At 37.8% G+C, this 72,089-nt stretch overlaps 2 protein-coding genes across 6 annotated transcripts; both read left to right on the top strand.

Annotated features, from left to right (window-relative positions):
* The first annotated feature begins 15,922 nt into the window (after nt 1-15,922).
* On the top strand, nt 15,923-27,595 carry LOC110895621 (RNA-binding KH domain-containing protein RCF3). Of its 5 annotated transcripts, none has more exons than XM_022142939.2 (6): nt 15,923-16,061; nt 23,746-24,330; nt 24,788-25,159; nt 25,742-26,002; nt 26,670-26,823; nt 27,364-27,595. In XM_022142939.2, exons 2-5 carry the CDS (start codon nt 23,785-23,787, stop codon nt 26,820-26,822), a joined length of 1,332 nt encoding a protein of 443 aa, XP_021998631.1. In that variant the 5' UTR covers nt 15,923-16,061; nt 23,746-23,784; the 3' UTR covers nt 26,823; nt 27,364-27,595. The 5 variants fall into 5 exon arrangements, with proteins under 5 accessions (XP_021998631.1, XP_021998632.1, XP_021998630.1 ...); XM_022142940.2 differs by having other exon boundaries at nt 27,394-27,578; XM_022142938.2 differs by lacking the exon at nt 27,364-27,595 and having other exon boundaries at nt 26,670-26,955.
* Nucleotides 27,596-65,639: 38,044 nt separating this feature from the next.
* LOC110895622 (2-hydroxy-palmitic acid dioxygenase mpo1) lies at nt 65,640-68,087 on the top strand. The gene is made up of 4 exons (XM_022142944.2): nt 65,640-66,088; nt 67,169-67,231; nt 67,540-67,611; nt 67,685-68,087. The coding sequence occupies exons 1-4, from the start codon at nt 65,741-65,743 to the stop codon at nt 67,799-67,801; spliced, it is 600 nt and encodes a 199-aa protein (XP_021998636.1). The 5' UTR covers nt 65,640-65,740; the 3' UTR covers nt 67,802-68,087.
* Nucleotides 68,088-72,089: the final 4,002 nt, after the last annotated feature.

Here is a 72,089-nt window from a genome sequence, read left to right as displayed (position 1 = left end):
TCTTAGCTGGTCAGATCTTCTCCATCGACCTTATTCCTATAGTTCTGGGTAGTTTCGACATCGTCATCGGCATGGATTGGTTATCTAAGCAGCAGGCGGAGATTCTATGTAAGGAGAAGATCATTCGTATTCCTCGTTCGGGAAAGGAACCTCTCGAAGTTCAAGGCGACAAGAGTGGTGCTGTGGTTGGCATCATCTCTTTCCTGAAGGCTCAGAAATGTTTGCAAAAGGGTCATACTGCTATCTTGGCACTGGTTACTGATGCAGCTTCGAAAGAGAAAAGAATAGAGGATATTCCAGTTGTACGAGAATTTCCTCAAGTGTTTCCAGATGATTTACCTGGCCTACCGCCTCATCGTCAGGTCGAATTTCAAGCCGAGCTAGCTCCAGGAGCAGCACCTATAGCTCGCGCACCGTATCGTTTAGCTCCAACCGAACTGGAAGAACTGTCAAAGCAACTACAAGAGCTCTTGGATAAAGGCTTCATTCGTCCAAGCTCTTCGCCTTGGGGAGCTCCAGTACTATTCGTGAAAAAGAAGGATGGCACTTTCAGAATGTGCATTGATTATCGCGAACTGAACAAGGTCACGGTGAAGAACCGCTATCCTTTTCCTCGCATTGACGACTTATTCGACCAGTTGCAAGGGTCGAGTTACTACTCCAAGATTGATCTAAGGTCAGGTTACCATCAGCTGAGAGTCCGGGATGAGGACGTCTCCAAGACAGCATTCAGAACTCGCTACGGCCATTACGAGTTCCTGGTTATGCCATTCGGGCTTACGAACGCGCCTGCAGTCTTCATGGATCTTATGAACAGGGTGTGCAAACCTTATCTTGACAAGTTCGTCATTGTCTTCATCGACGACATTCTGATCTACTCCAAGAGTCAGGAGGAACACGAGCAGCACTTACGTCTTATCTTGGAACTTCTTCGAAAGGAGCAACTGTACGCAAAGTTTTCAAAATGCGACTTCTGGCTTCGTGAAGTCCACTTCTTAGGCCATGTGGTGAACAGGGATGGAATTCATGTCGATCCATCCAATGTAGATTCGATCAGGAATTGGCCAGCACCGCGTACACCAACAGAAATACGCCAATTCTTGGGTTTGGCGGGATACTACAGGCGGTTTATCAAAGACTTCTCCAAGATCGCGCAGCCGCTTACTATGCTGACACAGAAAGGTGTCGTTTACAGATGGGGTAATACGCAGGAAACTGCTTTTCAGTACCTGAAGGATAGACTATGCAGCGCACCTATCCTCTCACTGCCCGAGGGCACGGATGACTTCGTGGTTTATTGTGACGCATCGATACAGGGGCTTGGTTTTGTATTGATGCAGCGGGATAAAGTTATTGCCTACGCCTCTCGTCAACTCAAGGTTCATGAACGGAACTACACGACGCACGATTTAGAGCTGGGAGCTGTTGTTTTTGCGCTTAAGATATGGCGACACTACCTGTACGGTACCAAGTGCACAATTTACACCGATCACAGGAGTCTCGAGCATATTTTCAAGCAGAAAGAATTGAATATGCGTCAACGACGATGGGTCGAACTGCTTAATGATTACGAATGCGCTATCAAGTATCATCCAGGCAAGGCCAACGTTGTGGCCGACGCCCTTAGTCAGAAAGACACCTTACCTAAGCGCGTGCGAGCGCTACAGCTTACTATTCAGTCCAGTCTTCCTGCACAGATACGAGCTGCTCAGATAGAAGCTTTAAAACCCGAGAATGTCATGGCTGAAGCCTTACGCGGCTCAAGGCAACGCATGGAACAAAAGGAAGACGGCGCCTACTATGTAACGGGGCGTATTTGGGTCCCACTTTATGGCGATCTACGAGAGCTTGTGATGGACGAAGCGCACAAGTCTCGCTACTCGGTACACCCAGGGTCGGATAAGATGTACCACGATATCAAAACAACATACTGGTGGCCAAGTATGAAAGCCCACATCGCCACCTATGTTGGCAAGTGCTTGACCTGTGCGAGAGTCAAGGTTGAATATCAGAAACCCGCAGGTCTACTGCAACAACCCAGGATACCACAGTGGAAATGGGAAGAAATTTCCATGGATTTTGTTACTGGTCTACCTAGATCCCAGCGTGGGAATGATACCATATGGGTGATCGTGGATCGACTCACCAAATCTGCACACTTCCTGGCAATAAAGGAAACGGATAAGTTCTCCACTCTCGCAGACATATACCTTAAAGAAGTTGTTTCGAGGCACGGGGTGCCCACCTCCATCATTTCGGATCGGGATGCACGATTCACTTCAGAGCTATGGCAAGCGATGCACAAAGCGTTTGGCTCTCGTTTAGACATGAGCACAGCATATCACCCTCAGACGGATGGGCAGTCTGAGCGCACGATTCAAACTCTAGAAGACATGCTTCGAGCGTGTGTTATCGATTTCGGCAACGGCTGGGAAAAGCATCTCCCTTTGGTGGAGTTCTCATACAATAACAGTTATCACACCAGCATTCAAGCCGCTCCATTTGAGGCATTGTACGGACGTAAATGCCGGTCACCTCTCTGTTGGGCAGAGGTGGGGGATAGTCAAATCACGGGTCCAGAGATTGTAGTGGACGCCACAGAAAAGATTGCACAAATACGACAACGCATGGCGGCAGCGCGCGACCGTCAGAAAGCCTACGCGGATAAGCGTAAGAGGCCATTGGAATTTCAGGTCGGGGACCGGGTGTTACTTAAAGTCTCACCCTGGAAGGGTGTGGTTCGATTTGGTAAACGAGGCAAACTCAATCCACGGTATGTTGGACCGTTCGAAATCACTGAAAGAATAGGCCCAGTAGCCTACAGACTGAACCTACCAGCTGAACTCGGTGCAGTTCACAATGTATTTCACGTGTCGAATCTGAAGAAATGTCTATCAGATGAGACCCTCATAGTTCCTTTTAAGGAACTCACTATCGACGAGCGGTTGCAGTTCGTCGAGGAGCCAGTTGAAATCACGGACCGGGATGTTAAGGTCCTCAAACACAAGAGAATCCCTCTTGTTCGAGTTCGTTGGAACTCCCGACGTGGCCCAGAGTACACCTGGGAACGCGAAGACCAAATGAAAGAAAAGTACCCCCAGTTATTCGAAACCAATGCAACCACTACTGAGGCTGAAGCTACTACTACTGAATTTCGGGACGAAATTCCAAATCAACGGGGGGATGATGTGACACCCCAGGAAAACCGGTAAACGCTACAACTTACCAAGCTTCCTCAGTGAGTGCGTACCAAATTTCGGGACGAAATTTTTTTAAGTTGGGGATAATGTGACAACTCGAATTTCCAAGACTTCTATTTCGCATTTATTGCACGTTCATGTATTGTTTAGCTGTTTAGTTGCACAATTGATTGCTATAGAATTGCATACGTTTTGATACAATGAAGTGTATTGTGTGATTGTGCATGACTATGTGTTAATTGTGATAAACTTGTCAAATGTATAAACTTGGTGGTGAAACTGTGAAATTAATTGAGATAGTGCACTCTTGTAAAATAGAATAATGGAGGGTGTAAAGAGTTATTAGTGAAACCTAAATCATACTTAACCCTAATCCCATTTCACTAATCACTTTCACAAAAACCAAAGCACGTACATTCACTTTCTCTAGCAATCATCATCACCAAATCATTGGCAAGACATCACAAGTTTGATTCCTCTCTTTCTTTAGGATCAACACAAGGTAAATGATTATTGTCTATTGATTTCTTGATTGTTATCAATTCTTGATTCCTGATTATTGATTATGTGTTCATAGAAACCCTAGTTCCTCATATAATGATCTGTGATTTTGATTCAATCCTGGATAATTGTGATGATGATGATGATTAGTTGTATACTTGGTTGATTATGCTTGTAATGATTGTTGTTTTTAAGAAATGGTGGAATTGTTAAGAGTCTGTTATCGATATGAAAGAAACTAGGGTTGCTTGAACAATAGAAAACGTAACTGATGTGATGCAAAGATCGAACGATTGAATTGTTTCTCTGAGTTATGTGAAGCCATGTAATTGTCTGAGTTTCATATAAATTATAGTCCGAGGTTTTGGAAGTTGTAGTGGTCCGAGTTTATAAATACAAGGGTCCGAGTTTGTGTAACAAGCATGATGTCCGAGTTTCTTAAATGAAAACATGTCCGAGTTTCTTAAATGGAAATCATGTCCGAGTTTATTAAATGAAAACATGGTCCGAGTTATGTATAAGCTTTATGGTCCGAGGTTGTAACTCATGATTGATGGTCCGACTTTAATTAAGCAAAGGGGGTCCGACCTATGCTTGTTTATGTTGTCCGAGCTCCTTGAAGTGTTATGTCCGAGTTTGTTAAGAAGAATCAGGTCCGACCTTTATAGACAGAGATGTCCGACCTTTTATCATGCTCATCATGTCCGAGCTTTAGAAGGGCAGCCCCTTCTCTCTTTTGTCCGACCCTTCCAGGTCCGAGTTTCATAAGGAAACCCCCCCCCCATGTCCGACTTTTATATATAGGTAGCATGCCAACTTTCTTTTGTAACAAGACTTCTGGTCCGACTTCTTTTTATAGCTTAAGAGTTAGTCCGACTTTTTATTAGAAGGAAGGAGTTCTGACTTTTGATATTAAATGGCGGCCATGTGATTTATTGTTGTTGCTGATGACACAACTTCTTGTAATATGTAAATTGAGGTAATATGGGTGGAGTTTAGGATATTTATGCTAGTAGTAATAAATCGGTCCAATGAAAAGGGTATGTGGTGGTTTGATTAAGTCAAAAGGGGATAACATGTAAATGGTCGGCCACTTATTACACACCTACTTTGTTTATAATTGATTTACTAATATGTGATAATTAAAAATGGGGATTAGGAGGTTGATGTAAAAGAATGTTAACTAGGTTAGTTATATGTGGTTAAATGTAACCCATGTGAATATGCGATTAACTGTTTAAATGCTGTGAGTCGTTTGTACTTAATCGATACTGTATAATCATGAATGATACGTGAACTATGTGAATATAAACTAATTGTGAATACGTGCATAACAATAGGACTTGACTGATTACTTGTGAGTGCGTAACCTAGCATACCGAGCAAACCAAGGTGAGTTCACACCCTTACTAAGGCATGGGATTCCCAGGGCACGGGAATTGGGATTGAAGGATTGAGATTGAATAGAACTGTACTTACACCATTACTAGACTACCATACCATCGTCCTCGGTTGTGTAGGACACATACGTGCAATCTACGTACACATATACTTACTACTATCCTCGGTTGTGAAGGATACCTATACATATTACTATCCTCGGTTGTGAAGGATACTTATACTTAATTACTATCCTCGGATGTGAAGGATACTCACGTAAGACCTACGTGAACTTATACTTACTACTGTTCTCGGATTGTGAAGAACACATATGGTTACGAATAGTCTAGTGGTTATACAACATGGGAAGCCCCCACCAATAGAACGTACTAACGGCCCAGTAGAGCCACCTGTTACAAACGAACTTACTATTACGCATTTACTTTCTGTGAACTCGCTCAACTAGTTGTTGATCCTCTGTTACATGCCTTGCAGGTCGTTAGGTATATGGAGCTTGCACATGGGGGAGCGGGTCGTTGTGGGCTTGGATCGTGATTAGCTTATTAAACACTTATGACCTTTCGTACTTAATTATGTTGGGTTTTGATTATACGCTTCCGCTAAACAATGATATCTTACTTATGTTTTGGAAACACCTTTCATATGGATTTGGGTTGGTTTATATTGCAATTACTTTTACTTTATACAATGTTCTATATGATTGGTGGCTTGATCCTGGTCAGTCACGCTCCCAAGCGGTGATACTCCGCAGGTGGATTTTGGGGGTGTGACAATCTTGAGCTCAAAGTACTCATTTTCGAGCTTGTGGATGTCATCCCTGTGACAATACTCTTCCTTGATCATATCCTTGAAATCTTCCCACGCAGTAGCATTAGCAGTTTCCAAACCAAGCATTTGAATCTGTGCTTTCCACCATGAAAGCGCGCTTCCTTCAAGCGTACCAGTAGCAAACTTCACCCAATTAGCAGGAGGACACTCGCAGACAGCAAAGACAGCTTCGGCCTTCTCAATCCAGTGTAGAAGACCTATGGCATCCTCAGTGCCATTGAAAGGGAGAGGCTTGCAATCCATGAAGGTTTTGAAAGTACAAACACGTGGTTGCGCAGGCGCATGCTGACCTGTTGTGAGAAGCGAAACGAATAGGTTTAGGGGTAGAAAGACGATGCGTCGGTAGGATCTAAGCATCCTAAAATAACGAGTTTACCTCCAGGGTGAGCTGCGAAAGTTGCAGCCACCGTGTTGACCAGGTTAGTGAATTGAGCCTAAGTCATGTTAACGTTTCCTCTTCCGCGTCCACTCATTGTCTTCATAACCAGAAAACATAGTATGAGTGTGATGTCGTAATGTAGCGAGAATGAGATAGAAGAGGGAGGTGTATCTATCTAACTAGGCACACTAGTATGTATAGCAGAACCAAAAGCATAAAGTAAGCAAGCAAGTAGACACTAGTCCGAGTTACGAGCTCTAATGTGTTGAGTCTTGCACTTGGAGTGTAGTGTTGTCACGGGTTATAGTCTGGTTTTTCTCAAAAAGGTTCCCTTTTTAAAACCAAGTTCACTATAACCAATGGCTCTGATACCAATCTGTCACACCCCCAAAATCCACGAGCGGAATACCACCGCTTGGGGGCGTGACTGACCAGGATCCAGCCACCAATTATACTGAGCAATTTAATTAATAACATAAGTAATATTCACCAACCACAGGGTTAGCAAATATCATAATCAAGTTCAAAAGTTTTAAGTTCAAATAGTAACGTAAGTAGCGGAAGCGTAGACAAAACAGTTTAAAACAAAGTTCATGGTTCAAGTTTTATTTAGAACCCAACACATGGGTTAGACGACCATTACACATCCCCAAGTAGCAAGCTCCTGAGTCACTGGGTACCTGCAAAGCATGTAGTACGGTATCAACAAAAATGTTGGCGAGTTCACGAGTTGTCCAGTTTTTAGTTACCAAAAACTTGTTTCACCAGTTAATTTATCCGTTTATACATGCCATGCGGAGCTACCCCATAAGTAAGCGACTAAACTGTTATTCCAATACCGAATACTAGGTAACCGTACGTTTCCGCAGTGCCCCGTTGTCATTGTTCTATCATCATTAACGGTTTGCCAGAGTACATTAGTTCACGACCGATCCTCTACAGGCACGGTGTGGGCTGGTAAGACCTACATAGCGCTATCAACTAATAACCCGTTCGCCTGGGCTCGTGTAACACCTCGTAAAATCACGTCCAATGATGTATTGACACGTGTAATAAACGCTAATAAAGTCAAACCTTGGGATTTAGGGACTAATTTTTCGAAAAATCAAAAAAACTTTGATTATGAAAGGACTGGAAGTGTTAGCATACCTAAAATAAGTTTTTAAATAACCTTTTAGGGTTTTATATTCACAAATAAGCCACTTGTTGATCAAGTGTAGCCGTTTGTATATTTAATTGAAAGTTTGCGCAATAAAGGGTTAAAAGCGTCAACATGTTAATTCTTACCTCTGAGTGACCTTTTAACAAACCGAGAGCTTCATGATATTTGATTATGCTCTCGAAAATGCCAATCGTTGGCCGTCCAAGGCTTTTGTGCCTTTAAGTGACGTTACGCGCAACTTTGTAAGTATAAGGGACTAAAAGTGTCAATATGTTTAATTATACCTCTGAATGACCTTTTAGAGAACCCGAAGCATCGTAATGTTTAATAATACTTTCAAGGATGCCTAATATGGATTAGATGAGGCTTCAATGCTAATAAGTGATGAAATACGCAAGTTTGCGCAATAGAGGGGCCTAAAGCGTCAACTTTTGAATCTACGCCATTCGGTGACCATTTAAGCAAACGGGAGCGTAGTAATATTTAAATATATGCTTGGGAATGATTATTATGGGCCATGGAAGGCTTAGATATCATTAAACGGCATTTCGCACTACTTTGCGCAATTAAGGGACTAATTGCATCAAACTGCAAAAGGAGGTCGAATCGTATGGTAACGGACCTTCCGGAATATGTCCATAAGTTAAACATACCCTATTTATCCTTTGTATATCTTAGATATAGGTTTAGAGGTGTTTGGTACGCAAAAATAAACTTTTATGTCATGCAGGGACTAAAAGTGTCAAAAAGTGCACAAGTTTGCACTTTTGCGCATATCTCGCATTCTGAATATCCCCGGACACCCAAAAATTTATGTAAGCACTAAAATATTTTATTTTAGTGTGTGGCATGATAAAATTCCACTCGTCGCGTAATTTGGACCGTTTTTAGCGTTCGTCCGTGTTTCGTCGTAATTCGACGCACTACGTGACCGTACGGCCAAAGGAACCGACATCCGACATGTTTTTGAACATGTTTCATGTTCCCTATGTTTAAACATCATAGTGGGACCTTAAAATGAGGTTAACGGGCCTTGAATGTGCCTAAAGTGACCATAAAAGCTCACAGGGGCCATTCCTGCCATATATGAAAGTGTTGTTTACTGCTAAACAGCTGTAAACAGCCTGTTCCAGCAGTTTCTATCAATTGTAAATGGTTTTTTTTGGAAACTAGGGGCTGCCCATTGTTTATAAAACCATGCGTAATATGTTATATGTGTAGGGTTCAGATTCAATCACGGTTTACGAGGAACGATCCTAACGGTCCTCAAAAACCTATAAATACCCATTCCCCACTTCACTTCTTTTGCACCTTTCCTTCTAATCTGCTTATTCTCTGAATTGGAGAGGATCTTGAACCTTTTTGAGAACCCCCCTCAGTCCTTTGGACTCTTGTAAGTAATCCCTTCATGCTTAGTTTAATTTTTAGCGTTTTAACCGAAAGTCAAGCGTTTTCGATAAACGCTTTGACTTTTAAACGGTTAAGCCATTGTTCGCAACGAACATGGCTACGTGACCGTAATTAGGTAGGTGTTTAACCCTCAAAAGGGCACCTCCTAATTACCACATTTACTTAGTTAAATTGTCGGGTCAAATGAAAGTCAAACGAGTTAGTTTTAAATAAATTCATAACTATTAATATAAAAACCATAAAATCAGTTTTCTCACTTTAATAACTTAGTAAATATTAGTTGATCATGTCTAAGCATGTTCAACCCGACAATTCTAAGTATAGGCTCGGTTCGGAACCGAAAGTCGCAAAAGTTGACTTTTGCTTTGACTTTCAGTTCTGACCCGATTTAGATTAATTTAGATATGCCTTAGGATTCCATTAGGACCATATTATAAGTTAGTATAACCCTCCAAGGTTATACAACTTGGTTCCATAGAAATCCTAGTTCATGCATGTTTCCGTAAAATGCTTAAAAGTTGACCATTATGCCCAAATGCCCTTAAAATGTGATTTTTGGAAATGTAAAAGAGTAGAAACCTTAGTTACTGATTTATAAACTTGTACCCAAAATTTGATATCAGTTTGAGGTCTAAAATAGGAGTTATGCTCATTAGCGTAATTAGAAAGTTTTTATGAATTAATCGGCGTAATTAGCATATAGCCTATCTAAACCCGATTTTCGATACCAAACTTTATACCTACTGATGTAATATAATATTTTGGGATTTTTGGAGATTTTTATTTATTTTTAGGCTGAGCATAACTTAGTGTTCTAAGCTTAATTCGGCTAATGCCGGTTTTGCCCTTTTGGGCTATAAAATGAGTTTTATAAATCCGATTGACCCCAAACCTTTTTCTACTGATCTAATATGTTAACCAAATTATTTTGAGCCTGCTGGAATTTTAAAAATATCAGCTTTCTATATAAAACCCGGAAATGGCTCCAAATCGCCCTTTTAAGCGTTTTTAACGCATAAGTATGTGCTAGAACCTATCTAAGCATATGAGGTTGAAACCTACTGATGTATTCAGTAAAATTTTATATTTTAAACAGTAGGAGAATATCTTAAGATCAGAATTCCAGTTTTGACCTTTTAAGCATATGTGAAATTACCAAAACGCCCCTGCGGTGTCTAGAATGATTAAGATCGATAAATTTCACATAGGATTAATACCCTACTGTTATAACTTAGTAAATTAAGTATATTTACTGATTTAATCAGACCTGTAACTCGGGTTATTATTTAAACCCTTTTTCACCCTTTAAAATGACCAAAATGCCCTTATGAGGCATAAATTGGGTCTAAAACCATTTGGGGCATAATGGAAGGTATCATTCTGATATCACAACATGTTTAAGGCATATTAACTTAGGAAACTTGTTCATGACTCTTATGGTTTCTCGTTACGCATGTTTCGCGTTCGGATCGGTTTATGTAACTAGTTTGCATAAAATAACCGAAACGGGTCAAACCTTATCATTTTCACTTCAAAATCCAGAATGTGTTTAGTTTACCCATATTATACAAGTCTCCAAACTTGTCGGGTCTAAATCACATTCTAATCCGGTCTGCGCTTAATCATGCGCTTTGAACCGTATCCTCCTTTAAAACTAACCGGTCTAAGCATAGGCTTAAATAAGACCCGTTAGGAATCTAATAGGTTATTAAAACCTTCGTTCCAGATTAAGAGCCCCAGTAGAAGTACTTGTGCTTGCTGATTTGATATACGGCTGGGATTGAATTTATATTTAGCTCAGGTAAATACTTTTAACTTATTTTCCCTTATACGGGCTTGGGATACGGTATATAAAATACCGCTTGGTCGGGTGTAGAAACCTTTTAATCGGAAATGATTAAATTGCATAATCCCGTTTTAATCTGTATTGCTTGATAACAAATAACATTGGGGGTTAATGACCATGTCCTGGATATCCTTGGCTCATTTAAAAAGTGAATGGCCACAACGTAAGCACAAGGTGTAGGCAATAACACCTCCTGTTGCTTATGTAAAGCATATACTCACTCGTAAGGGTGTCTTCTTGTGAGATTATATTTGTGGTGTGTCTATTAATTTTGACCGGCTTGTATTATCACCGGCCCTATATGTTGGACAAACATGTAAATCGGATACAAGATTTTTATTAATAAAATTATCCCAAGTTATAAAAATATTTTGTGCCTTGTGCATTCAAATCAATTTTCTAAACGTTTTCAAAATGAGTCAGTGAAATTGTATTTACTAGTGAAAACTGACGTATTTTCCAAAAAGGTTAAGTGACAGGTACTGTACGTAATTGGCGGGGAGCTCAGGGCGTCAATAGGGAATCTTGCAAGTTTTAGATGCCTAAAGTCTGTTGAACAGTTTTCTTTTATTTTGATCCGCCTGTGGATCCCTTTGCATACCGTTTGTAATACTTTGATATTCTCATTCGGTTGTAATAAAATTATCTTTTGCTTCCGCTGTGCATTTAAATTGTGTTGTTTGACTATGATGATATCAATTACGTCACGATACTCCCCACCGGGCCCACCGGTAATATATGGAAATTTCGGGGTGTGACAGCCCGGCGACTAATCGGTATTAAGTAGTAGGGACTTGAGTGATAGAGTTTCATTTAGGGTTTGTTTGGTATGGGGTAATGGAATAGACAAAGGAATGGAATAGATGAGGTAATGGAATGGACGAGGGAATGCAATGAATCATTACCATTCCATGTCTTGTTTGGTTACCATGTGTGAATGGAATGAATTATTATTGTGTAGTGTTCGGTAGGCAAGAAAAACGGAGTAATAAAATTAGCGGTGAGTGGTGGTGGTGGTGATTGTTGGTGGTTATAGGTGGCGGTAGTGGGTGTCGACGGCGGCGATGGGTGGTGGTGGTGGCAGCGAGTGGCGGTGCGGCGGTGACGACGAGTGGTGGTGGCGGCAAGGTGGCCGTTGGTGGTGGGTGGCAGCAGAGGTGGCGATGGGTGGCGGCGGCTGGTGGTGGCGGTGGCGGTGGTGGTGCCGTCGACGACGGTGGTGGACGGCGGCAGCGAGTGGCGTTGGCGGTTGGTCGCGACTGTGGGTGATAACGGTGGCGAGTGGGTGGCGACGGCAACGGTGGCTGTCGGGGTGAGGTGGTGGCGGGTGGTGGCGATGGCGTCGGTGGTGGGTGATGGTGGGTTGTGGCGAAGGTGGTGGATTATGGTGTTGATGAATGGTGCAAGAGGGGATGGAATGGAAAAAAAACATGGGGGTGAAAGGAATGATTTTGAGGGAATGGAATGTATTTTGGAATGAGTGATTCTATTCCATTGACCAACCAAACACCCTTTTCTTCATTCCCCGTAATCATCAATTCCATTTCACCTCTCATTCCTGCATACCAAACATTACCTTTGTGTTGCTCGTTGCATTCCATATAAACAGTAATTAACTAAGAGTCCCGCACAAGGGGAGAAAAATAAGTTTGTATCCCTTATAAGGGATAGCGTTGTTTTAAGTTCCGTTTTCCCAAACCACCGGGAACGCATGCTTTAAAAGTTGTGAACTCACCTTGGGTTGCTCGGCAGATTAGTTTACTTGGTCAAGCACGCTGGTCACCACGTCCTAACATGGTTACCAGTTTGGGTCAAGCTCGGATACAAACAAGTCACGTATATCTTACACGTATCTAACACATAGGATGCATACAGTTATCTGCTGAGCTATTGGGCCTGCTCTACTAATTGCACACTTAAACAGTAGCAGTTAACACATAGTCCAGTCAACAGGCAGCCCAAACCAAAAAACATTGTGGCCCAATAACTAAGGTAAGCAGCCCAGTCGAGACAAGGTGGTCTCGACTCGAGATCATGCGGTCTTCGATTCGCAACCAGGAGATCTCGAGTCATGGACTTCTGGTCTCGAGTAGTGCAGGCATGAGTCGCAACCTCTGAGGTCTCGAGTTCAGTCTCGAGTCGATATTATGAGATCTCGAGTCGAGACCTTGCTGATGTCGAGTCCCGGAAGTTTGTCTCGAGTTGTCACTAGATGGTCTCGAGTCGCAATCACTGCGATCTCGAGTTGTAGCTTGAAGGTCTCGAGTCGAAACCGGAGGTCTCGACTCACATCCCTGCTGATTCTAGAACATCTGCCAGCATTGTACTATCCAATCTAATTTCATTTTCATGATTTGGTGTACTATCCAATTAGATCGCACAAACATGTTTTGTTGTCTAATTCTCAAACAAAACGGATCAAACAAGCATTTTTCAAATATTCATATCATGTTCATATCATATTCATATTGTTCAAAATTTAGGGTTTTCATTCAACTAGGACGCATATCATACAATTTTTGTGTACCAATAATCATGTATGCATTCATTCTAAATCCGAAAACAATCTTTGTAAACCATCATAACACACATGTTCCATAATATCTAGCATGAATCGGATGCTCATAAACAATCCCAACTATCATTCTTTTACCATTAAACACATCTTACCATCATATTATCCTACAAAGATTCACATTCTTGCAAAAGGAATTCATGTTCATCTTACATTCATCACACTTAAAAGTCACAATGCATATTATCACTTAATCAACATTACTTAAAAGCATTTTCATTACAAACAACTAAGAGAAAATACTAACCGAAACCAATTGTGTGTAAGTGTGTGTCCGAGATGGAATCATCGTCTAGCTACACGTCTTCTCCTTCCCAAATCGGCTCCAAGAATGCAAGATGTGGTGATGTCTTAGGGTTTTAGTGAGGGAGAGAGAGAGAGAGAGAGTGTGAGAGTGAGTGTGAGGGTGAGGGAGTGTTTGGGGGGTTTGAGTGTCCAAAATAGGAAGGTGTTGGTTTATGTGGGGGTTTTATAACCTATTCAAGGGCCATGCACCCTAATGGGTTTCCGAGTGGGCTCAAGGAGGTGCGGCCCAAACGACCCAACCGGTTTGGTTTACTCGAGGCCGGGTGGTCTCGAGTCGGGTCCATTATGGTCTTGGTTCACTATCATACATATATATATATATATATATATATAGGGTAGGGTTCAAGAGTGAACCATATTGTTTTTGTGAACAAAATGAACAAATCTTGTCCATTGATTTAGGAGATCTTGAGATTAATAATAATGACAATTTTCTAATTATTTATGTGTAGAAAATAAATGAAAAGGGTATAAGGGTAAATTGTTAATTAATTCTATTTCCAAATTAAATATTTAAGTGCATTCTCTCTCTTCATTTCTCTCACCAATTAACTAATTTATTAATTTAAAAATATACACAGTTACTATTCAACCAAACTATTTTATACACATACATATATTCGTTTTATGCACATGTGTACAAATGAAATTTGAACAAATAAATATGTGTAGTTTGAGTATTCAACACAAGTACATATGTGTATAAACCATTTATTAGTTCTGTTTGTGTATATTTTATACACAATTTCTATTCAGCCAAACTATTTTATACATATATGTATATCCTTTTTATACACATACGTACAAAGTTTCTACGTCTTCATATGTAATCTTCTCTCTCATTTGTTTTTTTATTGATTCTTTGGTTGTCCTCTTGGCTTTCATCAGACACCGTATATTAAAACTGTCGTTATACACATGTGTATCATTTAATTAGGCACTTGTGTATTACTAAAAAATCATTGTTTGGACGAGGTGTAAAAATTACACATGTGTATAAGTAACTTTTGGTCAATTTTTTTGTATGTATAATAAGCATTTGCTGGAACATGACACATGTAAAGTATGTATACACATATATATTCGAACCCCTAAAATTATACATCAGTGTATTAACCATATAATAATGAGTTATAATCATATTGTTTCTATTAAATGTAGAATTTAATAACTGGATATATGGTATAAAAGTGGTTAAGCAAATTATAAAATGACTAGATGTGTAAAAATTTTGTAAAAGAAAAATATGATGCTTGTCCAATCGATTGAAAGAAAAAGAAATTGTGAACTACATTTTTGTTTGAATAATGGATTTGAATTATTAATTATTGGATCAATAAATTGATTCACAAAAAATAGGGATCAGTTACCATTTTGGTTAATTAATATTAATAACTGCCATTTAAGTTTATATGTATAGTTACAATCCTACCCTTTTCATCTAAAAAGTAAATCAATGGCTATGATTAGTTCACTAGGTTCACAAACTAGGATGGTGTTCACTCTTGATCCTAACCCTATATATATATGTATATGTATGTATATATATATATATAATACACATACTTAATACAAAGATCACATAACTCGTTAAGATAAATTCACGAACTTTCATTTAGTTAATACATATACACACAATGCTAAACAAGGTGGTTGCTCGGGAAAACCTAGAGTGTCACAACATCTCTATCCTTAACATTAGTTCTATATTGAATGCACTATGTGACGTGTTAACAACCATTTTGAATTTCATTCTACCGTAGGTAGGTCTGTAACAAACCGAACGTTCAGCAAACCGTTTGGCGGGAAGTTCGTTCGTTTAATAAATAATTGAATATGAACCCGGAATTTTGTTCGATTAATTAAATAAACAAACATGAACACAAATCACGTTCGGTAATATGTTCGTTCACATCCATTCATGATCCTTTGTTTTGTTAAGTTTATATCCAATCAATAGAAACTTAATTATTTGAAACGGTATTTTGTAATAGTTATGTTTATGCTTGTTTCGGGATGATTATGTTTACGATAATTACATAAAGCACTTAACAAGATCATTCTGTCTAATGTTTAGGATTAAGAATGCTGATTTTTTTTAAATACGGTATATGTTCACGGACCGTTCAATCGTTTATAAACAACTTAAATTCCTTATTGAATAAACACAAACAAATAAACAAGGTTCCGTTCGGTTCGTAGGACCTTCACGCAAAACTTAAAAAAAAAAAAAAAAAAAAAAAAAAAAAAAAAAAAAAAACCTGGTCTATCGCTATATTTGAAGGGTACACAATGTAAAATAAGTAACGGCGCCCCTCTTTTGGTTCTCAAACCCTAAATACAAAAAAAAAAAAAAAAATCAAAATAGCAGAAACTGAAAACGACTGCTGCTACAGTAGCTCACACATATGGTGTGTGTGTTCATCTTCTTCATCCACTCACCTACACACACAGTAAGCATGTTCAACTCAATTTCACTTCAATTAAATTACTTCTATATTTCTATTCTACTTTTGTATTCAATTTCGTGCATTTAATCGATATATATGCTTGCAATTAGCTGTATCGAGAGTTGAGACGAATCGACGATTATGTAGCGAGTTTTGTTTGTGTAATCACGCACAGAAGAGCTTATCTGCTAGCGAATTTTAGAAGTTTTTCACTTTTATTTCTGAATTTGAACTGTCACTTTGTTAGGTAATAGAGAAATTGAGGTTATAACTTATATATGCTGTTCTTCTGTGAATGATGTGCATTTTGAACATTGAGATTTAAGTTAGTGATTGGAGTCTTCACTGATGAAGATTTTGTTGTTTGAGGCCTGTATTTTCAACATGTAGTGATTTGTGTTAGGATTCGTGTTGGTTTGGGGATTTTTCATAGGGATGTAAACGAATCGAACGTTCAGCGAACGGTTCGTGAACCGTTCGGCGGGAAGTTCGTTTATGTTTGTTCGTTTAATAAATGAACGAACATGAACAAGAAATTTCGTTTGATAAGTTAAATAAATGAACGTGAATAGAGGCTGCGTTTGTTCGTTTATGTTTGGTAATGTGTTCATTTATGTTCGTTCATTCAAAGGTGTTTTTATGTTATATTTTTATTTATGTTCCCTTGTGTTCGTTCATTGAAAGGTGTTTTTAAAATTTGAAACCATTGTTATACTATACGCCTCTGCTAACATCTCTCATTTGATCATTTCAATTCCAGTTTGTGTTAAAGCTTGACAAATTTCTTAGTTTTTGTGTTAACTGTGTTAAGTATTTTTTTTGGGTGTATTCTTCGTAATCTTTTCTTTCTGATGAAAATGCAGATTGTATTTTTAAATCAATATATAACCTTCGTTTGTGTTCATTTATGTTTGATTGCGTTCGTCTTTGTTCGGTAAGTGTTCATGAACATGAACATGTTCATTTCCTTACTGAACGAACACGAACAAGAAATCTTGTTCGGTAAGCGTTCGTGAACTGTTCATGAACATGTTCATTCCTTAATGAACAAACACCTTGTTCGTGTTCGTTTACAACTTTAATTTTTCATGAAGCATAAGGTTAACTATAGGCTTGTAAATGAACCAAACGTTCAGTGAATCATTTGTGAACAGTTTGACGGCAAGTTCGTTAATGTTCGTTAATACAATAAACGAACGAACATGAACAAACTTTTATTTTTCATTTAGTTGAAACCATGAACATAAACACATGTCTAAATTTGTTTATGTTCGTTCATTTGCTTTCATTTATTTGTTTGTTCAAGTTTGTTTGTTTACGTTCGTTATAAGATTCATATAAATTTGTTCGACCCATTACAAGTTAGTGTAGTTTTATGAAATCAAAATATCACTCATTACAATTTGGTCTAGTTATATTAATTTGTTAGGCTCAACACATTGTTATTCATAATTCATATATACTTTTAATTAGTGTTAGCTTAACGTTCATTTATCTATGTATAATATTGTGTGTTCGTTTACGTTCATAAACTATTCATTTATACTATTAACGAACAAACATAAATGGACACACCTTCATTTTCTTAACGAACGAACACAGATAAGAAAACTTGTTCATTTAATTGTTCGTGTTCAATTGTTTGTTCAATTAAAGTTAAACAAACAAACACAAACATGTTCCATCTGTGTTCATTCGGTTCGTTTACAAATTACAATCCTAGTTAACGATTTGTGAGATGTAAAGTACACCGAATCAATGCTTGAATTTGATGATTTTGAGTGAATAATTTTCTTCAGCATTCACTGTTGACATTTAAGTATTATGGTCAAATAAACCATTTACATTATCTGATTGTTATTTTAGACTTATGTATTTAGTCAAAAATAGGCCTGTAAACGAACCGAACGAACATGAACAGAGGCATGTTCGTGTTTGTTTATTTAACTGTAACCAAACATGAAGATATAATTGAACAAATTTTTTTGTTCATGTTCGTTCATTAAGAAAATGGGCATGTTCGTCTTCGTTTATGGCCGTTTAAAACATAAACAAATAGTTCACGAACGTAAACGAACACAAACAAACTTAAACGGACATAACTGAATAAACATAAACAAACACAAATGAACATAATTAATAAAAAACAATCAAACACATACCAGCATAAATTAACATCTATGAACACAAACAAACATGTCTTATACATCACAATTCATAAAAAAAACACATCTAAATTAGTAGTTTAAATGTACATGATTTAATGACATCGTTTTTTATATAAATTGGTGATCAATTACGATAAGTTCCATTGGAAACCCCATTTTTTATTATTAGAAGCTCAATTACTAATTGATTATATTTATATAAGTAGTTAGAAAGCTCCTTTTATGTTTATATTTATATAAATATTAAAAGTGCAGAAACTTTATTAATCTGAATGAATGATCATACATAGGAGAGGATCGTATATAAAGGATCCAAAGAATAAACAAACCCTAGCACTAAATAAGGAAAGAGATAAATCTGGAACAAATACAATATCTATCTCTAAATATATACATAACAATTATAAACTATATCCGTTAATAGCCCCCCGCAGTTTGATCGGTCATCGGACAAACGGTCAAACTGGACCTGAAAGAGTGAAAAAGCTGCCTCGAAAGGCCTTTAGTGAAGATATCAGCGTATTGGTAAGATGAGGGAACGTGCAGAACGCGAATATGACCAATGCGCACCTTTTCCCGAACAAAATGGATATCAATCTCAATATGCTTCGTTCTTTGATGCTGGACCGGGTTATCTGACATATAAATAGCGGACACGTTGTCACAATAAATAACCGAGGCCTGTTTCAATGGAACATGTAACTCAAGTAACAAGTTTCGAATCCATGTGGCTTCTGCGACAGCATTAGCAACCCCCTTATATTCAGCTTCTGCACTGGATCGTGAAACAGTGGGCTGTCGCTTAGAAGACCATGAAATAAGGTTATCTCCCAAGAAAACACAATAGCCACTTGTTGACCGCCTGGAGTCAGGACAACCACCCCAATCAGCATCAGAATACGCAGTTATTGAGTGCGTACCAGAGCGAACCATCCGAATCCCATAATCCAAGGTGCCTTGTAAGTAGCGCAAAATCCATTTCATGAAAGCATAATGGGAGTCGTGAGGTTCGTGCATAAATAAACAAACCTGTTGCACTGCGTAGGAGATATCTGGCCTGGTAAAAGTTAAGTACTGAAGCGCCCCTGCCAGACTTCGATAAAGAGTCGGGTCATGAAAGAGAGGCCCGTCAGTCGCACTTAATTTAGAAGAAAGATCAACAGGAGTTGCACAAGGCTTGCAGTCTGTCATTGAGGCACGTGCAATAATCTCTTTGGCGTATTGAGATTGATCCAAAAATAGACCCGTCGGTCGACGCGTAACCTTAATTCCCAAAAAATGGTGTAATTGACCCAAATCTGTCATAGCAAACTCACGTGAGAGTTTTTGAATGATATCATGGAGGAATGCATCTGAAGAGGCAGTCAGGACAATATCATCAACATATAAAAGGAGATATGCAACATTATGACCTTGGGTATAAACGAACAACGAGTTGTCGCATACACTGCTGCGAAAACCCTGTGAGAGAATATATGTAGCAAACCGGGTATACCAAGCCCGTGGTGCCTGTTTGAGGCCATAGAGAGACTTCTTCAACCTGCATACAAAACCTGGATAACGCTTGTCAATAAAACCCGAAGGTTGATGCATATATACAGTCTCATTTAAATGGCCATGTAAAAACGCATTCTTCACATCTAACTGATGAATCGGCCAAGATCTTGAGACTGCCAATGATAAAACAGTCCGGATAGTAGCCGGTTTAACAACCGGACTAAAAGTCTCCTCACAGTCAATACCCACAGTCTGTGATTTCCCATTAACGACCAACCGGGCTTTATATCTCTCTAAAGTTCCATCAGACTTAAATTTATGTCGAAACAGCCACATGCATCTAATAACCGGCTGATTCGTAGGCCGTGGAACTAATTCCCATGTCCCATTTTCTTGTAAGGCAGTAAACTCAGCTTGCATGGCACGCGACCAATTCGGGTCGGTTAGGGCCTGTGTATAAGAGGTGGGAATGGGTGAGATGGAAGGGGTGGGGGTGGAGTGGTGAATAGTTTTAAGGGTACCAGATTTGGAACGAGTGGTCATAGGGTGAGTCGATGGTGGTCGGGAAGACGGGGCAGACGGCTGAGCTGGAGCAGGTTGTGGTGATGTCGGCTGCTGTGGTGGGGGATGGGAAGGTGGTTTAGGCCGGCGGGAATAAGTAAACTGGTATGGGGTGGTTGTGGATGGTGGACGTGGCAAGGGTGGAGATGGTGGTGGAGGGGCCGTGGTGGGAGGATGGTGGATAAGGGTGGAGCGGTTGAAAGAAAAGCCAGGTGGCGGGTTTTCATCAAGGAAGTTATACGAGGGGATAGGTGTTGGTAATGAGAAGGGAAAAGTGTCCTCATCGAAGGTGACGTGGCGAGAGATGGTGACTTTGCCCGTGGTGGGGTCGAAGCAACGGTACCCGCGGAAATCCGGCGGATAGCCAAGAAAAATACACCGGATAGAGCGAGGGTGTAGTTTATGTGGTTGGGTAGCCGAAGTATTTGGATAGCAGGCGCACCCAAATACTCGTAGATGGTTATAGGTAGGATGTCGGAGGTAAAGAGCAAAGGTAGGTGTATAGAAGTTAAGGCGTGTGGTTGGAAGGATGTTGTGTAAATAGGCAGCCGTGTGCAGTGCTTCGACCCAAAAGGACGGTGGTAGGTGTGCATGGATTAAGAGAGAACGAATGATGTCATTAAGTCGACGTATCATTCGTTCCGCACGGCCATTCTGTGATGAAGTTTGTGGGCAGGAAAATCGAAATAGAAGGCCGTGTTGGGTAGCAAAGGTTTTGAAGGCGTTATTGTCAAACTCACCGCCTAAGTCACATTGAAAAGTTTTAATGTTTCTGTTAAACTGTGTGGCAATTAGTCGGTGAAACTTGACAAAGGTAGGAAAGGTTTCGGACTTGTATTTTAGAGGGTAAACCCAAATAAAATGCGAGTAATTATCGATTAAAACCATGTAATATTTATACCCAGATTTGCCGAGTACAGGTGATGTCCACAAATCACAATGAATAATGTCAAATGGGGCAAACGTAAAAGAAGAAGATGCATAAAATGGTAGACGTTTACTGTTTGATAATTGACACGAATGACAAAAAGTAGACTTTTTGGTCTTATTACATGGAAAATTGAAAGTACGAAAAAGAACATCTAAAACTTGAGCGCCGGGGTGACCAAGACGATCGTGCCATGGCCGAGATGTGGTAGTGAGAAAGCTTGCTTGGGCAGGTAGCTTGGGTTTTGTGATTGGATAGAGGTCCCCGGTGCTATTGTGGCGGGAAAGGAGGCGCCCAGTTCGAAGGTCCTTCAAAGAGAAACCAAAAGGGTCAAATTCAATCGAAACATGGTTATCACGAGTAAAACGACGCACAGAAATTAACTTTTTGATAATTTGTGGACAATGTAAAATGTTAGGTAGGACATAGGTGCGGTTGGGAAGGTACAGATAACCTGTTCCAGACCCTTGAATTGGTAAAGACGCGCCATTGCCAACTAAAAGTTTACTACAAACAGGAAAAGAGTCAGGGTGTTCAATCATGGGTGTTCAATCATACCTTGCTCATCTGTCGCATGACCGCCAGCTCCAGAATCCATGATAGTGTTAGGGTCATAGGTGAGATTCATTGAGGCCATAGCAGCTCCAATGTCAGATGGGCAAAGTGCATTGTACGCCGGCTGTTGCGGTGACCCGGAACCAGGTGGACCTTGCTGGTGCTGTCCGTAAGTATTTGGGCCTGCATGGGGCTGGTAATAAACAGTCTGAGGTGGACCAGGATGCTGAGGAGGTGTGGATGGGTATGCAGAATTTGGGGCTGCTGTGTAATGGGCTGTTGGTGGGCCAGAGGGCTGCTGATAAGGTGTAGCGGGCTGATATGAAGGTTGGGTTGGGTAGGGGCATGGTGGTGTGGACCACCAGGCCCATTGGGGATAAGAGGACTGTTGAGGGGCCCATGGTTGCTGATATTGCTGCTGTCCCTGTGAGCGGCCATAACCACGACCCCGACCGCCCCTATAGGAGCGGCCACGACCGCGGCCTCGACCGCCACGAGAGTACCCTGTGTGGTTAGGAGGTTGTTGGTTGGGTGTAGGGGAGTATGAGGGGTAAGGGTTCGTTGAATGTTGGTTATTGGGTGTTTGGTTTTGGGCCATTAAAACGGAGTTTGTAGATTTTTGGCGAGCCTCAAGACGTATTACCTCATCATTCAGCATATTCCTGGCTAAGTCCCATCCTGCATTATTAGCATTGATTAGAGACGCGGTCGTATCAAACTCGGCGGGAAGACCGCGTACAAGTTGGAGGACAAGCCGATCCTCAGTGATTGGGTGGTCCACATCTGCAAGTTGGTTAGCAAGGTCCTTCAACTGTTGACAATAATCATCCAGGGATTTGCAGGCAGAAAGTGTCAGGTTGCAAAATTTTGTTTCTAAGGCACCAGCACGAGCCTTCTTATTGCTCAAAAATTTCGTTTCTAATTTGACCCATGCAGTACGTGCAGTGGACTCGTTCTCCAGGACCGAAAGAAGGAGGTCATCAGATAGAGTGGCATAAATCCACTGAAGAACAAGGGCATCGAGTTCTTTCCAAGATGGATATTCCGGAGACTTGGGTTCGGGTGGGGGTGTCTCATCGATGTGATTGAGAACTTGATATGCCGTAGCATGTAACCGAAAAAGTTTTATCCAGGCACTGTATGTAACTTTCTTGCCATCCAAGGTTCGGATTTTGCTTTGTATATTGGTAACCGAGTAGGCGGGGTGTAGGTTGGATTTGATGGCAGATTGGGAGGAGTCTGGTTGAGCAGTTTTGCCATCGCCGTCCATGGTAGTGTTCGAGAACAGGGGATTGCGACGGCAGGGATTGAAAGAGATGTTGCAGGGTTATCAGCCGAAGCTGGGTAGGGAACCGAAAAAAAAGAAGCAACAGCGATTTGGTAGAGAGCCGAGGCTCTGATACCATAAAAGTGCAGAAACTTTATTAATCTGAATGAATGATCATACATAGGAGAGGATCGTATATAAAGGATCCAAAGAATAAACAAACCCTAGCACTAAATAAGGAAAGAGATAAATCTGGAACAAATACAATATCTATCTCTAAATATATACATAACAATTATAAACTATATCCGTTAATAAATATAACTACTTATGTATTTAATTAAAATTCAAACGAACAAACATAAACGAACGAAGGAACATAAATAAACGAACATAAACAGACGTTCATGAACATAAATGAACGAACAAAACGTGTGTTCATGTTTGTTCATTTATTTAATTGAACAAAAAAATTTGTTCATGTTCGTTCATTTATTTATATAAACAAACATAAACGAACTTCCCGCGGAACAGTTCCCGAATGTTCGGTTCATTTACCGGCCTAGTCAAAAAGCAAACTGAGATTGGTTGCAGCTAATAGTTTTCGTGAATCTAAATGTGCAATTATCAAACTTGAAGAATGTATATTGGTGGATGAATTTGTATTTAACTTTCTAATTCTCTTTATTTGGCTATTTGTTTTCTTTTAAGATTTACAACCAGAGTGACTCGCCATAGTATTTTCCGCTAATGGCTGACCAGAATATCGACTACGGAAAAAGATATAGCCATCAGCCTGATTACCCCGCTGAAGCAAAGGAATCACACGGTATCGGACCACAAGATACGGTGTATAGATACTTGTGCCCTAGTAGAAAAATCGGAAGTATAATCGGTAGGGGCGGTGAAATCGTGAAGCAACTGCGGTCAGAAACTAACGCAAAAATCAGAATTAGTGAAAACGTGCCCGGTTGTGAGGAACGAGTTGTCATTATCTATAGTTCAAGCGAACAAACTAACAGTTGTGGAGATACCGATGACCTTGTCTCACCCGCACAAGATGCTTTATTCAAGGTACACGATAGGGTTATAGCTGAAGAAGCGCCTGGTGATGAGTTTGATGACGTTCAACAAGTTGTTGTGCGGATGCTTGTGCCTTCCGATCAAATCGGATGTGTGATCGGCAAAGGTGGACAAGTTGTTCAAACTATACGTAATGAAACACACGCTCAAATACGTATTTTGAGTAGTGATTATCTGCCAAACTGTGCGTTGAGTTCTGATGAGCTTCTCCAGGTAATAAAATTTGGAAATGCCATTTCGTCCCTGAGGTTTGGTCAGTTTTGCGACTTTCATCCAAAGGTTTGTTTTTCCGCATCTGGAACCAAAAGGTTTGAAATCTTGCCATTTCCATCCGTCTCGTTAACTCCATCCATTTTTCTTTGTTAAGTCAGCGGAATTTCCGTCTTTTTTGCTAACTTAAAGGGCGACTTAGTCTTTTTCACTTTATGTAAATAGATCGAATACCCCTGACTTAACGGAGAAAAATGGATGGAGTTAACGAGCCGGATGAAAATGGCAAGATTTCAAACCCTTTGGATCTAGATGCGGAAAAACAACCCTTTGGTCGGAAGTCGCAAAACTAGCCAAACCTAAGGGACGAAAATGGCATTTTACTCTAAAATTTGGTTTGCAATACGTGTTGAAATTGATCTAATTGTGCTAAAAGCTTGAAACCTTTATTGTTTTTTAGATAAGCGGAGACCCTACAGTTGTTAGAAACGCTCTTTACCAACTGGCATCTCGCCTTCATGATAATCCGTCACGGTCCCAACATCTACTTTTGTCTTCTTCTAGTCTCCATAGAGCCAGTGGTGGCTACATGGGCCCGAACCCAGGCCCATTTTCTTTAATGGGCCCATACGCGGGTTACCGAAATGATTCAGGTGATGGGGTCAGGGAATTCTCGCTTCGTTTCGTTTGTCCTGCTGAAAATATCGGGGCGGTGATTGGGAAAGGTGGTGCGATTATCAAACAAATTAGACAAGAGTCGGGTGCGTTTGTTACGGTTCATAGCTCTGCGGCTGAAGGAGATGATTGTTTAATAACTGTATCTGCAAAAGAGGTATATAGTGCGATCCCGATTAGGGCTGCAAACGAACCGAACGAACATGAACAAGACCTTGTTCGTGTTCGTTTGTTAAGGAAATATATATGTTCACGAACTGTTCATGAACACTTACCGAACGAGATTTTGTGTTCGTGTTCGTTCGTTAAGGAAATGAGTGTGTTCGTGTTTGTTTGTGTTCGGTTTGTAACAAACACAAATGAAAACAAACGTACACAAATAAGCGATCATGAATAAAACATATAATACACTGATGCTTATTAGATATTTTATTCGTCGGACTTTTGAAGTATATAAATAAAATATAAAAAGTAAAAAACACTAATGAACTATTGAACACCTATGAACATGTTACCGAATGTTCACGAACATAAATGAACGAACGCGGCTTCTGTTCATGTTCAAACATTAACGAATTTTTTTTGTTCGTGTTTGTTCATTTATTAAAAGAACAAACACAAACAAACTTGTCGCCAAACGGTTTCGCTGAACGTTCAATTCATTTGCAGCCCTAATCCCGATTAACAATTTAGACATTTTTTTAATCAAATTAATATCATTGTGTTTATCTTTCTACAGTTGTTTGAAGATGCATCACCAACAATTGACGCAGCAATGCGTTTGCAACCTCGTTGCAGTGAGAAATTTGAAAAAGATTCCGGGGTTTTAATACTCACTACTCGTTTTTTGGTTCCAAGCTCGCGAATCGGATGTTTAATCGGTAAAGGTGGCTCGATTATTTCGGAAATGAGAAATTTAACAAGAGCAAATATCCGTATTTTAAATATTGAAAATGAAAATCTCCCCAAAGTTGCATCTGAAGATGAACAAATGGTTCAGGTACTTTAATTCCCTGTGGAAAACATTATATTTATTCTTTTCTATTACTAATATTATTATTATTTTGTATAATAATTTTACTTTTTATGGTAAAGGATCAAATAAAAATAAAATTAACGTACGAAACGTACGAATTGAAAGAAAAGTCAAAAAGTGGCGGTGGCAATCTGGTAATTATCAACAACTTCAAAATTACTCTATTAGAGTAATTTTGAGCATCTGTAGAGTAATTTTGAGAAATGTAAGGTAATTATCAAATTACTCTAGTAGAGTAATTTTGACTTCTGTAGAGTAATTTTGGAAAATGTCTTGTAGAGTAATTTTGTTAGCATTTAGTTATGGGGTTTAGCTTTATGGTTTAGTTTTTAGCTTTTAGTGGGGGTGGGGGGGTGGTTTAGGTTTTTTTAGGATTTTGGGGGGTGGGGGGGAGGGGGGTTAGTGTAATTTTGATAATTATCCTACAATTTTGATAATTACCCTACACGACCAAAATTACTCTACATGAACATTTACAAAATTACTCTACAGAAGCTCAAAATTACTCTACTAGAGTAATTTCGAAGTTGCTGACAATTACCAAAATGCCACCGCCACTTTTTTGACTTTTCTTTCAATTCGTACGTTTATTTTATTTTTACAGGAACTTAACTCTACTTTTTACTGCTAGATTACTGGAGAAATTAATGTTGCTAGTAATGCTCTTTTACAAGTAACGACACGCTTAAGAGCGAATGTGTTTGAGATGGACATGCCGGATATGTCGAGGCATGACAACCGCGATGGTAATTTCCGAGGAAGCGGGTCCCATGTAGTGAGTTAAGGTAATTTTAAGTTAGTAGGGGCGTGTTTGGCTTTGTGTTTCGAAAGTGATTATGTGAATTAAATAATTCACTAAACAATATCAACTATGATTAAGACATCTGTTCGAAAATATTAGTGTTTGGATTTGTTTATTGTGTTTGAAATTAGGTTAGTCAGAATGTCCGTATATTTTTTTTTTCATAAAATTTAAAATTAGTGTTTTCAGAAACTAAAGCGACTATTTTACCAAAAAAGAATTGACATTTGTTCTCATAGTTTCATGCTCAAACTTGTAAAATACTTGACGTGACCAATAACTTTACTGGCTTATTAGGCTGCACGGGGCGCCCCGTAAAATGCCTTTTAACGGTCGTGATGTGTTTACTGGCTTATTAGGCTGCACGGGGCGCCCCGTACGGTCGTGTTGTGTTTACTGGCTTATTAGGCTGCACGGGGCGCCCCCGTAAAATGCCTTTTAACGGTCGTGATGTGGTGAATATCGTGGTCGTGAGAAGGCTTGGGGTGTGGATTTGACTTTGATCTTTTATTTCATAAAATAGAAAATCATGCTGTGTGAATTGGATTGAAAGGTTTGCTTGAAGAAGGTTGAAAGGTTTACTTGAAGAAGGTTGGGCTATGTAGATTTGCAGGTTTGAAGAAGATAACTTGTATTTAAGTTATAGAATTTTTAGTCCTTTAAATTTCAATAACTAATGCCTTCTACTTTTAAAAGTAACATAACTAGTCCATCTTTATTTGTTTTACCTTTTTAATATTTTTTGTTTTCATTTTTTTTACCTTTTTCACATTTTGTTCAAAAAGTTTATAATTTGTTAAATTTTCTATGTTTATAACATTTAGTCTTTGATTTTTACATTTTACTCTCTAAAAGAATTATAACATTTCTATGTTGATAACATTTTTTTAATTTAGTTCTTTTGTACTTTTTTTTTATTTAGTTAGATTTTATGTAAAAAAAATGTTTTTAATTTAGTTTATATTTTATTTATAAAAAAGGTTTTAATGGTGTGATGTGTGTTGCAAAGTGAAACTATGATGGAATGTGATAAAATGAGGTATCAAGATTATGTGAGTGAGTGATGAATCTAATAAGGTGAAAGGTGCCACAATCAACCCTTAGAGTATTCAGATTCCTTCCACCATTTTTTACCCTATAAAAAAAGTAATTCGCTAAAGTAAGTTAGAAACCCATGTAATACAGGTGTAAATACTAGTTGAATAAATTATATATCAAATAGTTTTAAGAAAGAAGATGACTGAAATCTTTTCAAAAATTTTAAAATAAAAAATAGAATACGAAAGACTGAAATAAAAGAAACATGAAAAAATATTGAGCTTACAAAATCGTAACACATGACACAACCACAGTTATTTGTTTTGTATATAGCCTAGTGGCATCATGAGGGTGCGATAAAACTTAGGGACCATTAGGTCCTGGGTTGGATTTCTACAAAGGGGGTTTTTCCTAGATTTAATGAGTTTCTTTTTGAATTGTTGTGTATGCATTATTGCCTAATAGGGATGAATATACTCCAGTAATCCAAATTTGTTAGGTGTTTCCGTTGATGGCATTATAATACCCCAGTAATCCAAATTTGTCACTAAAAAATTAAATTCGACATTTGTATTTTGGAAAAGAGCCACGTACAAACGCAGGATGCCACCGTACATTCAGACAGGGCCCACTGAAGATACTCAGATATCATCATCGATCCGTAAAATCAAGTGGCAGTTTTGGCCCATTTTAAAACAGTTTTACGGGCCCACCTTTCAGATTTTCTTTTTTCCCTGGTCGGCTAAAACATTTAATTATTATAAAAATAAAAAAACTTGCTGACCGTCGATAAAGCTGCCCTATGCGTTTTTAGTGTGCGCCGGAAATTTGGACTAATTTGTTTACAATTAGTCCGACAATATACAAAAAAAAAAAAAAAAACATGGTAACATGTTTTCTAAAAAAAGTATTTGAGGTAATCAACTTTTATCCTTTAATTAAGTTGTTATTCATGTTTTGGGGTGACATGTAAATTTTATACAGCCAACTAGCATATATTTAGAAATGACCATTGTCACACCTATCCACCAGGACCACCACCAATGTCGTGTTATGGATTTTGTGACACATGGATTTATATAAAATAAAATGTATCAAACTAATTAAAACGATGCGTACCTTGCTTGGTTTTATTAGTTAATTAATGCATATAAACTATCGTACTAAGTTTGACGTACAAATATATAATGGTGTATCTAACATATTACAATGGGTGTATTTGTAATTTGCTTATGTTGGTCTCACTAACGTAGTTTGTTTTGCTAAATATTTATATAACACATTCAACTTATCAGGTTTTTCCATTGGTGTAATGAGTTTTGATTTACATGCGTATAACGGTTCGTTTAATTCATTGGAATGATTCGTCCAAGTATGCATGTTTGAGACACATTCAAAGTTATTTAAGTACATATCATATGTGTTTTAGGTTTAGCACTCGAAAAACGAATGAGCCACTGAGCGTTGCAAACTAAAATACAATAAAACAAGCATCGAATACTACATGATGGCCGTTGACAAGTCATTAAAAATATGAGATACTTGGATAACCAGGGTAAGTAGGGTGAACCTAGATAGCTAGGGTAAGTAGTCTGATGTATCTACCCAAATGTTTGATTGATGTTGAAATAAACTAACATTAAACTAATTTGCAATTAAATTGAGAAACATGTAAGACGCGACACACGAAAACACAACAAAAAAGAGCGATCATAATCATTTTCAAGTTTGACACATGTAACTTGCAATGAAACGTACTAGACTAATCCACCACATAGACATAACTGCTTTTAATAATTGCATTGGCTCTTTTTGGCACAACCAACATAGGGTACTCTAGCAATTGAGTTATCTAAGGTTGGAATTTCATTGAGCAATTGCAACAATGCAAGAACTAAATACATACATATCCATAATATCTTCAGGGAAAACAGTACAAATGAGTTTAGTATAGCGAGCGATCATAAGTTCGACTTAACAAAATAAACACAAGAGTAAACTGTCAAAATGGTCCCTGAAGTTTGATCACTTTAGCCACTTTAGTCCAAAATCAAACCTTTTGAATATGGATTCATGTGGTTTCAATTTTGTTGTCATTTTCATCCAAAAATCAAAATCTGGTTAGATTTTTTAGCTAACATCCAGTTTTTCTGTCTTTTTCCTCCCTTTTAATGAAGGGAAAAATTAGAAACAAAAGTGTAATTTATTAAAGGGTAAAAATATTAATTAAAAAAATAAGTTGTTTTGTTAATAGACAACTCTTTTCGATATGTTCATTTTCAGTGTATTGTTTTTGTGTATCATAAATTTGCTTGTATTGTTTTTGTGTATCATGAATTTGCTTGTATATGAATATGCATTTATAAGAAAACAAAGATAACATGTTATTCCTACAATTGTCATCGTACTTGTTTGTTTTAAAATTAAGTTTATAAGCATTCGAACACTTCCAATTATATACAATCATGTTCCATTTAAAATGTTTGAACTGTTGGATCAGTACAGGCCAGCAGAGAATCCAGATGGAGATGCAGCAACAGTGTTTGACATAGTTGTCAGTTTGGTCTGGTTCCTCCTTAGGGTGCAATCTAATGATGGTGATGATAAGAAACCGATAAAGGGTAATCGGCTATGGAGAGGAGGTCGAATTGATGTTATGAGTAATTAGGTTATGTGTCTAACCCTAGAACCTCTACATAAGTCTCCTTATATATGCACCCATGAGGAAACCCTAATTAGTTAATAAGGGTAATTAGGCCCATCAACAATTACCAACTAATTATTTAATAGGATTGTTATATATTTTGATCCATATAATGTAAATGATTATAATGGCTACTAGATTAAATATAAAATAAATATATTTAATCTTACATTCTCCCACTTAGCCGAGTAATCATTTACTATGAGTGTTAGATAAGCCTGATCAGGAGTTAACACTCATTTTAGCCTTAAACAAGTACTATAGCAGAGAAATACAACCGTTGAATCATTATGCGACTCAGGACCCCCTTTAATCATACTATAGCCTTAATTTAAAACCTAATCGTCATGATCAAAATACGCGTAAGCCCTTTGTTTGACTTGTAACTTTATTTGTCTATATGCCATTATACCGGTTGAACATATTCTAACAGACATACAAAATCAAACTGGTGAGGAAAATTAACTAATACTTAGTCATTCATAGTGCGATATGCAGTTGCGCATGGCCATTAATTAATACCCGTCTATGAGCTCTCTTAATAAGACTTATGGGTAATAGCTCTTCAGTTATAGGATCCTTAAGCATATCATGAATGTATTCGATACAAAACTTAGTTTCCTCAATTCGTTCATAAACGAATAATTAATTGCGTATCGAAATTTAATGCAGCACCTCTTGAACTGTTACTGTTCAGGGAGTCATGATAGCTGACTTTATCACACTAATTCTTCAAAACATTAATTATATGGAGTTAATAAACTTATGAGTCCACTGATAAATTTCCAACAACATTTAGTGATTATATTATGTCGTTATAACTTAGGTTGTTGATATCAGTGCATTATGACTCCTCCATGAGATGGGTTTTGTCTGCTGACATAAAGATATACCCGAAATTACATTTTATCATCTTTGAATATTTCAAAGCTAAAGTAATAAACCGGTTTGAGTTCTCACTTCTTCTTCAAATTATAGCCTCTCGTTTATTTAAAGATATTGTAATACTCCATTAGATGCTTCACGTTAATCTAGACGTATCTAGTGTGTTGCAATGTGAGTAATATCTAAACGAGTATAGAGTTAAACTTACATAAGGCTTCTAATTAATGAAGCATAAATAAATAATCTCATTTACCATATTATCCTCTGAAAGAGAGCAATATTGTTTGTTACATATGTAAGGACCCATTTAAGGTTAAACTGCTGGAACGAAACTAATGTCCCATTGGGTCTATCTCGGTACGTTATGATATCTATTACATAAGAGACATCTCTGAGATCTATTATATCAAAGTTTGTGTTAACAATGCTTTGACTTAGTAACATATACTTGTCAAAAGAATATCATCTATATAGACAAGTTTATCTTAGTTGCTCCCACTCATTTTGAGGTAGGTACATTAATCCACTTGGTTGTTGATGAAAATAATTACGTTAAGATTTCATCACATTATGATGTTTGCATTAACCCATACATGGATTTTATTAGCTTACAAATAAAGTGTTCTTTAACCTTCAGTTTAGAACTTTCAGGTTGTTTTATGAACATGTAAATGTGTCAGCCATTTGTTAAGGAAAATTGTTTTAATGTTCATCTAATGTAGCTTTATAAGCTACTAGAACAGTGATGATCCTCAAAGAAATCTTTGATAATTTATTTCTTCCTAAGTATAACCTTTGACAATCAATCATGCTTCTTAGTTTCTTAACGCTTATATCAGGATTTGGTTTAGTTATGAACACTCTTAGGTAATTTAATCAAATGCCAAACGTTACACGAACACATAAAATCAGTTTTACTAGAAAACTGTTTTATTCCATTCAGATGATTGATTTACGCTAATGGCTTGATTTTAAGAGATAGGATCATTAAACATTTCCAAAAATCCATTTCAACTTCATTAGGGAGGTTATGTAATCATCAAAGTTAGTAGGCTTTTAAACCTAGATGACCTCCTGAGTTGATAATTGGGTTCATTAGAAGTTTCAGTTTTATGGATTAGCTCTTGGTTAGGTTGCTATCATTTTCATTCTAAGTTTATAAGAGTTGGTGCAGTATGATGTACAAGAGGTGTAATTGGAGTTAAATTCGAAGTGAAATTTAATGACACTCTTCCCCCCGCCTCTTGTATTCCTTGCAAGTCATGATAAGGACTTTGACTGCTCCCACTGACCTTAGAAAACTTTAGGAACTCAGCATGCTTAGGGTCAATATGTAACGACCAACAAATTCTAATAGAGAAACACAAATTAATGACGCTAGTCGTTATAGTTTCTCTTTTTGAGGATTATGTTAGTTTAGGTAAGAAATCTAAGTGTGCCCACAATTAAGCAACAATGAAACTTTTGTAATAGTAACATTAAATTTTAAGGAGATAAGTTATGATAGAACAGTGTCATGATGGAGCGGTGTCTTGTACAAGAGGTGCAAATTTAGGTAATGTAAAATTTTCACTCCCCACTTCTTGCAACTATTGCTAGTTATTATTAAGACACTTAATGCTCCCACTGATCTTTAATATCTCTAGAATGCTACAAGAGAAGTTTCAATGAGCTACGTGACGTGGTAACCTATCACATATACGTTAGACTTTATTTGATTTCTTTAATGTCCAGATATCATAAGAAACTTTAGGGACATATTTAATAGAAATCTTATTAAGTACATATATGAATAGAGTTCTTCTAAGACAGTGGGCCATATGTGACAAAATTTAGATACAAGTTGATAGTCTGTTAAATGATAAATGAATTATGTCTGAATATTCCATTTGGAATAAGTTCCACGAATGTCAATGAATGACTTATGATGGACCCATGCTTATTCCTTAAGCCAAGTCATATTTTAGGGCTTTAACGTCATGATTTAAAATCACTTAAAATGAGATTAGATGAAAAAATCATCCTCATTAACCATGTTATGATTTCTCATGAATTTTGGTTCTAATGGATGAAATTTATAAGTCTCATTTTCCTTTTGTCAAATTCTCATTTGCATAATGACAAAAGTTGTGAAAAGGTAAGGTATCATCTAGTTTCATCATAGTAATGTTTCTATCCAGATATTTAGAACAAATAAGATGAGAGTTTAAGATAAGTGTGACTTTATGTTGACTATGCAAACCTCACAACCTTCATAACATTGCTTAATTATGATACTATATTCTGATTAATATTCAGAATCTGTAAGGTATCGAATAGCTTTGTTAGAAGACTGCTTATTATGGTTCTTATAGCCTTAACAATTAATTTTGTCACTAATTCTCATGTTAGTTATTTGTCGAATTCTGGTAAAGAAACGTATGGAACTAGAGTCAACTAATCATGTGTTAATTGGAATATTAAAATTACCAGACTTAAATATCATTAGGAAATGACTACCTAATTAACTTATCCAACCGTTCCTCTAAATAATGGATAGTCTCGTTGCTTATGCCTAGTCTAATGGCATAATTATGCAGTGAGATTTTCCCTTGAAGAACCTTAACGTTGGGATTAGCACTTGTAATTTGTCTATGGACCTTAGAACAATCCTCTCTTAAGGTTTTAGTGGTTGTAAGGTGAATAACATCTTATTTTCCAGTTTCAAACATTTATTTCTATGTACATATGTTGCTTATCAACACACTCGTTATACTTTGGTATTTTGAGTGTTATAGTTGATTTACAAGGCATCAAATTGTACAATTGAAAATCTTAGTGTGTAATGTACTAGAAAAATATACTTATTTCCATGTGTAAGCCCTTAACTTTATGGGTCATGGTATTGTACATTGTTATGTATTCACATATACCACTTAGCTTTATAATATATAATTTTAAATGAAGGCATGCATCTTAGGAGTTCTAGTGATTATTCCACAATTATAGATTAGTCTTAGGAAAGACCTAATCTGGAATAACCTTTTAGTGACAGCACTTATGTTACAGAGTTCTTGATTATCATAAGAGACATCATGTTTGATTTGTCCTATTCATCATGCTCTACTTTTCTTCTGTAGTGCTTTATCAAAAGAGAGCAATAGGATCATCGTGTCTTAAGAGATAATCAAGGATTTAATTTAAGAGCTAATTCTTATAGAAACTTTAAGCAAAACATATTAGATTTAAGAATTAGAGTGGATGAGATATAGATTTATAGAAGAAAATTATAGTGAGTAAAATTATGGGTACTAAGAATAAGGCAGACGAAATGATCATAAAAATTAATTGAGGATCATTAATATAAGGATCATTGTATGAAGAGGTTGTGATATGTCTATTACTAACATCAAAATAATAGACTACTTAAAGTTCTACTTAAACGAAGACAAAACAGCTTTGGCCAGAAGTGTAATCATTTAAGCATGTGTGCAAAGTGGTTGTAACAAATCAGCTTTGGCCAGAAATTGAGACAATCAATTTAGTTATGCACTTGTTAAGTATGCCATCTATGAAGGAATTAAATCAGCTTTGGCCAGATATTAAGACATTCATGTTTATGATGCACACTTAACATAGCTTTCGTAATACTTGAATGATAAGTAGATGCATCAAATCAGCTTTGGCCAGAAGTGATACATCAGAAGCTCATTCAAGTTAAGCCATTTTGGTTTTGTAAAACATTATTTGATCCTCATTAATTAATAAGTAATTACCAAAACCAATCATTTAATAGCAAACCACCTGTTAGCGCGGATCGAACTCCGCGGTGAGTTCGCTGGGGGTGCAGGGGGACAGCGTGCCCCCGTACGGGGTTTGGGGCAGAGCCCCGAGCTAAATCTTAGTTCACATTAAACAGCCTAAAATAATGAGGTTTCGAGTCAGGTCTCGACTGAGTTATGAGATCTCGAGTCAGTTATGAGGTCTCGAGTCGCAACCTTGTTGTCACGAGTCGGAACCATGGTCTCGACTACTATATCTTATGAGATCTCGAGTCATGATGAGGTCTTGAGTCGCAACCATGGTCTCGAGTCGCAATCCTTATGGTCTCGAGTTATGACGTTATGGTCTCGAGTCGAGACCTTATGTCTCGAGTCGAGACCTTTGTCTCGAGTTGTAGACTTTTGAGCCCTTATGATTTCGAGTCGAGACCTTATGGTCTCGAGTCGAGATCTGTTGGTCTCGAGTTGTGAAGGTTTAAAGACCTGATGATTTCGAGTCGAGACCTTATGGTCTCGAGTCGAGACTGATGGTCTCGAGTCGTAATCTAATGATCTTGAAGCTTCCTGTTAACAGCTGTGAATGTGAAAGCATAACTGAAAATTCGAATTATAAGGGATTATGAGATATTATTTCCTGTTTTAAGATGATCTAATTTTATCAACATATTTTTGAAAATTATAACTGTTTATCTAATAACAGTTTTCGAATAAACTTAAAAGATAAAACTGGATCAAACATGGAAAAAAACACTCATTAATCCTAAAACATTCCAAAACATAATAGAATTTTCGAATTTTCCTAAGAACATGATGAACCCTAAAAAATAAAACATAAATTCTGGAACCCGAAACCTGAATTTTTAAGGCTTTCTAAAACAGATTTCGGACATAATTTTAACTGTTTAGATTTCGAGATATTTAAAATAGTTCTTTTCCTCGAAACAGAGATTTCGAGTGGTTTTATATGACTCGAAAACGGCTGTGATGTTCATAAGATTTTCAAAATTTCTGTTTTCATGATTTCAATCCCAGAATTATGGATATGAAAACAGAACTGACTAATCAACATATGCTCTGATACCACATGTTGGATCAGTTCTGTTTAATCATAATGGAAAACATGAAAACATACCTTTGATTGCATCAGTACAGGCCAGCAGAGAATCCAGATGGAGATGCAGCAACAGTGTTTGACATAGTTGTCAGTTTGGTCTGGTTTCTCCTTAGGGTGCAATCTAATGATGGTGATGATAAGAAACCGATAAAGGGTAATCGGCTATGGAGAGGAGGTCGAATTGATGTTATGAGTAATTAGGTTATGTGTCTAACCCTAGAACCTCTACATAAGTCTCCTTATATATGCACCCAGGAGGAAACCCTAATTAGTTAATAAGGGTAATTAGGCCCATTAACAATTACCAACTAATTATTTAATAGGATTGTTATATATTTTGATCCATATAATGTAAATGATTATAATGACTACTAGATTAAATATAAAATAAATATATTTAATCTTACATCAACATGAATATTGGCCATTCTATAAATTATTTGAGCAATGTCACTTTAATTTTAAAACAATTGACAATTAATTTTGATAATTATTTATCTATACTTTCTACTGTTGCCTTTTGTTACTAGGAATTTGGTTGTTAACACAAACACTACTTCAGGCTGATCGTTCGGTTTTTGCTGATTTGTTGCTAATCTGTGAGTTACTACTTATTGCTATGTCCCCTTCACCCGATTGTTCGCCAAAGTTGGAGATTATATTATTCGATTTCGCTTTATGAAATCTTTATGTCTTAAGTAAATCCCATAAATCGATGATATTAGATCATTAAAAATTTATTCTCTTGTAGATTGTTTATCCCTTTTAGGTTAGATTTGGTTGAGATAGAATTATAGGTATGAGTTTGAGAGCACCGTGAAATAATATTTTAGTGAAGGGGATGCGGTTCGATTATTTTATGACTTTAATTAAAGTTTTAGTTTCTACTTTCTTAATTTATTATATTTTAACAACCTATCTTTAAATAAAATTTGTTAATGTTAATAAAAAAATGTAGAATGGAATTAAACAACTTTTATATACATGTCGATGAAAGTTATTCTTATAGCTTCATATGATACAATTTGTTTAATAGTTTTTTTTAATAATTACTCTCGTCTAATAAATGTTTATATTGTCATCACACATTGGTTGATAAGAAATGAAATGCTAACTTTTAAGGAATGCAAAACTATGAACTCATCCTACATTCATTCTTCTAAGTTGCTAAAAAAGAAGAATTCCCGACAATCCTTTTTTTTTTCTTTTCTTAACGAAGCTTCCTAATCCAAATAAAACATAATAACAAAAAACATGTTAATATTTACACACTCATCCCGTTTATCTCTCATCATATATATATATATATATATATATATAGTGAAAATGGTGTGGAAATAAGATTTTAAGATGTGAAAATTGAATGACCCTAAAAAATATAGTTTATAGCTTATAGAGTTACACAAACTATATATCAATTTATATGCATATAGATGAAAGTTATTCTTGTAGGTATATATGATACAAAAATATTTTTTATAATTTATCTCATCTAATAAAGTTTTTATATTATCATCGGACATTATATAAGGCTATGGAGTGTGGTTGCTTGTCCATTACTCACCCCCATCCTTTACCTCACACCACCTTCCTCTCCATCCAATCTTCAACGAACCCAACCTGCATAAGAGAGAGAGAGAGAGAGAATACAGACGGCGAGATTGGGGAAAACTTACCGATGGCACCGAATAATGGGATGGGGGTGTTTGGATCGGTGCCGACCAACCACCTCATCCTCCCCTTCCTCTCCCAATTCATACCGTAAAGTCTAAGAAATAAAATGTTAACTATAAGAAATTAAGTCGTAAAAAATTATCTATAAACAAATGCAATACTCCACGGTCTTAAAAAAGGTTTTGAAAAAGAAATATCTATAGAGAAATGCAATATTCTACAATGCTAAAAAAGAATTTCTGACATTTTTTTGTTAGATGAAGCTTTAGAATCCACAGGGAATCCACAGGAATTATTTTATCACTTTCCTGCGTAGTTTGAAAACCAAAACCTAAAAACAAGAACCCACTATGATTCATATTTTAATTCTCTTATTTTAAAAAACCTACAGTTAAATAGTGTTTGATTTGAAGAAATAGAAGGTGAAATAAAGTGGTTCATTCTGATGGAATGAAAATAAATATGTTAAGTTATCATGTGTTAATTGAATGGAATATTACAAAAAAATGTAACTTCTTTCAAATATAAGAATTTCCATTCCTTGGTAAGGGAGTGTTTTTTTTTCATTTCTTCAAGGAATGGAAAAAAATATATTATTATTATATTTATATTTATACTAATATTAATATTAATATATAGAGAAGGGCCAATGAGCTAGTGGTGGAGTGGTAAGGGAGAGACCTTGTGTTCCAAGTGACTCAAGTTCAATTCCTGCCCCTAGCATTTAGTTTCTGCGGCACCTGGTGATGATGGGAGACTAGGCGAGTAGGCGGCGATCGCTAGTTCGATCCTTGAACTGAGCGGGTTTTACCTCACCGCACGGTCGTGCCTTCGGGCGAGTGTTCATGGGCTTCGGCCCTAGGTGGGGGTTTTCCCCGGTTCGGAAGGCGAGTGTATCCCGATGTGGTGAATTTCGCCAGTAGCCCATTTGGAGGATTCGTTGGCCGTTCAAAAAAAAAATATATATAGAGAAGGTATAATGTACAAAAAGGCTTATCCTACATTAACGTACGCGACAACAAATATAACTTGCGTGATTTTTTTTTTTTTTTGATCAACTATAACATGCGTGATTTGTATCCATGCATGATTATAAGCCTCCCATGCGTGATTTTGTACCTCCATGCGTGATTATCACAAAAACTAGGGTTCCATGCGTTATTTTTCCCTGATCTGATGGTTGACGCTGTCGCGTACGTGAAGTACGATAAGGCGTCTTGTATGTTAACCGCACTCTTAATATATATATCAAATTTATTGTTTATTTTTTACCATTAATATATTATTTTTATTATTGAGGCAATTATATTTTTGTCGTTTTTAATACAATTGTGTTTCGTTACTTCGCCTTTTTTTGTTTATCAAATTGTACAAAGCAACGATTCATTCTATTCACATATGAATAACCAAACGTTACAATGGAATGTAATGATTCATTTCATTTCATTCCATTGTCCATTCCATTATCCCGTCTATTTCATTATCTCATCAATCTCATTACCCCATACCAAACAGACCCTTAGTTTAATATTTCTTTGTCTGAAGAGCCATTCTACTTCAAAAGCAACATATAATTCATTAATTTTACGTGTCGAAAAAAAAAAAAAAAACACATTACAAAAGCAACATCCACAATTTATGTAATCCAGATAAATATTTTGAAATGACAAAAAGGTGATAAGATCTTGATAAAAGATTGAAACAATCCCATAAGGTGGATGAGGAAGGGACCTCTTTCAACTTGCAAGATACCATGGGACCCTTCACATGTCATGTTCCTCATTCATATACATTACATACCACCACCACCACCATTATCATCTTTTCTATATGCAACACCACTTCTCTTAAGGGTCACATTTCTTTCTTATCCCAACAAAATGTCCTAAGAAAAAGATCATTTCCACATTGGGAAATCAAGTCCCACATTTTGACTCTTCTTTCCATAACTAGAAAGAATTCTCATGTTGATATGAGTCTTTTGTGCTAGCATTCATGCAAATGATATATTCATCCAAGTTCTTGCATGTGAAGACAAGGTATGTGTAGTGCAGCCAAGAATGACTTGCCGGTAATGTTCTTAGTTCTTTGGCCCTAGAAAGTTGATAGATTCGGTTGCTTAAAGATTTCACATATCATGGACGGTCTCAACTTCCATCATCCGAAAAAATTACGCGCTTTAGCGCTTTTTTTAATTTAATCATAATACTCGTGTTTTATAATGTGCATTTACCGGCAAGTTGTCCTTGGCTACATATCTACCCGGTACTCACATGCTAGAACTACGATGAGAAGTTATCAAAGTTTGATGCATAAAGTTTGAGGATGCCACTTTTGAAGTACTTATTATGGTAAGTCATTTTGGTATTACTTTTTAGGATTTATTTTAATTTATATTTTTAGATTTAGTCAGTATAAAATTGGTAGAATTTTCTCTATTAATATGATCAATATCCCCTCTCACACTATTTGTGTATTCAAATACATACTTTCAATACTTGTTGCATAGGTTTAATGTGACTTACCATATGTTCCTTTAATAATATATCAACTCGAACTTTGTACAACAGTAAATTACAATCAATAATTCTTGACTAATAGGAAATACACATATCCACCCGATACTCACATGCAACAACCACGGTGAGAAGTTATCGAAGTTTGATGCATAAAGTTTGAGGATGACACATATGAAGTACTTTTTATGTTAAGTCATTTTTTTCCTTTTTACGATTTTCTTTATTTTCCATTTTTAGATTTTAAATTTAGTTCCATCTAAGAGCATTTACGTTGCGAGCCGGGGGTCTCACTGAAAGCAGCCTCTATTGTGAGATTAAATATATAAATGTAATATTTAATCTTGTAGCCTATATAATCATTTATATTATATTAGATCAAAATATATTTAATAACCTATTAATAATTAGTTGGTAATTGTTGATGGACCATATTACCCTTATTAACTAATTGGGTTCCCTCTTGGGTGTATAAATAAGGGGCTTATTAGAGAGTTAAAGGGTTACACACATTACACAATCAAAAACCCTCATAACATCAAAAATCGTCTCTCTCCCTAAACCGATTCTCTCCCTAGTTTCGGTTCATCACCATCATTAACTTACACCCTAAGGAGCAACCAGATCATCCTGACAATCATGTCGAACTCAATGGCTGCATCTCTGACTGGATTCTCTGCTGGCCTGTCTGCTGTAACAGGTATTATTCATGTTTTCCATTACCTTTAAACAGAACTGATCCAACATGTGGTATCAGAGCATATGTTGATAAATCAGTTCTGTTTTCGTATCCATCATTCTGGGATCAAAATCTGGAAAACGGAATTTTGAAAGTTTATGAAAATCACGGCTGATTTCGAGTTCTTATGAGTCGAAATCAGTATTTTAAGAAAAAAAAGGTGGTTAAATCATGTCACCCGAAACCATAAATGGGATGATAATATCATATTAACTGAAATCTTAAAATCTAGATTTCGGAACCCAGAATTATGTTTATATTTTTAGGGTTCATCATAATGTTCTAAGAAAACTCGAAAAATTCATTAAGTTTTGGAATATAATCCGGATTAGTGGGTGTTTTACTGTTCTTTGATCTGAATTTTATCTACTAAAAATTTCGGAAACTGTTAAAAGATAATCAGTTATTATTTTCGAAATCTTTTGATAAGTTTAGATCAGCATTAAAACAGGAAACATTATCCCACAATCCCTAAAATTTCGAGTTTTCAGTTATCATCACAAAACACCTGTTAACAAGGTTGCTACTCGAGACCATAAGGTTGCTACTCGAGACCATAAGGTCATAACTCGAGACCACAAGGTTGCTACTCGAGACCATAAGGTCATAACTCGAGACCATAAGGTTGCTACTCGAGACCAAGGTTGCTACTCGAGACCAAGGTTGCTACTCGAGACCAAGGTTGCTACTCGAGATAATAAGGCTACAACTCGAGACTAAGGTTGCGACTGGAGACCTCATACCTCACTCGAGATCTCAAAACTCAGTCGAAACCATGACTCGAGACCATGACTCGAGACCTCACTCGAGATCTCAAAACTTAGGCTGTTTAAATGTGAACTAAAAATTTTTTCGGGTGGTTTGCTATTAAATACTTGGTTTTGTTAACACTTAATTAATTTATCAGAATCAGATAATTTTTGCAAAACCAAAATGGTTTTACTTGAATAAGCTTCTGATGTATTAATTCTGGCCAAAGCTGATTTAATACATCTATTTATTGTTCAAGTGTTATGAAAGTTATGTTGAGTATGCATTACAAACCTGAAATGTCTTAATTCTGGCCAAAGCTGATTTAATTCATTTATGTTTAGCATGCTTGACAAGTGCATAACTAAAGTGATTGTCTCATTTCTGGCCAAAGTTGATTTGTCACGATTACTTTGCACACATACTTAAATGATTACACTTCTGGCCAAAGCTGATTTGTCTTCGTTTAAGTAGAATTTTAACTAAGTCTATTATTTTGATGTTAGTAATAGACATTATCACAGCTTCATAATTAAAATGGTCATTATTTATGCCTGCCTTAGTATAACAAGCCCATTAGATCACATTAGGACTTCTTCTTTTTGTATCATAATTTGCTCATCTTATTTCCACTATCAGCACCCAATTGCGAGATTCCACCTTTGACTGGTGATAACTTTGCTGAATGGAAGGATGCCCTCATGCTTACTCTAGGATTGCTAGACTTTGATTATGCTTTAAGAGAGAATAAGCCAGCGGACCTTACCGCTACAAGTACTGCTGCTGAGCAGATAGTTCATGATAAATGGACTAGGTGTAATCGCATGTCTCTCATGTTCATGGAGCAGTCTATTCATAACTCAATCAGAGGGGCCATTCCTGATTCTGAAGATGCTAAAACCTATTTGGCTTCTGTGGAGGATCAATTCAAGGGAACATCAAAAGCACACGCCAGTACTCTTATCCTCAAGCTGGTGACAACTAAATATGATGGGAGGAGCGGCATTCGCGAACACATCATGATGATGCATGACATGGCCAATAAGCTGAAGGGCCTTGAGATGGAAAGCAGTGATGGTTTTCTTGTTCACTTCATCATCACTTCGCTTCCTTCGTCTTATGAAGCATTCAAGATCAATTACAACACTCAGAAGGACAAATGGACGATGAGTGAGCTGATCGCTATGTACGTGCAGGAGGAAGAGCGTATGAAGATGGATCGCACTACTGATGTTGCTAACTTCACCACCTCCAGCTCAAAGAAGAGGAAGAACTCTTATCAAAGAAAGGATGCTTCTAAGGTTCAAAAGCCAAATCCAAATCCTAATACAAGTGCACCTTCCAGCTCTAAGAACTCCTTAGGCAAACCCTATTGCAAGTTCTGTAAGAAAACAGGACATAAGCAAAAGGAATGCCCTGACTTCAAGGAGTGGCTGGCTAAGAAAGGTAACGATTTTTTCATGATACTTGAGTCCTTTAATTTAAATGTTCCTGCTAATTCTTGGTGGTTTGATTCTGGTTCTATGGTTCATGTTACCAATTCACTTCAGGGATTCCTTACAATCCGGAAGCTGGGAAGAAACCAAAGAACACTTAAAGTTGGGGATGATCGGGAATTAGAAGTGAAGGCCATAGGAACATTACAATTATTTTTGAAAACTGGTTTATGTATTAAACTTTATGATACCTTATATGTTCCTGAGGTAACTCGGAACCTTGTATCAGGACCAAAGTTAGACATGGACAGTTTTGTCGTTTCTCATGGTCATCGCAAACTCTCTATTCTCTATGATTCCGTTGTTTATGGTACTGGCATTCTGGATGGTGGTCTCTATAGATTAGAACTAGATGATAATTTTTCCAAATCTTTGTTGTCATATAATATAAATGAATCACTCACAAAGATGGAAAAGAAACAGATTCGAGACTTAGAGACTTCATCTATGTTGTGGCATCAACGTTTAGGCCACATCTCAAGAGAACGATTAAATCGTCTCGTAAAGGATGAAGTCTTACCTCCTCTCGATTTCACTGATTTTGGAACATGTGTCAAATGTCTTAAAGGCAAAATGACATCAGTGAATAAGAAAGGTGCCACTAGGAGCTCTAAATTATTAGAACTCATTCACACTGACATTAGTGGTCCCTATCAAATCGCTGGCATCACAGGACATACTTCATTTATCACTTTCATTGATAATTATTCTCGTTACATGTACTTGTATCTTATTAAGGAAAAGTCTGAATCTCTAACAACTTTTAAAGATTATAAAGCTGAAGTTGAAAAGCAATTAGATCGTCAGATTAAAGTTGTGAGATCAGACAGAGGCGCTGAATATTATGGAAGACATACTGATGTGGGTCAAGCTCCTGGTCCATTTTATGAGTTTTGTAAGGGCCAGGGGATTGTGAACCAATACACCATGCCTGGTACACCTCAGCAGAATGGTGTCGCTGAACGAAGAAATCATACCCTTATGAACATGGTGCGCAGTATGTTAGCCAACACTAATTTACCATTATTCCTCTGGACTGAAGCGTTAAAAGCAGCTGTTCATATACTCAATAGAGTTCCTTCTAAGTCTGTCCCTAAAACTCCTTATGAACTTTGGACAGGAAGGAAACCGAGTCTTAAATATATGAAAGTATGGGGCTGCATTGCTGAAGCAAAATTATATAATCCTTTCCTAAGGAAATTTGACCCTAAAACAGTTACCTGCTTCTTTATCGGGTATCCTGATCATTCAAAGGGTTATCGTTTCTATTGTCCTTCCCATGTCACCCGTATTGTTGAAACCAAGCGTGCTGCGTTCCTGGAGGATTTCAAGGTCAGTGGGAGCAGTACTAACCCTTACGAAGAATTGCAAGAAGTACAAGACGCTGGGGGGAGAGACTCGTCACTTACCATTACTCCGTTTACTCCTCTTGTACCCCATGCAACTGCACCTGAAGCCACTGCACAAACTCCATCTCCACAACCAGAACCCATCATACCTCATAACGAAGGCACATCAAACGCTCAAAACCAAGACAACGCTGAACCCGCAAATCAGCTCAGGAGGTCATCTAGGCAGAAACGGCCTACTAATTGGGATGATTATATTACCTACCTGACTGAAATGGATGCTGGAAAGCTCAATGATCCTATCTCTTATAATGAAGCCATTAGCAGTGACCAGTCTTCTGAATGGAACAAAGCAATGATTGATGAGCTTGAATCCATGAAGAAAAATGACGTTTGGGATTTGGTAGAATTACCCAACGGTGTCAAACCTGTAGGTTGTAAATGGGTGTTCAAAACAAAACTAGATCCGAATGGGAACGTTGAACGCTACAAAGCGAGATTGGTTGCAAAGGGCTACACTCAGAAAGAGGGAATTGATTATCAAGACACGTTTTCACCTGTCTCTCGTAAAGATTCATTAAGGATCGTTATGGCCCTAGTAGCTCATTTTGATTTAGAGCTACATCAGATGGACGTCAAAACTGCTTTCCTTAATGGAGACTTAGACGAATATGTTTACATGAAACAACCTGAAGGCTTTAAACCTGAAGGTCAGGAGCATCTAGTCTGTAAGTTGAAGAAATCCATTTATGGGTTAAAACAAGCATCACGTCAATGGTACCTCAAGTTTGATGAAGTCATGAAGAAGCAAGGTTTTATAAAGAATCAAGTGGATCAATGCACCTACCTCAAGATGAGTGGGAGTAACTTTACTATACTTGTCCTTTACGTAGATGATATTCTATTGGCAAGTAATAGTTTAGACATGTTGCATGAGTCGAAGCGATTACTCTCGCATAACTTCGACATGAAGGATCTCGGAGATGCTTCTTACGTCATTGGCATCGAAATTCACCGAGATAGACACAAAGGAATCTTAGGATTGTCTCAAAAGACTTACATAGATCGTGTCCTTACACGTTACAACATGCAACAGTGCAAACCCTCCGTCGCTCCAGTAGTTAAGGGAGATGTTTTCGGTTCATTCTAGTGTCCGACAACAGAGGTTGAAAAGGAGCAAATGAGCCAGATACCTTACGCGTCAGTAGTCGGGAGCCTGATGTATGCTCAATTCTGTACTCGCCCAGATATCGCTTATATTGCTGGAATGCTAGGCCGTTATCAGACTAATCCTGGCCTAGATCACTGGAAAGCAGCTAAGAAGGTCCTTAGATATCTGCAAGGGACGAAAGACTATAAACTGACTTATAGAAGAAGTGATCACTTAGAAGTGGTAGGTTGTTCTGATTCTGACTTTGCCAAGTGCAAAGATGACAAGAAATCCACTTCGGGCTACATCTTTATGTTAGCAGGCGGACCTATCTCATGGAAGAGTCATAAACAACAGTTAACTACAACTTCCACGATGATGGCAGAATACATTGCTGTTTACAACGCAACCTGTCATGGAATGTTGCTTAGAAATCTGATCACTGGACTCAAAATCGTTAATTCCATTTCTAGAACATTGAAGCTTTACTGTGATAACTCAGCTGCCGTTAGTTTCTCGAACAGTAACAGTTCGACTGGAGCTGGTTTATATCTCCATACAAAATATTTGTTCGTACGTGAACGGGTTGAGGAAAATAATCTTTGTATTGAGTATATTAGTACTAAAGATATGCTAGTGGATCCGATGACTAAAGGTCTCCCACCTAAAGTTTTCGAGGAACATGTATCGAATATGGGACTTACTAAAGACCTTATTTAATGGCATATTGTACTAGCTTATGTTTTAATTAATAAAATTTCCTCAGTTTGATTTTGTATGTCTCTAACATATGTTCTGCCGGTGTAATGACATATAGACAAATATAAATACAAATCAGACGCTAAAGGGCTTATACATATTTTGATCGTAACTATTAGGTTTTAAATTGAGGCTATAGTATGATTAATGGGGGTCCTGAGTCGAATAATGATTCAACGGCTGTATTTCTCTACTATAGTTCTTGGTTTAAAGCTAAAATGAGTGTTAACTCCTGGCCAGGCTTACCTAATACTCATGATAAATGATTACTTGGCTAAGTGGGAGAATGTGAGATTAAATATATAGATGTAATATTTAATCTTGTAGCCTATATAATCATTTATATTATATTAGATCAAAATATATTTAATAACCTATTAATAATTAGTTGGTAATTGTTGATGGACCATATTACCCTTATTAACTAATTGGGTTTCCTCTTGGGTGTATAAATAAGGGGCTTATTAAAGAGTTAAAGGGTTACACACATTACACAATCAAAAACCCTCATAACATCAAAAATCGTCTCTCTCCCTAAACCGATTCTCTCCCTAGTTTCGGTTCATCACCATCATTAACTTACACCCTAAGGAGGAACCAGATCATCCTGACAATCATGTCGAACTCAATGGCTGCATCTCTGACTGGATTCTCTGCTGGCCTGTCTGCTGTAACAGGTATTATTCATGTTTTCCATTACCTTTAAACAGAACTGATCCAACATCTATTGGGTAGAGGTAAGGTTGTTTACATCTTACTCTTCTCACACCCTACCTTAGCTTTGCTATTGGTAGGATTTACCGAGTATGATGATGATGATGATGATAATAAGAGTATTCACATTGGAGCCTCTATTCTATGTAATATAGAGAAAAGAATAGAAAAAACAACAAAAACACCACCACAGTGGAATCTCTATAATAAAGAAATATATTTAGAAAGTAAAGTACCACTCTATATTTATATATTTAGAGGTTCATATTCAATCTAGATTACTATTGTGAGTGTGTAGAGAAAGAGAAAAAAAATAATAAAATAAGTATTTATGAGTAAGAAATGGATAAAGATAGTCTGATGTGAAATACTTTTGAAAAGTTAACAAAATTTAGAGAAAAATGTGTTTTTATATTAATGGAGATGGATGCTTGAATGTAAATGCTCTAAAATGGGTGGTAACATATTCTCATATTAATATGATCAATTTCCCTTCACATTATTTGTGTATTCAAATACCTACCATTCAAGAATGGGTGATGGACCATTAGTAAAGGCAAAACCTTTAAACAACTAAGTTTGAAATAAGAGGTCTTGGGTTCAAATCTTATAAACAACAGGACTAAAAGAAATTTATCATTCAAAAAAAAAAAATTACCTATCGTACTTGTTGCATAGGTTTAAACTTTTAATTGACTATTTAGTATCAATAAATCATTAAACTGTTTACACCATCTTCCCTGCCAACCTCTCCACCACCACATCCCTGCCACCACTGCTACCACCTCCACCATCACATCCCTGCCACCACCGCCACCACCACATCCCTGCCACAACCACCGTCACCAACACCCACCTGCCATCACACCCCACCCGCAACCACCTCCACCTCCGCCACCATCTCCACCTCCAACCTCCTCTGCCACCACCATCTCCACTCTGACACCATCTCCACCTCCGACACCATCTGCTCCACCTCCACTCCGCCACCACCTCTGCTGTCCAGCCCCAAATCGACATCACAAACAAAACCCTAAATCGAAAACCCCCAAATCTGCTCCACCTCCACCTCCACTCCGCCACCACCTCCGACATCATCATCAACATCACAAACAAAACCCCTAAATCGAAAACCCTCATCATCATCAACATCGATCGCAAACAAAACCCTAAATCGAAAACCCTCATCATCATCATCATCGACATCTGGAACGAAGAGAGAGAGAGAGATCGTAGAGAGAGAGGGGGCGGCGGTGGTGGTGGGTTTTGATGGCGGTGGTCGATCTGCATCATCATCATCATCGATCTGTGGTGTACTGGTGACGATGGTGGCTGTGGTGCAGTGGTGACGGTGGTGAAGTGGTGGCGGTGGTGGCGGTGGTGAAGTGGTGGCGGTGGTGAAGTGAAAGCAGAGAGAATAGTCTGGTGTGTGTTGTGTGTGTAATGTGTGTGAAGAGGTTTATGTATAAAAAAAAAACAAACCCTCTTCTCCTTGCAGACTGCAGACATTTGATCCACCTCTTCTCCTGCAGATACCTGTAGATGTGGTCCGCAGACTGCAGACCTTTTCCCGCAAAAAAAACAAACAGCACCTAAATGTACCTCCCTTCTATAGTTGGCCTTGGTTTTGTGGTTTAATGAAAGTCAAGTTTCAAAAAAAAAAAAAAAAAACTAAATGTACCAATCTAGACCACTTATCTTGTTGACTTTTTCTTTTTATTTCTTTTTTATTCAAAAGGGTATTATAGAAAGTTAAATATATTCTTTCTTTAATTAGTTTTTGACTTTTAAATAAACTACTCCCATAATTTTTTAATAATCATAACCTTTTCATACGTTTATATTTTTTAAACAATTACATCATAAAAACGAGTATTTTGTTCTCTTTAATTTGAGTATGGTCTTTCTATAGTCTTTTTAATTTAAAAAATTTAATGGTGTCGATGGTTTATAGTGATTGTTTGTATTTTATACACATGTGTAGAATTGGTGTTTGCTGGGCAATTATACACATATGCATACTGACTGTTTGTTATTCGTTGAACAATTTGGGTTTTATACACATGTGTATAGTGACTATTTGTTTTTATACACAACAACCATGACACACTGTTATTGTACATATTTTTTTTCATACACATGTGTGTAACTGGAGAGAGAAAACATTTAATTTTATTTAAAGAGAGAAAATATTTAAACTTTACTATTATATAATTTCTATTTATTTTTTAGTCTAGAAAAACAAAAAAGAAGGAATAGTCCAGATTGGTTCATTTTGTTCACAAAAACCACTAGGTTCACTCTTGAACCCTAACCCACTTGAGTTGAAAAAACTCAAAATACCTTTATAAAAACCTTATGTAACAGTTTTGTTTTTTTTAAAGTACATAATGTAACATACATATATATTATAACATTTTTGTAAAAAAAACGCCCTAGTGGTAGGGAGGCTTGGGTTCTCCCATGGAGCCCCAAATTCAATCTCCACTTGTGTCACTTTGTTGGATTAGGCAATAATGGATTGAGCTGAGCCTCCTTGCAGATGTGCCAGGTTCTATCCTGAGCTCACCCGAGTTTTCATCGCACCATATGTTACGCCAGAGAATATTCAGTTCTTGTGGTGGCATAACGTCTGTTAAGTGGCAGTCAGCAGTATGGTTTCTCGGGGAACGCCTAAGTCAAACTCTGAAGCCGGCGTGGTTCCGGTTAAGACAGAATAGTTTGGCCAGAATAAGGCAACAGGGCTCTCAAATTTATAGAGTGTGGTGGCTTAACACAAGAAAGTCGTTCAAAAAAAATCTCAAAACAATAAAAATCTAAGGTATTATCCATCCTTAGTTTAGCAAAAATGGCTTGTGGGTAATTTTTACTATTAGTTTTTCTTATATATTTGACCCCTCAACTTTTATTTTTATACACATCAACCCCTTTAGCTTTTATGTTTTAATCTGTTTAATTTTCATCTTTTACAGATTTGTTGTTTTACATTTCGGTCTAAATCATGCGAGTAAACATGTTGCAACGTGCATGTGTGGTTCAACGTTTATACATCCATTTTTTGGTGGTTTAACAACCCCGTTACAACTCGCGGGTCCTAAGCCAGCTTAGTTATTTTTTTTTATTTTTACATTTTAGTCTAATTTTTATGAGTTAACACATCATAACGCGTGTCCGTGGTTAAATATTTTTACATGTTTAATTTTTATTCGGCTTAACGGTCACGCCACAAAACGTGACTCTTAAATACTAGTTTATAGTTAAAAAAACAGAGCATCAACAACTTATATTATTATATGTTCTAGTAGTTCTCAAAACAATAAAAATCTAAGGTATTTATATTTAAAAATAGTATCAGAAGGGGTGTTTGGGATTGCTATTTAAACCTACTTTTGTAAAAAGTTATAAGTTGTTTGGAAAAGTAACATTCTTCTAAGCTTACTTGGTGTGGGAGGAGGGTGGTTTTCAAAGGGTGCTCTGTCATGTAGGATGGGTTTGAGGATAGGCCTAAATGGGATGAACCTAAATATATATGTGTGTGTATGTATATATAGGTGTGTGTGTGTGTGTATAAAGAAAAAGAGAGAGGATCGGCAAGAACGGCTGCAGGAGGACGCTGAAGACGTCGACGGACCAGAGAAAATGATATGGAGGGACGGCGCTGTCACACCCTGGCTTTGCGGAAGCGTGGTTAATTTGGTGTGACTTCTTAATACCATAGCTTAACCATAACAAAGCTATATGAAATAAAACCATGCAAGATCATCCATTTAATTAAGTTTTAAAAACCAAATACAATAACATTGTCTCAACGGAAACACCTCCTAACGACATAAACATTGTTCAACAAACACAAACATAACATAAACACAGTTTAAGGACTGTGACTTGTCCAGGAAAGAGTCACATTCCCTAAACCCGGATGACCTCGTAACTAGTGCAGCGGGAAAACGTGTCATACCGCGCCAGATCCTTTAATTCCCTGAAATACATGTAACTTGAAAAATCAACAATAATGTTGAGCGAGTTCATGTGTAAGTGAGTAAATAAACCTTTGTAAGTATAAAAATCCTGGTATGTAGCAAATAAGGGAATTGAGATCACCAATGGTTTGCAAGGCCATTGATATGTGTGAAGTGCAAGTAGGGAGACTCAAACCTAGCAGATTTATGCGTCGGGCACAAAGTCACCCCGAGGTCTGTTTCTAGTTTGGCCTGGGGCTGGGCTCGCTACACCCAGATAGATCTACCGCTCCTGTCCCTCGGTCCTACCATGAGGATTAATGACCTCATGTTGCTCCTACCCACTCACATGATCTAAGTAGTAAACCTCCTTACGCTAACCATACCATGTATAAAGTATTTGTAATCAAAATAACATGTATTTCACCCCCGCAGTTTATAAAACTGAAAACAGTTAAGAGAAAAGGGGGACATGAACTCACAGTGGTGCGTCTCTACCAAGGATACCTCCAAATCAAGCAGCTGTGCGACGACCTACATGTACTAACTCTATTAGACGGACGGCCGTGCCTTAGCTTTATGGTTTAAGTTTTTGGGAAATAGTTAGACAACCATTTCGTGTTTACCTTCTGTATATACTTGGTATTCATTTCCTTCCCAAGGATGGGGGATTTAATACATGTGTGTTCGTATATCTTTGAAATATATTATTAAGTCTCACTTAATATATATTTATTCCTAACTCCAAAATATAATTATTTTTCTCAAAAATATTATATTTTAACACATATGATTTTCCCAAAATAATACTTTGTCAAAACTACGCGTTCATAAATATTTCTTTAAATTGCGTGAGTTACGTTTTAACGATCGAGTGGTAATAATAATTACCGGTGTAACTTATATATTTATCGTGAAAGCGTTCGTATTATTTCGGATTCGTTAACATTCGATAATATTATTTTCACCCTAAAAATAATATTTATACACTTCACAAAATAATTGACAAGAGACGTTGTGAAAAATATATTTACTAAATATACATTTATCACGTTTAATTTTGTGAAAATCCCACCTCCGATATTTTGTAAATAGAGTCGTGGCGAAACTTATATTTTGAAAACATGTCGAAAAGTATTTCTAACACTTGTAATAAAAATATTCCTAAGTGTTAGGTTTTTGGAAAAATTTCGCCAGAGTTTCCTTTGTAACTGGAGGTGGCCACGCTTTTAAGCGTTTCATTTTCTTTTACAAATCAATCCAACAATTTTCTTATTCAAGCAAAACAACGTCCAAAACAACAAACTAGTAAATAAATATGTAAGTTGCATAAATCACATGAACTTGTAGTTTTCTAAAATTATGAAGTAAATCCCAATACTTTTAGCGGATCTCTATATAAAGCAATCCGATTTCGTAAAAACCTCGTTCTTAGAGAAATTCCATCTTTACAACTTCTCGTCATCTTTTACAAAAATAGTTATTTTGTCGAAACTTTATGCTACACAAGTGTTTACACACTTGTGTGTTCTAAAAATCATTCTTGTTAATGTAAGATTCGTCTTTAGAAAACATGATTTCTTTGATACTTGGTTCTTTGAAAATACCGCTTGTAGATCCGTAGATCTACTAGTTTTAAACACTATTTCACAAGCAAAATCGTTTTTACACAAGTTCATGATTCGTGTGTGGTAGAGTTTCATCCTTTAACCCTTGTTACTTCCAAAACAACCTTATCTCATGATCCATGATCATGACCAACCCGGGTTAAATGATGATCCGAGCTACCACAACATAGATCGGGTCCAAATAACCACACAAATCAAATACTACAAGATTTACACAACATATAAGCTTTTAACCATCATTACAAGCATTTTTAGTAAACTTTTGTGTGTCATCTTGTAAGATTACGAGTTTTAACCGTTACATATCGTTTTAACCACTTCAAAATAGTTCAAGAGTGTGATTTAAGCAACTTACCACTAGCTCGAGGCTAGGGAAGAATCTAGACGCAAAAAGAGTGGTTAAAAGCAACGAGAGGAGGTCCTTTGAGTTCCGAATGCACCAAGCCTCCTTATATGTGATCCTTAACACTTGAATGGTCTTGAAATGTGATGAAGGAAATCGAAAGATGGATGGATGTAAGTGTGGGTGTTCGGCCGAGAGAGAGAGAGCAAAGAGAGAGGAGAGTGTTTTGTGATGTTAAGTGATGAATGATCATAATGTGCAACCCCTTGTTCTTATAGACAAAAACTAAGTTCATTAACCCTTGGATTATATGCTATCTAGATATCAAACAAAAGGATTAAAATAATGTTTTGGAGGACAAAGTATGTCCCCCTCTTGGGGACGGTTTAGTTAGGAGGGGGGGGGGGTCTTGGTTAGTTTTCAACTATTAGTTATTTATTAGTTAGGTTAATACCATTTTTAGTGACACAACTTATTCCTGACACTTTGGAAAGTATCTAGTAGTATTTTTCTCATGTTTTGGAACTTTATTCGTTAGCTAAAAGCTGAATTGTTAATTAAAGTGCTGAATTTTGTGCTTAGAGTACGTTTTAGGCACATCCAGTCATTGTAACTTATTCCTAGAGACGCAGTTCTACAACCCTTGTATCCCTACACTCACCACTAGTGTAGTAACTATTTCTGGCTCATACAGGCCTTAGAGGCAATATCTGCCTGATGCTGGCTTTATCAGCATGTTCAATAGGTTATCCGTTTATAGTGCTACTGTGCTTTTGTGCATCATGTTTGTCACTAAGGTTCAGCATGTAAATAATGTAGTGACAGTAAGTAGAGTATGATGCAAGTATGTACATGTATCAACATTCAGTAGCAGTTTATCCACAATTTCAGGTAAGCACAGTAATTAAGCAGTAATTAATTATTAATTAAGTCGTATGGATACCTGATTTAGTGAGGGTTGTCACATTCTCCCCCCGTTAGAAAAATTTCGTCCCGAAATTTTAAGTTCTGCTTCTAGTCGCAGGGTTCTTGGGAAATAAGTGGGGGTATTTCTCTTTCATCCGGTCCTCACGCTCCCAGGTGTATTTAGGACCATGTCTGGCATTCCAACGAACTTTGACGAGCTTGACACTGCTCCGGCGGGTCTTGTTCACTTTCCAATCCGTAACCTCAACGGGTTCTTCAACGAAGTGGAGCGTGTCGTCAACATGAATTTCGTCGGTAGGAATGACAACGGTATCTTGCGTTAGACTCTTCCTCAAATTGGATACGTGAAATGTATCGTGAACGCCATTCAGTTCAGCAGGTAAGTCCAGCTTGTATGCTACTAGTCCAATTCTCTCCAAAATTCTGAATGGACCAATATACCGCAGATTCAACTTTCCACGCTTCCCAAAGCGTGCCACACCCTTCCAGGGTGATACCTTCAACAAAACCATGTCACCTACCTTAAACTCTAGAGGTTTCCTTTTTCGATCTGCGTAGGCTTTCTGGCGGTCACGAGCCGCACTGATGCGATCTCGGATCTGTACAATCTTATCTGTGGTTTCCTGGACCACATCAAGACCAACCAACTGTCTATCACCTGTGTCAGACCAACAAAGCGGTGATCTGCACTTGCGGCCATATAAAGCTTCGAATGGCGCGACACCAATACTGGTGTGGTAGCTGTTGTTGTATGAAAATGCGACCAGAGGCAAATGCTTATCCCAGCTACCGCCCAAATCCATAACACACGCTCTCAGCATGTCTTCCAAAGTCTGTATCGTCCGCTCGCTTTGACCGTCGGTCTGTGGGTGAAACGCGGTGCTCATATTCAATTGCGAGCCAAAAGCTTCTTGGAAGGATTGCCAAATCCTTGATACGAACCTTCCGTCTCTGTCAGAAATGATTGAGAGAGGTACTCCATGGCGTGTAACAATCTCTCTCATGTAAATTTCGGCCAACTTACTCGTATTATCCTTCTCCCTGATAGGTAAGAAGTGCGCTAACTTTGTTAATCGATCCACTATTACCCAAATAGTGTCATAGCCTCTTGGCGTTCTTGGAAACTTTGTAACAAAATCCATTGAGATTTGTTCCCACTTCCACTTGGGAATTTCTGGTTGTTGCAGAAGTCCTGAAGGCTTCTGGTATTCCGCTTTAACCTTAGCGCATGTTAGACACTTGCTCACATAAACGGCAACATCGCCTTTCATCCTAGGCCACCAATAATAATCTTTAAGGTCCTGGTACATCTTATCCGCTCCAGGGTGGATAGAGTACCGCGATTTGTGAGCTTCATCAAAAATAACCTTCCTTAAACCTCCAAACAAAGGAACCCAAATCCTTTTCTCAAAACATAACGTTCCTTCCTCGTTTGGTACCAATAGCTTCTCCATCCCACGGAGATATTCTTCTTCAAGGTTTCCTTCCTTGAGAGCTTCTTTTTGCGCGGCACGAATGCGCAAGGAAAGGTCGGTTTGAATAATCATTTCTAAAGCCCTAACCCTTATGCGCTTGATCCTTTCTTTTCGACTTAGGGCATCGGCGACCACATTCGCCTTCCCTGGGTGATACTTTATCTCGCAGTCGTAGTCATTCAACAACTCTACCCATCGTCTTTGCCTCATATTCAACTCCTTCTGGTTGAATATATGTTGTAGGCTCTTGTGATCTGTAAAAATTGTGCACTTCGTACCATAAAGGTAGTGTCTCCAGATCTTTAATGCAAAAACCACTGCACCGAGTTCCAAATCATGTGTGGTATAATTCTTTTCGTGTACCTTCAGTTGCCGCGATGCGTAAGCTATAACCTTTTGGCGTTGCATCAACACACAACCCAATCCTTGACGCGAAGCGTCGCAGTATACCACAAAATCATCTGTACCTTCCGGTAGTGCTAAGATTGGCGCATTGCAGAGCTTATCTTTCAATATCTGGAACGCTTCTTCCTGTTTGATTCCCCAATCAAACTTCTTATCTTTCTGCGTGAGGAGCGTCAATGGTTGAGCGATTTTTGAAAAATCCCCAATGAATCTTCGGTAGTAGCCAGCCAAACCCAAGAATTGTCGAATCTCGGTTGGCGTCTTTGGCGTTTCCCAATTCTTGATCGCTTCGATCTATGTGGGATCAACATGAATTCTATCTCCATTCACCACGTGTCCAAGGAATTGGACTTCATGTAGCCAAAACTCGCACTTCGAGAATTTGGCATACAGTTGTTCCTTCTTCAGCAGTTCCAAAATGGCTCTTAAATGCTGTTCGTGCTCAGCTTTCGTCTTTGAATAAATCAAAATGTCGTCGATGAACACAATCACGAACTTATCCAAGTATGGCTTGCAAACTCTATTCATCAAATCCATGAACACTGCAGGTGCGTTTGTCAACCCAAACGGCATAACTAGGAACTCGTAGTGTCCATATCGAGTTCTGAAGGCTGTCTTCGGGATACTTTCCTCTTGTATCCTTAACTGATGGTATCCAGATCGAAGATCGATCTTAGAATAAAAGCTTGAACCTTGCAGTTGGTCGAATAGATCATCGATTCTCGGCAGAGGGTATCTATTCTTGATCGTCAGCTACTCAACTCCCGGTAGTCGATGCACATTCGAAAACTACCGTCCTTCTTCTTGACAAACAAAACTGGAGCTCCCCAAGGCGAGAAGCTTGGTCGGATAAATCCCTTGTCTAACAACTCTTGAAGTTGTGTCGACAGTTCTTGCATCTCAGAAGGGGCAAGTCTATAAGGTGCCTTAGCCACATGCACGGCGCCTGGAACTAAGTCGATGCGAAACTCCACTTGCCTCTGAGGCGGCAATCCAGGCAAGTCCTCTGGGAAGACTTCTGGATATTCCCTCACGACAGGGATGTCTTCGATCTTCGGTTCTTCAGCTTTCTTATCTACAATGTGTGCCAAAAAGGCAGCACATCCCTTCTGTAAACATTTTCGCGCCTTCAAGCAACTGATAATTCTTAACGGCGTATCACGCTTCTCTCTGTGAACCACAATGGTCTCACCATCATCAGTTGGGATACGAACTACCTTTTCGTGACAAACTATCTCAGCCTTGTTGCCTGATAACCAATCCATTCCTACTACCACGTCAAAGCTTCACAACTGGACTGGTAGTAGATCCAGAGCAAACTCACGCTCTCCCAATTCGATCACACAGCCTCTGACAACTTCATTGGCTTCTACCAACTTTCCATTAGCCAATTCGATTGAGTACGGAACATCTAATTTACTAGCGGCTAAACCAAGCATATTCTTAAACTCTAACGACACGAAGCTATAATCGGTGCCAGTATCAAATAAAACGGATGCATAGCGTTGGTTTACAGGGAACGTACCAGTACCGACATTGGGATCCTGGCGCGCCTCCCTTGCTTCAATATTAAACATTCTTCCACGGGCTTGGTTTAACTCGGGGCAGTTTCTCTTGTAATGCCCAAGATCACCACAGTTGAAGCATCCGGGTCTTTGCCCATTTCCACCACCATTTCCAGCTTGATTATTCCTCTGGTTACGATTCACAGCGCCTGCTTGATTTGCATTGTTAACCCGATTTCCATTCCCTCCATTATTTCCTTGTGGTCGATTTCCATTTCCACCCCGGTTGTTGTTTCTGTTTCCGAATCCTCCCTGGCCTCTCTGGCCAATAGTGGCCCAACAAGAATCCTTTAAGTGGCCAGGTTTTCCACATGCCTCGCATACTTTCATAGTGCAATGGCCAGAATGGTGTCGTTGGCAGGTATTACACTTGGGCTGGGTGCCCAGATATCCTTTTCCTTTCTTTCCACTACCAGCTGTAACCTGAGCTGGCGTGCTTGTTTCTCCTTTCTTGACAACACCACTGGTGCCTTGCTTGAAGTTTGAAAACTTCCGCTTGTTACCTCCTGATGACTCCACATGAGGATAGCTTCCTCAGTGAGAGCCACGCTCAAATCAATCGCCTCAGTAATAATCGCAGGCTTTGGAGGAGGTCACCATTCTTATGATTTGGGGAGCTAATCCCCAAATAAAACATTCAATCCTTTTGAACTCTGGAGTGACCATGTAGGGTACCACATATGACAGGTCGTGGAACCTCTGAACGTATTCTGCGATCTTTGGACCTTCCATCTTTAAATGCCAGAATTCAGTTTCCAATCGTTGGATTTCCGCGCGGGAACAGTACTTTTTGCGCATAAGTTCCTTCAGTTCAGTCCAGGTTAGCGCGTAGGCAGCAGCTTCACCAAGTGTCTGTACTTGCAAATTCCACCAAGATAGGGCTCCATCCAAGAATAGCCCAGAGATATAGGTGACTTGCTGGTCTAGTGCGCATTTGTTCATGCGAAGAACAGATTCAGTTTTCTCAGCCCAACGAACAAAGGCGACAGCACCTCCTGTGCCATCAAAGTTGACAGGCTTGCAGTCTAAAACTGCTTGTAGGTGCACCCTACACATACATTATAACATGTGAACGGCATTAGCATCTTTGCTATAGATATCCAATTTGGTCATGGTAGGTCTTAATGGCTTAGTATTACCATGAGGTGGGTTGTTGTTGTTGCCAGTATTGCCAGAGTTGCTTCCACTAGTCCCTCCTTGAGAGGCGGCGTATTGTGCGATGGCAGCAGCGATGATTTGCTGGAGTTCTGCCTGATTGGTAGGCATTTGTGGTTGTTGACGTCTCGGCGGCATCTTCTAAAAGATGGGTTCACGTCGGTCAGGCCATAGTAAAGTGTACGTATATAATGATAGTAATAGTAAATAACATCTCATGTTATCAATATATCATTCACATAACATCTCATGTCACAAATATCATTCACACAACATCCCATGTCATAAAAATATAAATAATCAATCAAGCATCAAATATGATGAGAATACTGCGATTGCCATATATCGAGACCACATAGTAAGTGTACAAGTACATCGCAGTGTCATACAACATCAATCGACTAAGGGCTACATCACCCCAGTCCAAAAACTATATCGAATCAGTGTCAATACATCAAATACATGTCAACAAAAGTCAGAATCATAATGTAGTCTCCAAAAATGCTGTGCAGTCAAAAGCAATCGCCGTCTTCTCACCAACGTCTACCCATATGGTACTGAGGAGCTCTACACGGATGGCGGTGGAGGAGGGGGAAAGTGAGTGTAAAACAAACGACGCAACTGGAGCCAGTCCTCTTCCATGGCTCTCTGGGTACGCAAGAAAGAGGCAACCTACTGCTCTAATGCAAAGAGGCGTGCAGCATAGTCTGGTGGTAAAGGTCGAGAGGGCTGCAAAGGAGAGTGGGTCTGACCCTGGCACTGACATGTCGGCGGCTGAGCTCTCTCAAGCTCCTGAATGCGCCGCGTGTGTGCCTCGTGCTGGGCAACAAAAGACATCAAAACATCCGCAATGGAGTACCCCATGTGGAAGGGATGGTAAGGGTCGATCGGTGGCATGACGGGTGGCGACGACCAAAGAAACGGCTCCCTGGATGGATCAAAAGGTGCCACATGAAATGGAGAAACAGGGGGAAAAGTAGACGGTGGTATAGCAGGGATAGATACCGGTACATGCCCAAAAGGGTGAGCCGAAGAACCCTCTCCAGGTCGGGCTGGAGGTGTAAACTGAGGGAATGAAAAGGAGGTATCGACGTGACGGGTATCAGTGACCTGAGGGGGAATAGGTGGAACCTCGTCATCAGCAGGAATCCACCCATGTTGGGCGTGCTCATCTCGTGGATCCATGTGGGTCGCGAATAGTGCATGCTCGGGCTCTAGTGGAACGGGATCAGGTGGGGGAGCAACAAGAGGGTCAACAGGTGCATCAGCAATAAGTGGGGGATCAACATGATCAGCAGCAATGACATGATCGCCCTCCAACAAAGGAGCATCCACAGGGTGATCATCAATAGGTGGGTCAGCAATCACATGCTCAATAATGGGCGCGTCAGCATGAACTGGGTCATGCTCAAACGCAGGGTCTAGAGCGGCTACCTGCTCAGGGGCCATGGCAGGCTCGGGATCATCAAAGGCCGTCTCAAAATCAAACTCAAGGTCGATGGGGTCAACTGGGTCTACTGGGTCGACTGGATCCTCCATAGGCTGATCCATAGGTATAAACTCTATATCCTGATCTGGGTCGAATCCTGGGGGAAAGATAGGATCGGAATCCTCCACATCATCGTGGTCGAAAGCAAAGCTAGGAATAGGGGCAACAGAGGATGCCTGGTCAGGATCTGAACCATGTGAAAAGTGTTGTGTGCTCCGAGTGTGTGAAGGTGCGGAGGCCATAGACTCGAAAGAGTCTGGGACCGGAGAGTGAGCAGGTGACTCCTCAGCGGGAGCATCTGCGATCATCAAGAGATCACCAGCAGCAAGAAGGGCCTCGCCCTGAGCCTCATCCTCTATGGGCTCATCATCATACAGATCGACATCGCCATCAACGTCGGCGTCGAGAAGCAAATCATAAGCAGGATAAACAGCTAAGGGTATGGGAGCAGGGATCTCCACTAACGATAGGTCCCTGGCCAAAGGGCCATCAGCGAGCTCATCAGCACCATCAGGTAAAGCAAAGGGCTGAAAGTCGTCCTCGTCAGTGCTAGTAACGTCGGATGTGTGAACCTCGCGCTCTGAAGACTCTAGGTCGTCTGATACTATAGGTCTAGGGCCTGTGGTGTCTGAGTCACCAGTGCCGGTCGAGTCCATGTGTCTGTAACATAAACACAAATATGCACAAATAATTAGTCATACTATCAGGTAAACACATTAGTCACCAAGTAAGCAATCAAATAATTCTCCTAGTCCCACTAGCCTCCCAGTCTCCTAGACTGATACTCCTAGTCCCACTAGCCAAATTCTCCCAGCCTCTAAGTCTGCTCTATCATCTACCTCGATCTCTTAGATCGAGCCTCGGCCTCCAAGACCGAGCCTTAGCCTCCAAGACTGAGCCTGCTCTTCCTAGTCTCACTAACCATCTACCTCGATCTCTTAGATCGAGCCTCGGCCTCCAAGACCGAGCCTCAGCCTCCAAGACTGAGCCTACTCTTCCTAGTCTCACTAGCCATCTACCTCGATCTCTTAGATCGAGCCTCGGCCTCCAAGACCGAGCCTCAGCCTCTAAGACTGAGCCTAAAATAAATAAATAAATAAAATGTGCTCAACATTTGTTTGTAAAAACATTTTGGATCTGGACTTAAGTGGTATGCAGTAAAAATGTTTTCGTGAGAGCCCTAGTGATCATAGTCTAGACTCGAGAAGAAATCCTAGTTCGCTATGATAAGAGCTCTGATACCAAGCTGTCACACCCTGGCTTTGCGGAAGCGTGGTTAATTTGGTGTGACTTCTTAATACCATAACAAAGCTATATGAAATAAAACCATGCAAGATCATCCATTTAATTAAGTTTTAAAAACCAAATACAATAACATTGTCTTAACGGAAACACCTCCTAATGACATAAACATTGTTCAACAAACACAAACATAACAAAAACACAGTTTAAGGACTGTGACTTGTCCAGGAAAGAGTCACATTCCCTAAACCCGGATGACCTCGTAACTAGTGCAGCGGGAAAACGTGTCATACCGCGCCAGATCCTTTAATTCCCTGAAATACATGTAAGTTGAAAAATCAACAATAATATTGAGCGAGTTCATGTGTAAGTGAGTAAATAAACCTTTGTAAGTATAAAAATCCTGGTATGTAGCAAATAAGGGAATTGAGATCACCAATGGTTTGCAAGGCCATTGGTATGTGTGAAGTGCAAGTAGGGAGACTCAAACCTAGCAGATTTATGCGTCGGGCACAAAGTCACCCTGAGGTCCGTTTCTAGTTTGGCCTGGGGCTGGGCTCGCTACACCCAGATAGATCTACCGCTCCTGTCCCTCGGTCCTACCATGAGGATTAATGACCTCATGTTGCTCCTACCCACTCACATGATCTAAGTAGTAAACCTCCTTACGCTAACCATACCATGTATAAAGTATTCGTAATCAAAGTAACATGTATTTCACCCCCGCAGTTTATAAAACTGAAAACAGTTAAGAGAAAAGGGGGACATGAACTCACAGTGGTGCGTCTCTACCAAGTATACCTCCAAATCAAGCAGCTGTGCGACGACCTACATGTACTAACTCTATTAGACGGACGGCCGTGCCTTAGCTTTATGGTTTAAGTTTTTGGGAAATAGTTAGACAACCATTTCGTGCTTACCTTCTGTATATACTTGGTATTCATTTCCTTCCCAAGGATGGGGGATTTAATACATGTGTGTTCGTATATCTTTGAAATATATTATTAAGTCTCACTTGATATATATTTATTCCTAACTCCAAAATATAATTATTTTTCTCAAAAATATTATATTTTAACACATATGATTTTCCCAAAATAATACTTTGTCAAAACTACGCGTTCATAAATATTTCTTTAAATTGCGTGAGTTACGTTTTAACGATCGAGTGGTAATAATAATTACCGGTGTAACTTATATATTTATCGTGAAAGCGTTCGTATTATTTTGGATTCGTTAACATTCGATAATATTATTTTCACCCTAAAAATAATATTTATACACTTCACAAAATAATTGACAAGAGACGTTGTGAAAAATATATTTACTAAATATACATTTATCACGTTTAATTTTGTGAAAATCCCACCTCCGATATTTTGTAAATAGAGTCGTGGCGAAACTTATATTTTGAAAACATGTCGAAAAGTATTTCTAACACTTGTAATAAAAATATTCCTAAGTGTTAGGTTTTTGGAAAAATTTCGCCAGAGTTTCCTTTGTAACTGGAGGTGGCCACGCTTTTAAGCGTTTCATTTTCTTTTACAAATCAATCCAACAATTTTCTTATTCAAGCAAAACAACGTCCAAAACAACAAACTAGTAAATAAATATGTAAGTTGCATAAATCACATGAACTTGTAGTTTTCTAAAATTATGAAGTAAATCCCATTACTTTTAGCGGATCTTTATATAAAGCAATCCGATTTCGTAAAAACCTCGTTCTTAGAGAAATTCCATATTTAAAACTTCTCGTCATCTTTTACAAAAATAGTTATTTTGTAGAAACTTTATGCTACACAAGTGTTTACACACTTGTGTGTTCTAAAAATCATTCTTGTTAATGTAAGATCCGTCTTTAGAAAACATGATTTCTTTGATACTTGGTTCTTTGAAAATACCGCTTGTAGATCCGTAGATCTACTAGTTTTAAACACTATTTCACAAGCAAAATCGTTTTTACACAAGTTCATGATTCGTGTGTGGTAGAGTTCATCCTTTAACCCTTGTTACTTCCAAAACAACCTTATGCCATGATCCATGATCATGACCAACCCGGGTTAAATGATGATCCGAGCTACCACAACATAGATCGGGTCCAAATAACCACACAAATCAAATACTACAAGATTTACACAACATATAAGCTTTTAACCATCATTACAAGCATTTTTAGTAAACTTTTGTGTGTCATCTTGTAAGATTACGAGTTTTAACCGTTACATATCGTTTTAACCACTTCAAAATAGTTCAAGAGTGTGATTTAAGCAACTTACCACTAGCTCGAGGCTAGGGAAGAATCTAGACGCAAAAAGAGTGGTTAAAAGCAACGAGAGGAGGTCCTTTGAGTTCCGAATGCACCAAGCCTCCTTATATGTGATCCTTAACACTTGAATGGTCTTGAAATGTGATGAAGGAAATCGAAAGATGGATGGATGTAAGTGTGGGTGTTCGGCCGAGAGAGAGAGCAAAGAGAGAGGAGAGTGTTTTGTGATGTTAAGTGATGAATGATCATAATGTGCAACCCCTTGTTCTTATAGACAAAAACTAAGTTCATTAACCCTTGGATTATATGCTATCTAGATATCAAACAAAAGGATTAAAATAATGTTTTGGGGGACAAAGTATGTCCCCCTCTTGGGGACGGTTTAGTTAGGAGGGGGGGGGGGGTCTTGGTTAGTTTTCAACTATTAGTTAGTTATTAGTTAGGTTAATCTAGTTAAGTTAGGGATTAACCCGGTTAGTAGTGTGTTGTGCTTTACAGTGGGTGTTAGGGTATTCAGGGACCCTAACTGGCTCAGAAAAAGATAAATAATGTTATTAACAATATTTTCATGTTCCGGGTAAAGTCCGGTTGTTTGGTTGGATAGTAATCCGTTAAAGCGTTAAACAAAGCTTTAAAGTGTCGTTAATACCATTTTTAGTGACACAACTTATTCCTGACACTTTGGAAAGTGTCTAGTAGTATTTTTCTCATGTTTTGGCACTTTATTCGTTAGCTAAAAGCTGAATTGTTAATTAAAGTGCTGAATTTTGTGCTTAGAGTACGTTTTAGGCACATCCAGTCATTGTAACTTATTCCTAGAGACGTAGTTCTACAACCCTTGTATCCCTACACTCACCACTAGTGTAGTAACTATTTCTGGCTCATACAGGCCTTAGAGGCAATATCTGCCTGATGCTGGCTTTATCAGCATGTTCAATAGGTTATCCGTTTATAGTGCTACTGTGCTTTTGTGCATCATGTTTGTCACTAAGGTTCAGCATGTAAATAATGTAGTGACAGTAAGTAGAGTATGATGCAAGAATGTACATGTATCAACATTCAGTAGCAGTTTATCCACAATTTCAGGTAAGCACAGTAATTAAGCAGTAATTAATTATTAATTAAGTCGTACGGATACCTGATTTAGTGAGGGTTATCACAGACGCCAGGGTTTGATGGGGCGGGGACATCCTCATACCGTATACCGTAACTTCTCAAAAACTCTTTTAAAACTCACTTTACCAAGCACATTTTAAACTTAATAAGTCAAAAAAATAGTTTCATTAACCAATCCCAGAAAACTTGGTCATTTTTGGATGACTTCATCACTACTTATCAAGTTATAAGAAGATTAAATTACGTTTTTGCCCTCTGTGATTATATCACTTTTACTATATTAGCCCAAAATAAGAATTTTTAATATATCTGCCCCCATGGTTTTTATAACTAACCATTTTGGCCCCTAAGTCTAGAGATCATGGGGGCCAAAATGGTTACTTATACAGATCATGGGGGCTAAAATGGTTAGACTTAGAGGCCAAAATAGTTAGTTATAGAGACCATGGGGGCAGATATGTTAAAAATTTTTATTTTAGGCTAATATAGTAAAAGTGATATAACCACAGAGGCCAAAAGCGTAATTTACTCTTGTAAAAATTATGATTATAATAATATACTACTCCTTCACATATTACACATGACATCTCTCTTAATCCTCATGACTTTATCAACTAAAGACTTCCTAATTTCCTAAAGCACCACCATTCTTTCTCAAACTTTCACCAAAACTTCAAATAAATGGGGTTTCTTGATCTTGAAAAAAACTTTGCCTTTTATGCAGCTTATCACAGCAATCCAGTCAACATTGCAATCCACATGATCTTTGTGTGGCCAATCTTTTTCACCGCTGTTCTTCTTTTCAATTTCATACCAGCCCCATTCGATCTCCCTCATATCCATTTTTCTTTATTCCAAACTGATTTTTTCTTGATTTTTAATTTTGGGTTTTTGTTTACTTTAATCTATGTTGTGTTTTATGTATGTTTTGATTATAAAGCTGGTTCCTTGGCTGCTGTACTCTGTTTATTCTGCTGGGTTGCTAGTAGTGTTCTTGCAACTCTTCTAGGGTTTCAATTGGCATGGAAGGTATGTTTTATTATATAGTTTAATTTAATTTAATTTAATTTAATTTAATTTTAATTTTAATTTAATTTAATTTAATTTAATTTGTGTAACATGTAATTGATTTGGGGTTTGCTTTTTTTATTTTATAAGTTTAGATATGTTGATTTTGGGTGGTAGGGTTGATGATTTATGAATTGAATTTATTGTTTATGATATTGATGTTGAATGATTGGATATTTGTTTTATTGAATTTAGTGGCTTAAATTGGGATTTATTGTCTTGGTGATGGTGGATTAAGATAACAAATCATTTATTGTATGCCGTACATGATGAGCTATAGTTAGGGGCATTACGGTGGCCCGGCTCATTTATTGTAACGAGCCGTAATGTTGATCTCAAGTTCGGCTCGTAAAATGCTTAAGCGCGAGCTATCCTGTTTATTTAGAAGAAAAAGATTTAATTTCGTATTTTTACATATTTTGATACGTTTAAAAACCAAAAAAAAAAAAAAATTAGAGTTAATTACTGTTTTCGTCCCTATGGTTTGTCAAAAATCAATATTTCAGTCCATTAGTTTAAAAATTGTGATTTCAGTCCCTGTGGTTTCACTTTCGTAACCATTTCAGTCCCTGTGGTTTCACTTTGGTAACCATTTCAATCTATTATTCTGTTAAGTACAGGGACTGAAATGGTTACGAGGTGGACTGAAATGGTGTTTTTTAAACTAATTAACTGAAATAGTGATTTTTGACAAACCACAGGGACGAAAACAGTAACTAACTCAAAAAAAATATTTTTCTCACATACACATAACGCGTAATTTATAAATAAAAAAAATATAATTTGTATCTATCAAAATTTGGGATTTATTTAAAACGAGCCAGCTAAACAAGCCGAACTTAACTTGGCTCGGGCTCCCGCTCGTTTACAAACCGAGCCGGCTTAACTTGTTTACAAACGAGCCAATTTCGAGCGAGCTTTAAGTTTTTGAACACCCTAGTTATTAGTGGGTTGTGTTCTTGACTTCTTTGGTTATAAAATATAACTCAAATATTAATCTCATTGTAGGTTATTTTAGATATTTGGTCATGATCATTTCAGGTTGTTCTTGTTGTGCAATTGATTTCATGGACCGCACAATTTATTGGGCATGGACTATTTGAGGTTAGACCGATTAAGTTTCTTCGCTTACAAGATTGTCATAAGTCATTAAGTCCTATGAAAACTGCAACATGTGTTTTTTGAAGAACGATTTTAACTTAAAGCTACTTATTCGTTCATCAATATTCTTTTTCGTCCACATGATTCTATTATCTCAGTCTGTATTTAATGAAAGTTTGTCAAACAGTCGAACGAACGACTTAAACAATGTGTTAAGTCACATATATAATTTTCATAGGTTATTTTCTTATACGGCGTATAATTATTCATGTCTTGAACTGCATATGCTTCTGATCAAATAAATTTTTCAGGGAAGAGCACCGGCTCTTCTTGACAACATTTTGCAGGCCTTCTTGATGGCGCCGTTCTTTGTTTTGTTTGAGGTAACTTCTTTGTTTTGTTTAAGGTAGTGTTCGGATTAACATTTTGAAACTGATAATCTTTTTACTAATTTAGGCACTTCAGATCTTATTCGGGTACGAACCGTATCCAGGATTCCACGTTCGTGTTACATCAATGGTAGATGTTGAAACCGAAGAGTGGAGGAACAAGGAGGCCAAATTACTAGCTTAGTATATAATCAACTTGTCATTAGTATCATGCTAATAATCTTTAAAGAACGCGATTAGCTTCTTACGAACGTTCCGAAACTTTAATCTTTAATCCACCCCATCAATAGAATTTGCAGGTATACTAGTTGAAACAAACATTGTTTACGGTTCAGGTCAGGTTGACCCGTGACATTTTTTTTTTTACTTTGGAGAAACATTGTTTAAGGTTCAGGTCAGGTTGACCCGTGACATTTTTTTTTACTTTGGAACTGGTTAAATTCTTTTAACTTTGGAAACTTACAGATAAAGGCTCGGGAGTTGGTTTTTAACAAGTACTTTCCGCATAGTTTTGAGCCTTTTTACCTGTTTGATATGTTTCCTTTAAAGCTAAATCTCCGAGGGGCTTAAAAATTAGGTTTTGATTGCTTGAGTGAAAACATTCGAGGAGGTAATCCAATCATGGATTTGATACGAACCGAATCGTTTATTAAATGTAGATCTAAATTTAGTACTCTTAATTGGGATAGGTTGGGTGAGTTTAATATCTGGGATGTGATTTTGTATTTTGTTTTGTTTTTTTTTTTTTTTTTTTTTTTTTTTGTGTGTGTGTGTGTGTTTGTTTGGCGGGTTTTGTAGCCTCTGGCTGATCCGGTTTCTATATAATATATAAGTTTTGATCATTCAAAAATAATAATTTTGTTAGATTAATTATCAAACTATTCATTAGTGATAAGATTATTTGGTTAATTTATTTATTTTTGGATTATTTATTTATTTGCTTGAATGATAGATTTAGCCTACTTATAGTATAGCGCTACCTAACACACTCATCCACTCTAACTAATGTATTTAGTTTTGTCTTTATTATTTCTAAGCCTATGCGTAGTGCAACGTTATGTGGCCGTGATGGCTGACATGGCACCATAAGCGACTGGGAACATCTACCCCCAGCGCTATGGTGTGAAAATTTCGTGGTCCGCGATAGTGATAACAGGGTTATGTGGTGAAGTTGAGAGGTGAAGGTGTGTTGGGGAATATGTTTTGTGGGGTCATTTGGTGTTACCACGAGACCTAAATGTTATCAAACTTAAACATTCCATGTTATGTAACAAGTGTCACATAACCCCACTTTTTTCATTTTATATGGTATTACCACTACACATCGCCTAATAACAAACTTGGACAACCCATTTCTATTTCTATTTATGATTTTTTCATAAATTTTATTGAACTTGTATATAATTATAAAGTTTACGAGTGGATGGCACTCTAGCCATCCTTGAAGCATCTTTGGCAAAGGATAAAAGTCTCATTTATCTTTTGGGGTCAATAATGCAATGATAGACCCATTTTAATAAGGCTCCCCCTTTATCCTTTAGTTGTTTGTTTTATTTTAGATGGTTTAATAGGCTCACAATCACCATAAACACGAAATAAAGTTGGGCATCTTTGGGTACTCAATTCGATTTCGATCGATTAGTTTCGCAACACCAACGCCATTCACTCGGGTACCCCATTTGGCTATGGAATCCAGCTTGTAGTACCCGATTGTAATGGTGGATAAATAGTAATTTCTGATAAGTAGGTAGTTTGGAATACCACCTCATTTAATTTGGTTGTTTTAACTTGATTCGGTTCGGTTAAAAACCAGTTTTGGCAAAAAAAAAAAAAAAAAAAAAAAACGGTTTTTTATCTAGTTAACCGGTTTCGGTTTTTAAATCGGTTAGAAAGATCAAACATACTAACCTATGTACAAACCGGTGGTTCGATTCGGTTAGAAACCAGTTATTAAAATAACCGGTTTCGGTTCTAACACCAGTTTTTTTGTACACCTCTAGAGGGAGAGAGCACAAAGCATGGGATTGTGACCACGCTCACACCGCAAACTTGCGGGATTGGGGGGGGGGGGTTCCTTTCCATCTGGCATTGTCACATCATCACCCTGCATGCTCTCCTATACTCATAACACATAATCGTGATTCACATTACGTGCCTTCAATTGGGTGTATCTTGATTGAAGATGTCATTGACTTTAAGTGTGTGTTCTTCCTTTGAGACTTGGAGGAATTTTAATGGGTCGTATAAAGGACGGGAATCGTATGTTACATCTTTTTACGAGTTGTATAGTTCTTATGTTGCATCTTATACGGATCATACAGACTTTATATAAAACAAAGAAAAACAAAACCAGTTAAATCAATAGGATGAGTGCATTTAGTGACAAGGGTACGTAGCAAACCCCTATAGAAAACACATATCACTGAGAATCACCATCATCACTAATTAATTTGTAACTCAAATCTGTTGTAATATAAATTAACATATAACATAAAGAGGGTGAGACAATGGTAGGCGTCGTATAACAAAGATCTCATTATAGGGTGTGAGGGGCGTGGTTGGGTCATTAATCGCCACGTAGGACCATTAATGGATTGCTATACCACCCCTTTGTCTCATCCACCATGATTCCCATGGATTAAACCATGGCAACCATGAGCCTACTTTCCATATTTAATATTTTCTTTCCTTTTCACAAAAATAAATTAAAGTAAGATAATAGTGGTTTAGTCATGACCACACCCTTAGGGTAGTGGTTTTGGATGATGGATTAGAAGTAGGTGACATGATGCTGATGTGGAGGGTCATGGTGATCATGAGGGTCATGACCACACCCTATAGCCTTAGTAGGGTATTGATGAGTTTGATGAATTTTGTGGTAACCATAAATAAATCAAAGTTATAGATTCAATGAGTCAATATGTTTCTAAAAAACTTGACTAAGCTAAAAATAGTCAGGATGATATGGTGAATTACTGATACATAGAAAAGTTTATAGTATGGCTAATTGTCTAGTAGGTAAAGTCATATAGTGGGGTTGGAAGACTAAAAGATAACACTTTTTATTACTTAGGGAGTCCGGTGTGGTGTGGTAAGGGTAGCGGCAAGGGGGTTTGCCGTGCGGGAACACCGCTGCCGACCCTCCTTTGTCGCTCGGTTTCAATCTTGATCGGTGAAGGAATGCCGCTGTGGTGAAGGGAGGAAGGAGAGAGAGAGAGGGGTGTGTGTGGTGGGGTCCATGCCATCTCTCAACCAATCACACCCTTTTTTTTTTTTTTTAAAGTTTACCACGTCACCAAGTGTCTAATCATTGCCAACACTTTTCAGCATAGTTTAAACACTTTTCACTGATTGACGTGGCGCACTCTGATTGATTGATTTTTTAGTTTGTCACTCTCAAGTGTCTAACCATTCCTTATACCCTTAACTAGAAAAGTTAGTATTAAATCACATATGATATTATGAGTTCACAAAAAATCTAGTGTATTTATCGGATACGAAGTTCATTAATGCAAACGACCAATAAGTTAAAATCATATCCTTGTTCATAATAAGTTAATTAATACAAATAACCAGTTAAATATAATAATATTCTTATCTATAATAAAATTTAAATTCTTAACGGTACGTATAATTCGTGGCCTACGTACCTTGATGGCTCCACCTATGTCTCTCTCTCTATGTATGCCCACTTTCCTACTTCCTCTACATATTTCATAATAAAGACCTTATATTTCAATTATACAAACATGTTTTATATATATACCCTACATCTTCATCCCCACAACATAGCCAATATAATACAAGAAAACAACTATAAATATTTTTAGTAGAACATGGTTGACTATTAAGTATATGCATTGGTATTTATCATTTACTCCTATGTCAATCAAGTATTTTAGTGGACCATCCTCAGGTTTTGCTTCTTGGCTTATGCTTCAGAATTATTATGATACACACTCGGAATAACTATATATGTAGTGTATAGTAAGAAAATAATTTTTTTAATATAGTATTGGAACCATTCTATGATGCCCATGACTTTATAGCCTAGTAACATCGTGTGGTGATATGTAAGTGAGGTAACAGATACTTTATAATATGACGGTGATGTGGTTAACAGTGAAAAAGATGTTAAACCATAGTGGATAGTCTAACTTTTAATAAGAGATTTATCTTTTATTATTAACATACAAGCTTGTTATTTAAGAAAATATTTTAATAACATAAAATCTTGTTAATTTAAAAAATGAACATCTTTTGAAATATATTTTTTTTTATAAAAATATCGAGTAGAACCCGTTCCATGTTTATTAACTGAGCCATATAGTGTACGGCCGGTTTCATCGTCATAACCTCGTTTTTTAACTAGGTAATAATTACGTTTAACTGGATTCACTTAAATATACATGACTGGTTTTCTAGGTTATGTTAAGAGTACTAGATATACAGTACACTTACATAGTAATAAC

This window comes from Helianthus annuus, chromosome 12 (genome assembly GCF_002127325.2).
Source record: "Helianthus annuus cultivar XRQ/B chromosome 12, HanXRQr2.0-SUNRISE, whole genome shotgun sequence".
NCBI classification, from domain to species: domain Eukaryota; kingdom Viridiplantae; phylum Streptophyta; class Magnoliopsida; order Asterales; family Asteraceae; genus Helianthus; species Helianthus annuus.
Note: the sequence above shows the minus strand (reverse complement) of the source record. Positions and strands in the feature narration are given on the sequence as shown.

Coding starts and splice junctions, on each gene's coding strand:
- LOC110895621 (XM_022142939.2), top strand. CDS start 23,785: ATGGCTGACCAGAATATCGACTACGGAAAAAGATATAGCCATCAGCCT. Junction 24,331..24,787: donor GTTCTGATGAGCTTCTCCAG/GTAATAAAATTT, acceptor ATTGTTTTTTAG/ATAAGCGGAGACCCTACAGT. Junction 25,160..25,741: donor TAACTGTATCTGCAAAAGAG/GTATATAGTGCG, acceptor ATCTTTCTACAG/TTGTTTGAAGATGCATCACC.
- LOC110895622 (XM_022142944.2), top strand. CDS start 65,741: ATGGGGTTTCTTGATCTTGAAAAAAACTTTGCCTTTTATGCAGCTTAT. Junction 66,089..67,168: donor GGTTTCAATTGGCATGGAAG/GTATGTTTTATT, acceptor TGATCATTTCAG/GTTGTTCTTGTTGTGCAATT. Junction 67,612..67,684: donor CGTTCTTTGTTTTGTTTGAG/GTAACTTCTTTG, acceptor TTACTAATTTAG/GCACTTCAGATCTTATTCGG.